Here is a 72089-nt window from a genome sequence, read left to right on the forward strand (position 1 = left end):
TGTGGCTTCCACCACCTCTTAGAGTGATACAAAAGAAGGTTTGCAGCTGGGCAGGCACGCGTGCTGTGTGTGTATGTGTGTGTACACAGTTTCTGTAACCATGTGACCTTGAGCACACCACTTAATTTCTCTAGGTCTGTTTCATTTTACAATGTGATTCCTGAGAATGCCCATGCAGAGAGTGGAGAATTCAGTGAGATCACATATATGAATCACATATGCCTGGGAACATAGTGAGGTGTCAATTCATGGTAACGCCCTTGGCCTTCTCTCTTCCCTGATTTCCCCCAAACTGTATTTGTGTTAAAAAGCAGCTACCGATAACAGCCCATTTGAAGATAGCATAATGCACACCCCTCCCCCACGCATCGTTTTCCTACACACGTCAGCTGGGAGTTGATTTACCAGTGGGGACCCTCTCTTTTGGGACACTCAGCAGAGCTCAGGGTGGGCAACCTATTGGAACAAGGCTTTCCTCCTCTTATCTGTTATATCCTCTATGGGGTCAACAGAAAAGTCTAACTTCCCTGCCCCCATGAGACTTCAGGAAAGATGAGATTTCTGGGAGACAAGGCCCAAGCCAAAGACACAAGCCAATGCTAACCCCACTCATTCTGGTCCCCATTGTCTCCTCAGGAGTTACAGAGTGTCACTCAGAGTAGGTATTTATGTGTAGGTATTTAAGATGCTCATAGCTGCTCAGCCAAAGTCTTAGCATTTGATGCCCAGGGGGGCCAGAAAGCTGACTCCTAAAAGCCTCAGTGGTGGAGTTCATCACCTTGATGAATTAAGTGTGGTCCAGTAACAGATCCATCCTCCATTTTCCAGGCTTAGGAATCCGAGACAAGCCAACATTAAAAAGGTTCAGAGTTTTGCAATCATATACTGGAGGTTCTGGCAAAAAAGCCAGAGAGAGGACAGAGAGAAAATAGTCATTGGTATCTAAGTAAATTATCCTACTGCAGTTCCATTGGCAAAATGCTCTCAGTGGCCCAGCAGGATTCTGCAATGCCTGATTTCTCATGTGCAGCCTTTGAAAGGCTGGCTAGAATGGTCCAGATCTTCTCCTTTGCCCACATGTGGTTCCAGTGCTACTTCCTAGTACTTGGTCAGCAATAGAAGTTTAATAGCAGTGGGGGGCAGGGGCCCTACTACTTGGAGATGTCATATCAAGACTGGAGGAGAGAGAGAGGACATGACACAAAAATTCTTAGGTCTGAGGAATATTTTACAAACATAACACTTCATTATATCTATACTGAACTATGAGACAGAAAGAAAGAGAAAGACCGACCAATTTTGCACTCATATACTAGAGGTTCTGGTAAATGATTCAGCAGCACCTTCTCAGCTACCCCAAGCCAAACCATTTGCCACATCCCATACAGACATGGTAAGAATGCACACAGCACTAGCCCCTGAGTGAGATGCGAGAAGAAAGAACATGTTCACTCCAGAAGCTTAAGGTGTGACCTTTAGGCCCTGTGGGAATGAATGCTTTGGGGAAAGGAAATGGCTTCAGTGGACAAAATTCCTGGGAAGGTAAAGACCCTGAGGTGGGGTTTTGGGGGAGAGGAGTCTTGAGTGTGATCCAAGGTCACATTAAAAGTGACATCACAACCCAGAACATCACTCCCTTCCAACCTGCTCCCACCCAGAAGTGCGGTCAACACCTGCCCCCAGTGGGGAGGAGGTGGGCACACTGTTCTCACCCAAGCCCACGTCTCCTCCCCCTTCCTCTATAGTCCTCTGTCTACTCATCACCCCAGACATTGACCCACACCAGAGCTTTACTGAATTATCCCCAACCCAACATCCACACGTTGCTCTTTGTTGGTGGCTGGGCAATGATTACAGTAGGCAACAAGGAGAAATTAAAGGGTGTTCTAGTGGTTACCAAAACTCCAGCAATCTCATAAATTTATATCTGTCTTATAGGTATTTTTCTCTCTCCAATCTTGCCCTCTCTCCCTTATCTTTACCACTGCAGAAGCAAAAGAGAAGTACAATCTTCCCCACTCCCACTCATAAGCTAGGTTCTTCTCCACTGACACGTCTTTCCCTGAAAACTGTTTTCGATGCCATGTAAACACCCCAGAAATTCTGACTATCATCCCAGCTTCCTAATAGGAATGTAGAGACAACTCCTACCTGAGGCAGGAACCTCTTCTCAACAGCATGGCTGAGTCTCATGGTGGAAAGAAATCAGCTAGGGCCCCTTACGCTTGTACGTTCTGATTTCACGCAGAACTTAAGAGAGTGATCAAACTCAGGGAAAGTGGTTTATAGCAGCAGACTCAAATTCCATGTATGAGTGCAGGAATGTCATGTCATTGTGCCATTGTCATTGCAACAAGGAATGGCCCTGCCCATGTCCAATAAGGACTAGATGTGATTTGGTAAGAGGCTAAGGTCCAAGGGGATTGCCCCTCATGGGCCAAGCATGACATTCTCCTACATGTCTGGGAAGAAAATCAGGAGAATGAAGAATAAAAGCAAAGGGAGTGTGTGACGTCAATGACCTTTTCCATCACAATTTGATGGAATTTCCATCACAGTATGGTAGACACTGAGGGACATTTCTTTTCTAAGAGAACTAGAGTCACATATTAAAGTTATAGACAGAAACATTTACTCCTCAGCACCTCCTTAAATTTCCCCCCGGATTCCTTGAACACTATATGATATGGTTAAGCTTGTATAGGTGTGGGCAAGATCCCAGACTTTGGAATCAGATCCCTGCATTCTCATCCCAAGTCCCCCTCCATTCTCATGAGCTGAGTCATGTGGAACAAGTCCCTTAGCTCCTCAGGGTCTTAGCTTCCTCATTTGTGAAATGGAAGAAACATCTGTAGGAACTCAGATGGTGGGGCGAGGATCAGTGGTTGGTGATCAATAAACATCAGCCGACATTATGACATTGGATATTATTGTCTCATTTGTTCAACAACCTGAAGAATCATATCTTCTTTTCTAGATATATTTTTATTATAAACTTTCACTTCAACACTGCTTCTTAAAATTACAAGTCAGATATGCTTTTCACCATCTTTTAGTTTGTCTTTATTTAGTCATATCTGAGAAGAAATTTAGTCTCTCCACTGAGGATTTTTCCAGGTAGGATTCTTTCTAGGAAGACACCTGTATTATACACTTTTTCACATGTCTGCCACCTCAGTAAGATCTCCACTTCCTTAACTTTGTGTTGCTACTTCTGGATTTGGGAGGATGTTCCTCCATGACCTTGGCCATTTGTCTAGCCGTTGAGCTTAAAAGAAAATTTTCCTTGACTTTCCCACTCCCTCCACTCTCAGCCTAGTCAGTCTATCCTGTCAAGGTGGCTTTGTTCAGGGTCCTAGCCTGACTCTTGAAGAACCAACCCAAACAGGGTGAGGGCAAGGAATGAGGATGATGGGAAAGGGCAGGGCCTGAGACTCAGGGGTTTCACATCCCCCTCTAAACACTCCTACTTGTGTGAGGAGCTCATGCTTTCCAAATATACTAAAGCAAGGGAGGGATTAGCAAAATTATGGGAGCTCTAGAAACTCTGAGGAGAGTCCTCTTGGGCTACAGTGGACATAAAGCCCTGACGTTTTCTAGCTTCAAGTCAGCAGAATGAGCAACAACCTCCAAGACACAGAGCAAATAAAGGTTCCATAGTGTTGTGCTCTGTGGACCTTGTCATGCCTTGTCTTATCAAGAGACTGACTTGTTACTTTAGACTTGAAACACCATCTAAAGCCATGAACTGTATTGTGAAATACTTCTCCGGTTCTTGTCTTGACAGAGGTGGAACCAGTCTTCTCAGACACAACTAGATAGAGATAAGGTAACAGAGACTCCAGTGACCACACAAACAAGGAATACAGTCCTTGCAAAAAAGTTTGGAAAAGTCACTAAGCAAATGGATGACTGTACCACTCTACAAGTAATATGACCAATCCCTGGGGCAGGGGGACAGCATTCTTTCCAGAGCGACCACATTACAATATGCAAAATTCCCAGTTTTCACTGCAAAATTGCAAATACAAAGAAACAAGAAAGTATGATCCATTCACAGGGGGATAAAAATAAACTGACAGAAAACATTTTGAGAAGACCAGACATTGTTTATATAAGACAAAAAGTAAATTGAATGTCATTAAAATATTCAAAGAACTAGAGGAAACTATGAAAGGAACTCAAGGAAATCAAGAACAATGTATGGAAATGTAGATAATATCCATAGATATATAGAAATTATAATTTTGAAGATAAAAGGTACAATAGCTGTAATGAAAATTCCACTAGAGAGATTCAACAATAGATTGACCAGGCAGAAGAAAGAATCAATGAACCTTCAGGGCAAAAGAAAGAATGCAGTCTGAGGAGCAGAGAAAAAAAAAGAATGAAGAAAATGAACAGAGCCTAAGGGACCCATGGGGAAACTATCAAGAATACTAGCAGATGCATTATGGGAGTCCCAGAAGGAGAAAAAGGAAAGGATCAGAAAAAATATTGGAAGAAATAATGGCCCAAAACTTCCTAAACCTGATGAAACATAGGAATATGCAAATCCAAAAAGTGGAACAAATTTCAAGGAGGATAACTCAGAGATCCACACTGAGATACACTATAATCAAACTGTCAAATGACAAAGACAAAGAGTAAATCCAGAAAGCAGCAAGAAGAAGTGACTTAACGTGGACAGATGATTCACAGTAAGATTAACAGCCCATTTCTCGTCAGAAATCATGGAGGCCAGGAGGCAGTGGGATGATATAGTTAAAGAGATAAAAGGAAAAAAAAACCTGGCAACCAAGAATTCTATTTCTGGTGAAATTGCCCTGACAAAAAATTGAGAAGTACAGATATCCCCAGATAAACAAAAGCTAAGGCAATTCAGCATTAGTAGACCTGCCCTACAAGAAATGCTAAAGGGAGTCCATCAGGCTGAAACAAGGGCATTAGATGGCAACTTGAGTCTAAATGCAGAAATAAAGATCTCTGGTAAAAAGAACTACAAAGAGAAATATAAAAGCTAGCATTAGTCTATTCTGGGTTTGTAGCTCTTCTGTTTGCTTCCTATATGTTTTAAAATACATAAATGCATAATAATAAATAATTATGAAATAATAAATGCATAAAGCAATAATTGTAAAACTTATGGGCACACATGTATAAAGATGTAATATGTGACATTAACAACATAAAAGGGAGTGGAACTGAATAGGAGTTAATAACTGAATTAAAAAATTTTCTGGGTAGAAGATCAGCTGTGTTTCTATATACCAGCAATGAACAAACCAAAAAGGAAATTAAGAAAACAATTCCATTTACAATAGCATCTAAAAGAAGAAAATACTTAGGAAAAAATTTAACCAAGGAGGTAAACAAATCATGCATTGAAAACTACAAAACATTGCTGAAAAAAATGGAAGAAACATTAACTAAATAGAAAGACATCCCATGTTCATGGATTGGAAGACATACAGTGTTAAGATGGCAATACTCCTCAAAGCCATCTACAGAGTCAATGCCATCTCTATCAAAATTCCAAAGGCCATTTTTACTGAAGTGGAAAAGCCAATTCTAAAATTCATATGGAATCGCAAGGGGCCCCAAATAGCCAGAACAACATTGACAAAGGAAAACAAAGTTGGGGGACTCATACTTCTTGGTTTTCAAACTTACTACAAAGCTGGAGCTGGCCAGGTGGCACAGTGGTTAAGTTTGCACATTCTGCTTCGGTGGCCTGGGGTTCACTTGTTCAGATCCCAGGTGTGGACTCACACATCCCTTGTGAAGCCATGATGTGGTAGGCATCCCACGTATAAAGTAGAGGAAGATGGGCATGGATGTTAGTTCATGGCCAGTCTTCCTCAGCAAAAAGGAGGAGGATCAGCGGTGGGCATTAACTCAGGGCCAATCTTTCTCAAATAAAAAAAAAGCTAACTACAAAGCTACAGCAATCAAAAACAGTGTGGTACTGCATAAGGATAGACATATAGACCAATGCAATGGAACTGAGAACCCAGAAATAAAGCTGAACATCTTTGGCCAATTGATTTTTGACAAGGGTGCCAAGACCTTCAGTGGGGAAAGAATAACATCTTCAATAAATGGCGCTGGTACAACCTGATAACTACATGAAAAGAATGTAGTTGGTTCCCTACCTAACTCCATAGACAATAATTAATTCAAAATGGATCAACAGCCAAAAGATAAGAGCTTAAACCATAAAACTCTTAGAAGATAACATAAAGTAAATCTTCATGACCTTTGATTTGGCACTGGATTCTTAGATTTGACACCAAAAGCACAAGCAACAAAAGGTAAAATAGATAAATTGGATTTCATAAAAATTAAAAAGTTTTATGTACTAAAGATAGTGTCAAGAAAATGAAGTGACAATCTACAGAATGGGAGAAAATGTTTACAAATCATGTATCTGATAAAGGTTGAGTATCCAGAATATATGAGGAACTCTTATAGCTCAACAACCAAAAGACAAACAATTAAGAAAGGGGCAAAGGTCATGAACCAACATTTTCCAAAGATATAGAAATGACCAGCAAACAGAGGAAAATATACAAACATCATTAATTATTAAGGAAATGTAAATCAAAACCACAGTGAGATATCACTTCATAACAACCTGAATGGCTATAATCAAAAAGAAAGAAAGAAAAATCACAAGTGTTGGTGAAGATGTGGACAAATGGGAACCCTTGTACATTGCTGGTGGGAATGTAAAATGGTGCAACCACTGAGGTAAAAATTTTTGTGGTTCCTCAAAAATGTAAACATAGGATTACCATATGACCTAGAAGTGCCACTACTAGGTGTGTATCCAAGAGAAATGAAAACATATGATCCACATGGAAATTTATACACAAACATTTATAGCAGCATTAGTCATAATACCAAAAGGTGGAAAAACCCAAATGTCTACCCACAGTTGAATGGATAACTTGTAGTATATATATACAAAGGAATATTATTTACCTTTAAAAAGAATGACTATTGATACACGCCACAGCTTGGGTGGACCTCAAAATCATTACACTAAAAGAAAGAACCCAGATACAACAGGTCAAATACCGTCTGATTCCTTTTATATGAAGTATCCAGAATATGTAAATCCACAGAGCAAGATAGATTATAGGCTGCCAGGGGGCGGGGCCGGGGGTGGGAGACAGAGGAGGGAAAGTGATTCGGTACTCACTGTGCTGTGGACCTACAGCTTACCTGTTATGGTTGGTCGTTCTCCTGGGTGATGAAAAATTTTCAAAACTAAGGAGAGGTGGTAGTTGCTCAATATTTTGAATGCACTAAACGCCACTGAGTTGTTCTTTAAAATAATTAATTGTACGTTGTGCGAATTCACCTCAATTTTTAATAAAGGCTCATAGATTTATGTTTAGCATAACTCCCTTTGAATTTTAAAATATGCAGATATACACGAGAGAAAAAAATGTTAGATCATACTTCAAGACATTAAAGATGATTATCAATGAGTGATGGGAAATCAGGTAATTTTAATTGTTTCCTCTTTGCTTAAATGATTTTTAAAATTTTCCAACAATGTTAGGAAATGGTTGCATGTTGAGTTCTTTAAAATCTGGGAAAGAAATACTATAGTGATATTGACTACCAGATTTTTAAGAGCATGAGGAAGATGCTTAAATTGTAGAGTTAAACGAGGACAAAAGAAAACTGTATTGTGTATATAATATGATCCCAAGTATTTAAAATGCACTGCTCATGGTAACAGGCTCTCTTTGGGAGAGAGCGAATTGAGTGGCATTGTTCCTTTCTACTTTCCATATTTTCCTAAGGAACATTTATCACCACTATAATCAGAAAAGTGATTTTATTTTTAAAATGTCTACTACTGGGTAAGCTAGGTGCAAAAAGGTAGAGGTTTGATAAATGTACTTGGTTTGATAAGGAGAATATTTGCACTGGAATCATGGATTTGGATACAGAATATTACTCATAGAAAAATTGTAAAGTAGAGGAAATGCACAGAGGGAAACAAATCACCAGGCCCTAAACACTCAGATATGTTTAGTTGCTCTCTGAACAGGATCAGGCTTGGGCTGTTTAGAAACAACAGTCCTTCATTTCCATGAGAGTGAGATCATCAGTGGAGTTTGTTGAACAAATGTGAGTCTATTATATGCCAGGCTGTATAAATCAGAAATGTAGTCATCTGAACTTCCTTTGGGGACTCAGCCCTTTCCCAGTCTTAGTCCATGTGGTTTGGGTGGGACTGACTCCAGCCTACCAAAAGGAAACTGACCTAGGCTTGAGTCAATTAGTGGGTTCAATTCCTAGGGTCATAACGATTTGTTAATTTAGGCCAATAAAGGTCAAGTGCAGGTCTTTTGTTAAAGGCATGGACAAGAGAGATGGACTCTATCTCTCTGAGCATTTGTAACTTAAAAAGAGATGTTAAAAATCCCCTAGGAAGGAAGCTGTGCTGATGAATGGGTTGCTACATGGATTTGGTAGATGGTGGCCATGCTTTCTGCTCATCTTGTGCATCCCTCTACTATGGCCCTTCCCATACTGTGCTCTGGTCACTGATGTTTCTGTCTCCTCCACTAGACAGACAGCTCTCTAAAAGAAGGAGACACATCTCCACTATGTTTGGTCATGGCACAGAGAAGGGCCCAAACACATATCTGCTAAACAAATCATCCTGATGGACTTAGCAACATGGAAATGAGGCATTGGTGCTTCCATCACTGGGGACTCAGGTTTCCGGGGCTCCAATACCTCTACTGGCCGATACCACAGCACACAGTCTCCACTTTGTACCCTTGGGTTCCTGCTCTAGGCTGCAACAAGTGGTCCACCCGTTATCCACTGTGGGTTCTGATGTGGTCAATGCATGATTCTCACACAACCACCCAGAGGATGTCATCAGGCAGAAACAGTGGGGGCGGGGAAGCTTTCATAGAAAGCCGTCCCTGATGAAGTACCACACAACCACAGGCAGCCTTGAGGTCACTGATCCCATCTGTACCTCCTTCCTCTCCTCGAGGATAAAAGAGAGCAAGGAAGAAGCACTAGCCTCTCTGACCTGGGCAAGCTTCCTGGAAAGATGCAGCTTCTCCTGCTCCTGCTGGCCTTTTTACTGTCCCCTGGGGCAGAGGCAGGTGAGTGACCACCCCCGCCCTCAGATGCCCAACCCCTCCCCCCAAACACAGTGGGCACGGATCTCCTGCCCCTTCTGCACATCCCTGATCCATCCATCCACCAGCAACATTCTGAATCCCAGCTCCCGTCCCACCTCAGAATCCCAAGTATGACGCTGGAAAAGCTACCAGCAGGAATGGCAGGGCAGAAGGCTGTTCTCAAGAAGAGCCAGTGGGTGCTATTCCCTCCCTAGGCCCTACGTTTGCCATCTGGAAAGTGGAACTTAACTGGAAGTGCATGGCAGAGGGAGGGAAAGTGGAAAAGAGAAAATAATGAATTCCCCTGCAGACTGCAGAGTCGACCTGGCTTCCAGGTCAGGGATGAACAGATGTTCCCCTCAGTGTCTGCTTAGGAGAGAAGTCTGAGCTCTGCAGACCCCGGAGTTGGTGGGACCACTGTCCCCAGAGGACTACTGGTGCCTTGTTCCGTCCCAAGGCCCCTCGGTCCCTTCTCCAGCTCTGCTTTTCTTCCCAGGCCTTTAGCAGCTCCCTTCTTTCCAGGATGCAGCCACTGTTTGGGGACCTGAACTTCTCTGCTTTCCAGAATCCCACAAGCACTGGCCCTACAAACTCTCCTTCAGGCCCATTGGGAGCCATTCCTTCATGCAGCCAACAAACAGCTTTTGGGCACCCACTATGCGTCAGGCCATGGGAAACAGGCTATGACAACATCTAGATCCCTAAACCTAAGTCCTGGCCACTGTAAAGCAGCACTATCCCAGACATCACAGGACAACAGGACCTTAGAAAGGCTCCTGAAACAAAGCAAAGTCAGGAGAGGAATTTTCAGGCGCCTCTAGGACTTTGCTGTCCCTAGGATGCATAATTGGACGCTCACCTCCAATTATCTGTGGAGGACACATTCACAGGCCAGCCTGCTCCTCTTCCCTTTTCTAGAGGGAAAGCCCCCCACAGCCCCTCTCAACTCCAGGCCATCTCGGGCTCCCAGATGCCCAGCAGTCCTGCCGTCAAGGTGACACATGCCTGGTGGACTCGCTGGGAGCGCACAAGTAGATAAGACTTTTCCTTCAGGGGAGATCATCGGGGGACATGAGGCCAGGCCCCACTCTCGCCCCTACATGGCATTTGTTCAAATTCTGATTGAACAAAAATGGAAGAGCTGCGGTGGTGTCCTCGTGTGACAGGATGTTGTTCTGACGGCTGCTCACTGCTGGGGAAGGTGAGGGGACAAAGACAGCTCACACCTCCTGAGACCCCAACAGGGACCCCTGTCCTCTGCCGAGGGCCTGCAGCCCGAGGTAGCACCCCTGGCTCCTGGGAACTCAAGGCCATGAGTGGTCATCAGAGGAGCCATCTGAGGGCATGCCTGGGTGATGGAAAGTGAGAATAGGACAGGTCAGCTTTGGGGTCAAAGGGTCAGAGGTGAGAGCTAGTGGCCCAGTTGAGAAGAGAGACCACACTGGTCAAATGAAGCAGCTGTGGAGGATGGAACCATGCACTAGGGTTAAAAGGCAAACTCAGCGTCCTTTCACAATATTGCCTGAGGGCTGAGAAAGCTCCCAGAATCCCCCCTCAGAGTCACCCACTGCCCAATACTCCTGTTGTTTTAATTTCTCCTACCTGCAGCCCTGCCCTGCCCTAGGTGTCCCCTCCACTTCACGGCTCCTGGGCTGGATCTCCTTTGACTCCACACCCCTCACATCCCCACCCTACTTTCTGTGTAGCTCAATCAAGGTGGCCCTGGGGGCCCACAACATTAAGAAGCAGGAGAGGACCCAGCAGGTCATCTCTGTGAAGGAAGCCATCCCCCACCCACACTATAATTCTAAGAAGATCGCCAACGACATCATGATACTAAAGGTAAGGGAACCGCCCTGCTGCTCTTGCTGTCCTGGGTCCAGATGGCTTCCACTCCCACTGGGACCTCTCCTTTCCCTCCTTCCCATCCTGGCCACCTGACTAGTCCCAGTGGCTCACGGGAGAGGGAAGTCAGTGCAGACCCATCGCGGTGTACAGGCCCAGGAGGCCAGTGGCTGAGCTGGACTTTCTTGCCTCTGTCATCAGCTGGAGAGAAAGGCCGAGCTGACTGCAGCTGTGCAGCCCATCAGCCTGCCCTGGGGAACAGCCCAGCTGAGGCCTGGAGAGGTGTGCAGTGTGGCAGGCTGGGGGAGAGTCACCCCAAATGGCAGAGGGTCAGACACACTGCAGGAGGTGGAGCTGACCGTGCAGCAGGATCAGGTGTGCGAATCCTATTTTGGCAATTACAACCGTACCACTCAGCTGTGTGTGGGGGACCCGAAGGAAAAGAAGTCTTCCTATAAGGTGAGACTGGGCACCTACCTAGCTTGGCTCTGGGGAGAGAGGTCTTTTGGGACATTCAAAGCCAAGCAGTGGGAACTCATTCACCCCTTAGACTCTGATCTTTCTCCTGAGAAGAGAAGGGGGGAGAAGCCAGAGTGGGGAGTCACAGGGCTTCTGGTAGCTTACCGGGGCCTGAGAGGTAGCCAAAGATGATGCTCCATTCGAAAGATGAATTTGCAACACTCTGCCCAATGCCGAGCACAGGTGTTAGAAAACTGCTCCCTGGGTGTGCAGCAGTCAAACCAGGTGGCTCCTCAGAGCTGGCTCCCATCTTGGTTAAATGGCTCACCCTACATGCTGAGTGTCAGCCTCACCTGCGTGCTTCCATGTTCTTAAATGGTAGACCAAATAACAGTCCCACAGCACCCTCATGGGAGAGGATCTGGGACCTGGGGGAGGAGAGGGAGCCACCCCCTGAGTAAAATGAAGCTGTGACAATGTCCAGGATCAGGACTGGGCAGCTGAGGGGCCCACAGGGACCTGCCCTGCTCTCTGATTTGCCACATGGAGGCCACACCAGGCAGCCTTCACTGAGAGGGCGCTTGGGATGCAGGTGGGCCGAAACGGGGAGCACGGACTCAAACCTCCCCACTCTCTGTCCACAGGGGGACTCCGGGGGCCCTCTCGTGTGTAAGAACGTGATTCAGGGCATTGTCTCCTATGGACGATCAGGCGGGCTTCCTCCACGGGCCTTCACCAAAGTCTCTAGTTTCCTGCCCTGGATAAAGAAAACCATGAAGGGGTGGGCCCCATGGCCGAGGGGTTAAGTTCTTGCGTTCCACTGCGGCAGCCCAGGGTTTTGCCCGTTCACATCCTGGGCGCAGACATGGCACTGCTCAACAGGCCAAGCTGAGGTAGCATCCCACATGCCACAACTAGAAGGATCCACAACTAAGAATATACAACTATGTACCGGGATGCTTTGGAGAGGAAAAAAAAGGAAAAAACTAAAATCTTTCAAAGAAAAAAAAAAGAAAACCATGAAAAGCCTCTAACTGTAAGAACCAACCTACCTTCTCTGGAGCTGATCCATAATGACACCAGCAACTAAATAAATGTCTCTGAGCTGAGCGGGAAGGGCTGGTTTCTTGTTTATTCATTGATCCTCATTCACAGGCACTAACTGCTTAGAAGGCCAATGGCACAAATCTGCTGTTTCCTGCTTCTTCCTCTTCCCCCTTCCACCGCCACCTCCCCCAAACCTCAAGCAAAGCTGTTCCCAAGCTCTTTCTGACCCTCATCTTTCTCTGGGCCTGCCCTTCTGCCAGGGCTGCAGCTGAACATCATCAGGAGAAAACATGAACCTCTCTGCCCCTGGGGCTCAGGTTAAACTTCTTACCTCCTTCCCTGTGTTAGATGGCAGAGAGGAAGGGGGATGACACAATGGGTACCGCACACCAAGCAGGCAAGTCTGGGGCTGCAGCTCAATGGCATAGCCCCCACAACGGGGAGGAGAGTGGCTGCCTGGCCAGGACAGTTCTCTCCCATAGCCAGGGAGCTGGCGCGGAGTCAGGGAAGGTCTCTGGAGAAGCTGCAGGATCTCACCCAGCCTGAGTTTCCTCCCTGCCTTCCTGTGACCTTGGGGCCCAGCTTGCCCTCAGGTCTCCCGGCTGCCCCTTCTTCTCCATCCCTGCTTTCCACTGAGAGTTCTCAGAGTCCACCAGCTCCTGTACCCTCCACACAAGCCTGATCTGAACTGGCCCCTTCCTTCTAGCCCTCCTGCCTAGGACACACAGAGCTCCGTGAGATTCCAGCAGGGCCTCTCCCCTGAGATGCCAGGCCAGCTCATTCCATGGCAGAGAGTGCCACAAGGAACCAGCCTTGTGCTGGCAACAGGTGGGACCCATGGAGGACACAGCAGGCAGGCTGTCTCTCCAGAACCCCAGCCCCATCTCTCACCTGATAAGGCCAACTCAATCCCTTACATTCAGCCCAGTGACTCCCCAAGTGCTCAGGACGCATTGGCCACTTGGTCATTCAGTGGCCTGAATACATTTCAGCCTGTTCCTCTTAGTCACTGCTGGCCTCTAGGCTGAGACCCCTCACTGGCCACGTAGGGCTGTCTCAGCCTTTTGAGTTAGCCCTACCCTCTCTGCAGTAGGGCTGGAAAGCACCATTTTTCCATGAATAAACAAACACACACTGATTGAGCTCCTAAGTGCCCAGCACTGGAGATCCACACTGGACCTAATACACTCTGTGATTTGAACCCGAGGGACACTGACAGTGTGAGTTTCACCCAAATCATGTAACTCTCTCTCCCTGTCACATGAGTGCACATGGCCTAGATCTCATGGGAAATCCACAGGAATAAAGTACTTGTGTTCTGTTTCTATTGCTGGTCACCATCCGTGTGAACGTGAGTACGTGTGACTCTAGAACAGCAGGGCGAGGGACTTGGAAAAGATATTAGTCATTAGTTTCTAGGGGTGAAGTCACCACACTCTGTCCACTGGAGCATCGTCTTCACCTAGAGGAGAGGGCATCCCATAGGGAGGGAGAACGGCGACGAGGGCAGCCTTACCTTCGTTTGCCTCAAAAGTGGGAAGTAGGAATGTCATTGCACAGGTTCAGAGGGTAGGAAAAACTGTATTATGTATTTGCTTGAAGGCAAATAGACTCAGACTCTAAAGACCCATCCAACTGGACTGGTCGGAAAGCTGATCCCTGTGGTTACTGTACTTCCTGCCTGCACAGAATCAAACCAGAATCTGGGAGGTTCACCTTGTCTGGAAACATGGAGAAAGGCCTCTCCTCTTTAGGCCAGCATAGTCACTGCTGCATCCATAGGTTCCAGACCACCCAGGTTTTTTGACTTCAGTAGGTTTTTGGCTGGAGTCCGCACATAGAGTACGGGATCATTTGCTGAATGAGGATCTCCCTGTCTTGGGCTCAGCTCAGGAAACACTCCCAGCAGCCATCTCTCCAAGGGCTTGCTGCTCATATGGAGCATGACCTGGGAGCTGAGCATACGTTCCAGCTCTGAGCTCCTACTCCAAACTCACACAGCACTACCCTCTCACCACAAGGGATACGAACTCTGGGATCATGTGACCATCACAGGCAGGGCCTTTCCCACCTTATTGTGCACAAAGCAGGCAGCAACACAATCTCTTCATGACTGCGGGAACTTTCACAAGCGCAGAGCAGTGAGGACACACAGCTTCTGATCTGGAGCCGAAAAAATATCTCTGTATCTAAGACATACTAAGAACCTGGATCCTTGATGGGAAAAGACAAAAAGGAAAATGCCAAAAGCAAAACAAAAATAATATTTAAAAAAGTAGCCCAGCCACATGCATATTGAGTTTAGATATCACATTTACTTGAGGAAATGGTTCTGTGGTTTTCAGACAAGTTTGAGGACCCTGCTGCAGGTCTTCCTCCTGTGAGAGATGAGGGAGGGACACAGTCCCAGGAGGGGGCAGTGGCCGACTGAAGGGACCACAGAGTTACAACAGAGCCTGGACTGAGCCCAGGCACCCTGACAGCCATGCCAGCAAGAGCCCTGACATGTTGTCTAACCCCCGCCCCGTGATGACTTCCTGGCATCCCTGAACAAGAGCTGAGCTTCTGCTCAGACTCCTCCCTGGAGAGAAAACCTCTGAGCTGCTGTGCAGTCATTCTGTGACAAGGATTCCAGCACCTCGCTTGGTGAGCTGAGGTCTGCTCAGGGGCACATTTGGATGGGGGTGGGTCATCACCCTAATAATGCTGATTCCTTCAAACCTCCTTTGTCTGTGGAAGTGTCCCCTGCCCCACCCCTGCCTTTGAGGAAACGATCCTTCTGGTCTCAACATCTCTGTAACAAATATTTAAGAATAAAAAAATAAACAAAATGTCTGTAATGACCTCAAGGAGACGCTTCTACTCACCAAAAGTCACTGCCATCTCCCCTTCTTCCATCCAGATCCACAAGAAGACCTGGGTCCCAGGATGTCAGCGAGAGGACCACCAAGCCAGCTCCTGGGGGAGAGAGGCCCAAAGGAATGTGAGATCTTGCTAATTTGTTTGGGAACATGTCTTGGGATGGCTCTGCCTTCCTGCCCACCACCGTACTTCTGCTGGTTCCCCCTTTGGGGACTTACAGAACTCACAGGCTTGATTTCCTGTCTTGCTATCCCACACAACACTGCTTTTGTCCAACAAACACATTTCACCATAAAATAAGTGCAGCCCCTGGTTCCTTTTCGTCATAGGCCTATTGCTAGACGACATTCCTCATCCACAGATTCAGGAAGCTCAGTGAACCTCGGGGAGGGCAAAGGAATCCACATGTAAGCATATAATAGTCAAACTGGTAGAAACCAAAGATAGGGGCCCGCCCAGCAGTGCAGTGGTTCAGTTTGGGTACTCCGCTTCGGTGGCCCTGAGTTTGCTGGTTTGGATCCCAGGTGTGGACGTACACACCGCTCATGAATCCGTGCTGTGCCAGGCATCCCACAAACAAAAAAAATGGAAGAGGATGGACACAGATGTCAAGTCAGGCCCAATCTTCTTCAGAACAAAAAGAAAACAAAGTTGAAAACAAAAGGCTGAAAGTAGACAGAGAGGAAAGCAATGTGCTTTACTTTATAGAAACAATAATAAGAGTAATAATAAGCTCTCATCAGAAACGATGGAAGTGAGAAGACTGTGAGATGGCATTTCTAAATGTGTGGAAAGAAAAAAGAAATAGGCAACCTCTTTCTGGAACTCTATGTTCAGTGAACATATTGTTGAAAAATTAAGGCAAAGTAAAGAGATTTTCAGAAAAACAAGGATATGAGAATTTCTTGCCATTGGACCTGCATTGCAAGAAAGACTAAAAGTTTCTCAGGCTGAAGAGAAAAATCCCCATCATAGGAAGGAAGGTAAAAGAATAAAAAAAATGAAAATGAAACCAAATATAAAAGACTTTATATAAATTTCTTTCAAAGGTTAATGACCATTTAAGGTAAAAATGCTTTAGGATTTATGCAATATAGTAGCCAAATGTATGATGAAAATAACTCAAAGGGTGGGAGGAAGGATAAATGGAAATATTTTATTGCAATTATCTTATATGAAGTGGTATAACATTAATTCAAAGCAGACTGTGATATGTGAAGGAAACATATTGCAATTCTACAGTACCCACTAAAATGCTATGTAGAGATGTAACCAAAAGCCGATAAAGAGGGCAAAATCAGATACAACAAAAGAAAGCAGAAAAAGGACAAAAGACCAAAAGATTAATCACACAAATAGAAATCAAATAGAAATATGATATTCTTCAACCTAACCCTATCAGTAGTTGCATTAAATGTAAGCAGATTAAACACTCCAACTGACGAGCAGAGATTGTCATTCTGATAAAAAATGCAAGACCAATTTTGTGCTGTGTACAGGAGACACTCAAATATAAAGACATGGATAGGATGACAGTAAAATGATGGAAGGAAAAATAAAGACATATCCTGCAACACCAATCCAAAGAAAACAGCCTGGCCCATGGAGTGTGCTCTTTAATTTTAGAATTTTGGGTACCTACGAGATAAAATAGAGTGTCTTGGTAGAATTATTATTTCCATTTTTTCCATATTTTATTTCCATTTCTCTTAACATGAGTGAGCCAAGACTTCATTATGTTTTAATTATATTTTACTGTGAACTGTCTTATCTTTTGCCCATTCTTCTATCATGTCTTGGTCTTTTTCTTCTGAGTTTTCAGAGTTCCTTCTATATTAGATAGATTAGCTCTTTAATTGTGACATGTGTTGCAACAGTTTTCTATTCCAACTTTGCTGTCTGTATTTTGAATTTTCTTACAGTGCTTTTTCACATGCAAATTTAAAAAGTTTTTTATTTATCTATCAAAGTTTATCAATCATTTCTTTTAATGTTTCTGGATTTAGAGTCATTTCTAGAAAGGCCTTCCCTTTTCTAAGTTATAAAGGAATTTACCCATGTTTATTTCTAGTGCATGTATGGTATTATTTTGTATATTTGAATATCTCATCTATTTGGATTTTATTCTGGTGGTTTACGTGAAATGTGACTCAAACTTAACCTCTTAACAAATCACTGTCTAGTTGTTCCAGTGTCATTTATTTAAAAGATCATCATTTCCCCAATGATCTGAAATCCTACCTTACGAAAAACTACATTTCCATATGTACTGGGGAATGTTTCTGGATTTCCTATTCTGTCTGATTGGTCTCTCTGTCTGTTCATGAGTCAGTGCCACACTGTTTTCAGGAAAGAAGTTTTCTAAGATGTTTTTAATATATGACAGGGTTAATCTTCTCCCTTACTAGTCTTTTTTTTTTTTTTGTCACAATTTTCCTTGCTAATCTTGCTTGCTTATTTTCCAGGTAAATTTAGAAATTGTCTAGAACTTGTGCAACATTAGGAAAAAAATTGATATTTTTATAGGAATCACATTCAATGTATATATTACTTTGGGGAGAAATTATACTTTTTTGGTGTGGATCCATCCTATCTGAGAAATAAGACCATATTTGTATTTCTCAAGTCTATTTTTGTGTTTTTAGCACTATTTAAAAGTTTTCCTCAAATAGATTTTCCACAATTCTGGTTAAGCTTTTCCTAGCATCTTGGGTTTTTATTGCTACTGTCACAGATTTTCTTATAGTTAGATCTTAAAACTGATGGTTGTTTGTATATGTGAAAGCTATGGGTTTCCTCCTAATTTTAAACCAATCTCAAGCTTACAGAGAAGTTGCAAGTATAATACAAAGAACTTTTATTTTCTTGAGCCATTTGAGAGTGAAGTTACTGACATGGTGCTCTGTCACTTCCGAAATACTTTGGTGTGTAATTCCTACAAACAAGGATGCTCTTACATAACCACATTCCAGTCATCAAACCCAGGAAATTAATATTCATATCATCAATACCAACTAATCTTTAGACATATAATCATTAGCTTTCTAAGTTTACTTATTATATTAGTCCCCACAGAGATTTATATAACAAATCTCCCACAACCCCATCCTCCTCTAAATGGGTCTCCTCCCCGCTCCATGTAGTCTCTGGCCTTCCACATCAGTGGCCCCTTTGTGCCAAAACCCAACTCACTGTAATCAGCTGGTTCTGACAAATTGCACCAGCCTGCCCCCCTGTAAAGGGCGTTGTCTCCCGACTTGAGAGCCAATACCAGCTACTAGGTCAGCCCCTTGTGTGAACACCCTGCTCACCCAACTTGGGCATCCACTCCCTTCTCCTGGCTTCCATCCTCACCTCACATGTGTTCTGACACCCCACGCCATGCAGCCTAGTGCAGGGTGTCCAGGCTAATGTGTGGTGAGTAAGGTGTCAACATAGGAGGGAGGCCTGTCATGAGCACCTTCCCCACCCCACACAGGCACGGCTTGAACACCTCACTCTGGTTCACTGTGGCTCCCATTCCAGAGTGACCACTGACATTGTGCTTTGTTTTTTTTAACTAAAGGTCTTTTGCTTTTTAAGAGAATTGGGATCAATACGTTTAGAACCAACAGTATTTTCAATTCCATGACTCTCTCTTCTTTTTCCATTATAGGGAGATAATCAAGAGAACTCGTTTAGAGAATGGTACCAGGATATCAGAAATGTCATTCTCTGGGCAGTGGTGTGAGAATAATGCTTTGGCTCCCTGGCATCCGTTCCGATTTCACGTGGTATCAGTAATTCACTGAGGGGAATAACTTAGGGGAGAACCAACCACCTTCCATTCTCAGGACACAGGATTTGGACAGAGTGGACTCTAGCCGATCAAAGGCTGTGACCTAAGCTGAGACAGATCAGAGCCTCTGACCAACTCTACAGGCAGCTAGAGCAGTGTGACAGATTCTGCTTTGCTGGGACGGCCTCTGTATATCTCCCATCCCACAGGCTCTTCTTACAGGACTGCAACACTCCTCCCACTCACAGGCTGGGTTTTTGACCATTTTTCTTAATTGGGGCTGAGGAGGAGCTTTTGATGGCACCAAGCAGTGAAATAAGGTAGAAGTGATGCAGTAAGACTTCAAAGTCTGGGTAATAAAAAGAACACAGCTTCTGTCTAGCTCGCTTTTTGGGAGATGCTCACTTTGGGGAAAGCAACCATCAGGTTGTGAAGAAGACCCGATATTCCCATGACAGAGGCTACTTGAGAGGCCCTCACGGAGAGGAAGGGATGTGCCTAGCGGACAGCCAGCATCAACCACTGGGCACATGTGAGCGAGCCTTCAGGTGATTCTGGCCTCCAGGCATCAAGCCTCCGCTGACACCAAGGGGAGCAGAGGGGAGCTATCCACACTAAACCCAGAGCAAAACGCAGATTCGTGGGCAAAATCACTGTGGTTCTTGTTGTTTTAAATCACTCAGTTCTTTAGGAATGGAACAAGCCCTCTTCAGCCATGGCCACCCCTTCTGTCCATCCATCTAAGCATCATCCTCACCACCCTTGTCTGATCACTGACGGTTTTGCCTCCTCCACTAGAAGCAAGGAATCTCATCTCAATACCCCCAAGTCTCAAATAGAACGGGGCCTCCATAAATGATCATCCTCAATAATGAGGTTCAAAGAGAGCCAAGGAAATGAAGACAGTGTTGGATCTATCATCACAAGACTCAGGTTGCTGAGGCTCAGGGACCGGCTACTGGCTGATCAACATCTCCAACCAGCCCACGTGTAGCCGGCAGTTCCTGCTTTCTGTGAGTATGGTCAGCACTGAGACAAGAGCTACAAGTGCTGGTGTGGTGACTGATAAGCTCTTGTTCCACTCAGGCCCGAGGACTTGATCAGACGGCAGTGTGAGGCATTCAGAGGGAAACTTATGTGATAACGGCCACAAAACTGAGGAGACCCTTGGAGTTAGACAAGAAGTAAGCATCAGCCACTGTGACCTGGGCTGCCTTCCTAGGGACAGGGGCCACTGCCACTCCTGGTGGCATTTCTTCTGTCCTACAGGGGAGAGTCAGGTGAGTGACTGTCCCCACCAACAGAGGCCCAGCATCATCCCACACAGGCTCAGTCCTGCTCAGATGCTGCACTCAGACACATCCTGGTGCTGGTCCGTCCAAGGAACTTTCTGAACTCCAGGTCCAACCTCCCTCAAACACCAGCAAATCTGATGCATAATGAAAACTCAGCAGGGCGGAACACTGTTCCCCACAAGGGCCAGTGGGTGTTGTTTTTCCCCAGGTCGCACTCTTGTCATCTGGAATGTGGGTTCTTTTACAAAGTCCTCTGGAAGGAGATTGGAAGCTGGGAATGAGAATTAATTAATTCCCGAAGAAAGGGCAGCTTGGAGAAAGGGGCTGGCTTCTGAAATCAAAGTAGGGCCCACTAGCTTTCCAACTCAATGTCCTAAAACATATCGTCCAATTCCATTCCCTTCTCAAAGCTTTGTCACTCCCATGCTGCCCACTAAAGAAGTGAAGTATCCAGTTGATCCCAGAGCTGGCAGCATCCCAATTCCCTGAACACTGATGTTCGGCTGGTTCACTCTCAAGTTCTCTCTGGTAATTTTTCAGTCAATGGGCACAGCAGCTTTGGCAGCTCTGTCTTGCCTGCTGCTCAGAACCCTACCAGGACTATCCCAACCTACCCCCCTCAGAGGCTAACTGGGAGCCATTCCTTTGGGCAGACAAGACATTTAGTGGGCACCTACGACCTATCAGGCTCAAGCAGATACAGAGCAAACACAGCCCAGCATCTTGAGCTCATGTTCTGAACATTACAGACCAGCAGACCAGTGAGGTCTGGAAAAGAAGAGAGGGGAGAGGACTCAGAGAACGTCCGGGAAAGGATTTTCCAGGATCCACCAGACCTTCAACGCTTGTTCCAAACACCATTCCTGTCTGCCACACCTGTGTCTGCAGCAGGAATTAAGGAATGAGGACTGCTCTTCTCTTTGTCAGAGAGAGAATCTGAGTATGGAGGGTCTTAGGCAACGAGGATTGCCACTCCAGGAACGCATAGGACACCGTACTTGGTTGGTGCTGGATACTGCAGACCCCACTATCTGCCACCCCAACTCCTTCCGCCCTGCTCTCCTTTGTCCTCAGTTCCCTGCTCCACCCTGTGACTCCATGAGCTCAGCAAGCACGGTAGAATTTTCTTCCAGGGAAAACGATCAGGGGCCATGAGGACAATCCTTATTCTTGTCCCTATCTGGCATTTCTTCTGATCCAGACTCCAGAGAAAAGAAAAAGCTATGAGGGGTTTCCTTGTGTGTGAGGACTTTGTGCTGACAGCAGCCACTTGCTGCTGAGGAAGGTGAGGAGCAGCTGTGGCCCCACCCTTCTGCCCACACTTCACAGAGAACTGCCTTCTCAGGGGCTACAGAGCTGGGCCACCTAGTAACACAGAAGAGCCCTTCAGAGGACAGGGAAGCTTTGGGGGGAGAGGAACAGGTCAGTTGAAGGGGCCTGTGGAAGAGACAGGCTGGTCAAAGTTGCCATCGGGAGGAGGCTGAGGTCGTGCTCCATGCCTAGAGTACACAGGGGAGAAATTCACGGTTTTGCTTAGACACAGGCAAGCTCTGCATCTGACTGAACACCCGGAATCTGCTCCAGGAACTGCCACCCAGCATGGGACGCCAAGAAGCAGAGGACACGGGGATGCTCAGCCCCAGGGCCCCACCCCTGTAATTCCTCCTCACTCCAGTCCTGCCGTGTCCCAAGTCGTCCTGCCTCCTTCATGGCTCCTGGGGTGCATCTCCTGTGACTGCATGTCCCACTCTGCTCTGTCCAGCTTAATGCACTTCTCCCTGAGCCTCCACAACATCCAGGAGCAGGAAAGAACCCAGCAGGTCATCCCTGTGAGAGGAGCCATCCCCCGCCCAGACTACAAGCCTAGGAATTTCTCCAAGGACATTGTGTCACTAAGGGTAGGGCACGTTGCTCCACTGGTTCTTGCACACTTTAATCCTGAGGTTTTGCATCCCCCACGACCTCATTCCTGTCCCTCCTTCCCAGCATGACCCTTTCACTTGTCTCAGGGCTGTGGAGAAGTCAACCCCATGACGGTCCCTGGAGTTTTTGTGAATTCCTTTCTTCTGCCCTGAGCTTGAAGAGGAAGGCCAACCTCACTGCCTCTGTGAGCCCACTCAGGCTGCACAGGAGGAGAGAGCTGGCAAAGCCAGAGATATTGTGCAGTGTGGCTGACTGGGAGCACCTTGGTGGGAACACTCCCTCAGCCATAAAACTGCGGGAAGTAGAGCTTGATATCCAAAGAGATGAGCAACACATCTCTCACTACAAAGACCATTACAACACCGTCAGCCAGATATGTGTGGGGGACCCAACAAGAGGAAGACTCTTTTTAAGGTGAGATCCCCAGCACTGTCCACGCTCAGCGTGGGGTACAGCCAAGCTTGAGGAGATCTTGGGCAGAGGGAGCTAGCTATATCCTTATGTACTCAGCCTTGTCACCAACTCAGTCTGTGGTCCTGTTACCCTGCAGGCATAGGAGGCTCTACCACAGCCACTTACAGGTAAAGTCTTCCTGGGTAGGAGAAGAAGGGAATAGTCAGGGCCAGGCTGGGGCTCCAGAACTGAGGAAGGTCACAAAGGCTGTCCTGACCCACATCTCACTCACAGCCCCCAAACAGGGACCACTTAACAGCAGGGCATAAGGGAGAGGAGAAGCGGGAGAAGGCCCAGCTCAGTCCCTCCTCCCCAGTCCACAGGAGGAGCCCAGTGGCTCCCTTGTATGGAACAAGGTGGCCCAGGACATTGTCTCCTTTGGAAAAAAGAATGGGAAACATTCACCTGTCTACACCAGGACCTTGAGCTTTCTACCCCGAGGAAAAACTGCCTCCAGGATTGATCCATCTATCTTCTCTGGGGCAGAAGCCAGCAATGCACTGGGTAGAGGAGGATGGAGGGGAGGCTGCCAGGGACTTAATGAATTTCCATCTTTAAAGTGGAAATCATTAATTCTTTCTGTATTCACCAACATGTCCTAGAGCCTATAGCATATTGAGAAAATTTTTCAACAATCTCTGAATCTTGTATATAAGAATGGATTAAGAAAATTAAACTCAATTTTAAAATATCCATCTTAGAGAAGGCTAGACTAGAAAGAAATGGTATGCTAAATGCTTGCAATTGATGAGTGTGCTTCAACTACAGGAAAATGTTTTCTGGGTAGAAAAGTAATACATGTTCATCATAGAAAGAAAGTTAAAGGAAGAATAGACAAACAAGAATATTAAAATTCCCAAGAATTTCACCTCCCCCAGATCATCATCATTAGTGCTTAAGCACGTTGCCTTCCCCTCTTTTTCTGTGTCTTCATAATGTTCCATTGCTTTAACAGAATTGGGATTGGGCTGTTTAGAGTTCATAATGTCTTCTTTTACACTACTCTCTCATCTGTCATCATTCTGGAGAGGATGTTGGGATAATCTCTTGGCAAATACTTATGTTAGGCCCAGGCACATCAAAGCCATGATTCACTGGACCCGGGACAGAGAGTACTTAGTGGATAGTGATTATTAGGATGATCGGCATTCATTTCCCCATCAGCTGTCACCAGTAACCAGCATTTCTCAAGGGGAACTCCCTCCTCAGAAAACAGACACTCTGACTGAGGTGGAACAATCCCCCCTTCAGGTCCAGGGGTGCTCAATGACTCAAGAATAAACCACTTAGGCATTGAATTCTGATGGACTCAATGATGGTTTGTTTTGGTCCCATGAATATCAAGTCCAGGATTTTACTCAAAACTGTGGGATAAAGAAAGCTCTCTTTGTCACAGAATATTTGCATTTAAAGAGGGGATTCTAAATATTCCAAAACATGAGGCTGGACTTGTGGTCAGAGAGGCAGTGAGGTTACCACCAGGGATCTCTGTGTGTGTCCAGCTCTACATGCTCCTAGGGCAGGTCCAGGCTCCATCTCCCACCACCAAGCAGACCCCCACCACAGCCCTTACTGGCCTACACTCTAACCACAGATTCTCAGTCTACTCAAGGCGACCGCCATCTTCTCAAGGGCAGGAGCCATCTCACTCATCTCCTTGGACCTAGATTCCTAAATAGTTATTCATGACTTCATCAGGATGGAAAAAGAGCCAAGAGCTGAGAAATGGAGACATTCTAGATTCAGTCACTGAGGGGCTTCTGGGATCCAGCTCCTCTGCTGGCTGCAGCACAGGCTTCACTTTCTTGTTCTTTCTTCTTGATTTCACCTTGTGACTCAGCACTGGGAGTGCAAGTGTGGTTGTTGACAGTGCTACTGTCACCTAAGCCAATCCAGAGAACTTTGACAAACTGCCTCGCAGATGACACAAGAAAACGAGAAGAGCACAGGTCTAGGAGGTCTGTGAAGTCTTGAGACACCACTCCTGCCTTCACCGTGGCGACCTTGTGTCTGGAAAGAAGTAATACCAGCAGCTGTGACCTTGGCAGACCTTCAGGAAAGATGCAGCCACTCCTGCTATTGTTAGCATTTCTGCTGCCTCCTAAGACTGGGACAGGAGTGTGACCATCCCCATTCCAGAAACCCCAGCCCCCCTAACAAAACCCTCTGGACTCCTCACCCTTCTGCCCAGCACAGTCAGGGATTTTCCTCAGTTTGAGCCCAAGAACTTTCTAGATGCCAACCTCTATCCCAAACCTACACTAACAAGTCCAATGCTGCATAGACACTCAAAAAGGATGGCAGGAAAGAAGGTCGTTCACTAGAAGGTTTAGTGTATAAGCTTCTCTCTTATCACCTGGGAAGTGGGTTGTTCATAGAAAGGCATTTGGCAGACGACATGAAGCTACAAATGACAAGTAGTTAAAATCCTTCACTCCAACCCAAGAAAGGGCTGCTCAGAAAAATCGGGTGTGGTAATGAGAGTTGTCCTGGACCCAACTTAAGATTCAGTTTCATTTCCTGGTAACTTCACCCCTTCACCCCCGCTGAGGAGAGAAGCCCAGGGAGCAGCTGATCTCTGAAGGGGCTGGATCACTAGATGCAGGGTGCCCTGTTGCCATGGCTCTGCCATGGTCCTGGGCAGCACAATTTCAGCCCCACCTCCACCTGCCATCTCAGGCCTTCAGCTGCTCCACACAGTGTCCCCTCTGCAGGCCAATGGCCTTCAATTCCACCAGCAGGATCCCCACCAAACCTCAGCAGAAAGCTAAGTGAAGGACATTCATTCACGCAGCCACACAATGTTTACTGAGATGCTAGGGCGTGTTAGATACTCGGGCATGAGGATTGTAGAAAACCCAGCACCATAAGCTCACAGATAGATTATTAGATACGGGCACCAGTTGAGAGATTAGTAGAGGCTCAGAGGGGTTGGGAGATGCACTGAGACAGAAGGCATAGCAGAGCCCCATTCACGATCCCCTGGGCTCCACCATCGTGAAGACAGCTCTGATCTCCTACATGCATGGTCTGAAGTAGGACAGGGACAACAAGCACTGTCCTCCCTTTTCTCACAGGAGATTCTGAGGCTTGACATTCAGAAAATGTTCTTCTCTTGCTAGGAGAACCTGGGAGGACACTCCCCGGTGGCAGCAGGGCACTATAGACCCCACCCTCAATCACCACCTTCGAGAGCCTTCCCTCCTGACCCCAGCTGCTCCCAGAAAGCCCATCTTCCAGTCTTTTCTTTCAGAGAACATCATCGGAGGACATGAGGCCAAGCCCCACTCCTGCCCCTACACGGTGTTTGTTCAGTTTCTGCTTGTGAACAAAAAGAAGAGGTGTGGCGGTGTCCTCGTGCTAGAGGACTTTGTTCTGATGGCTGCTCACTGCCGGGGAAGGTGAGGGGCCGCAGACAACTGACACCTCCTGAGACCCCTACAGGGACCCCTGTCCTCTGCCCAAGGGCTGCAGCCCAGGGAAGCTCCCCCGGCTCCTGGTAACTCAAGGCCCTGAGAGATCATGAGAGGAGCCATCTGAGAGCATGACTGGGTGATGTAAAGTGAGAAATAGTACACCTAAGCTTTGCTGTCGGAGGGTCTGAAGTGAAAGCAAGTGACTCAGTTGAGAAGACAGACCACACTGGCCAACTAAAGCAGCTGGGAAAGCTGAAAGCAATCATTAGGGTGAAAAGGGAAACTCAGAGTATTTTCACAATATGACATGAGGGCTAGAGAAAGCATCCAGGTGACCTACCCTCAATGTCATTGATAAGCACAGGGGACACAGTCACTCAGTGCCCAGTCCTCCTCTTGTTTTGATTTCCACTAACTGCAGCCCTGCCCTGCCCCATGTCATCCGCCCTTTTATGATTCCTGGGCTGGATCTCTTTTGATTCCATGCACCCCATCACCTCACTCTAGTTTCTATGCAGAGTAATCAGTGTCACCCTTGGGGCCCACAACATCCAGAAGCAGGGGAAGACCCAGCAGGTCATGACTGTGAGACAAGCCATCCGCCACCCAGACTATAATCCTAAGAACCTCTCTTACGACATCATGTTACTAAAGGCAAGGGAACCTCCCTACTGCTCTTGCTGTCTTGGGTCCAGATGCTTCCCCTTCCAGTGGGACCTGTCCCTCCCCTCCTTCCCCTTCTGGCCACCTGACTAGTCTCAATGGCTCAGGGGAGAGGGAAGTCAGTGCAGCCTCAATGCGGTGTCCAGGCCCAGGAGGCCAGTGGCTGAGCTGGACTTTCTTGTGTCTTCCCATAAGCTGGAGAGAAAGGCCCAGCAGACTGCAGCTGTGAGGCCCCTCAGCCTGTCCAGGGGCAAGACCCAGGTGAAGCCTAGACAGATGTGCAGTGTGGCCAGCTGGGGGAAGTCTCCTCAGTAGACAGAGTGTCCGACACACTGCAGGAGATGGAGCTGACTGTGCAGAAGGATGATGATTGTTACTCCCACTTCCCCCACCACTGCAACCAGGCCACCCAGATTTGTGTAGGGGACCCAAAGAAGATGAACAACAACTCTAAGTTAGGGTTTCCAGCATCCACTGAGACAGACCAGGGAGAGAAGAAATGGGGAGTTCTGGGGGATGGGAGTGGCCATATCTTCAAGCCTCAGCCTGAGAGCTTGGGCAGCCTGGGTCCACGAATGCAGTCTTTACTTTTTTCCCCAGAGCAGATCAGGGCTGCAGGGCGAGGAAATATCAGTCATCCCACAGCACAGTTCTCACCAAAATTTCCCTGAGGATTAGAGAGAAAGCCTTGGCTGGGTGGAACTGCAAGAAACAACCAGAGACAGGCTGGAGGCCTGGGATGAGGGAGGTGGCAAGGCCCGCCCAGGCCCTGCTCTCCCACACAGCCCATAATGGAGGCCACTGACCCCTGGGATGGAGGGAAGGGCAGGACCACGGGAGGCCAACTCAGTCCTTCCTCTCTCTGCCACCAGGGGGACTCCGGAGGCCCCCTCATCTGCAACAAGCTGATCCAGGGTATTTTCTCCTATGGAGAAAACAACGGGAACCCTCCAGGAGTCTTCATGAAGGTCTCACAATTTCTGCCCTGGATAAAGTCAACAATGAAGCTCTTCCAACAGCAGGCAGGACGCTGACCTTCCTCTGTGCCTGACCACCTTTTCTGGGGCAGAGGCAGGACTCCCATGGGGCGGGCAGTGGGACTGAGGGGCCATAATAAATGGATCTCTAGCGAGTGTGACTGAAGTCTCACTGACTCACTGAACCACTTTCAACACGCAGCAGCATGCTCCAGGCAGCCCTCTGCTGTCAGTTGTGGGCTGTCCTTCCTCCTTCCTCCTCCAGCTCTCCTTCCCCCTAAACCCCATGCTGTATCCTTTCTCAGTCACAGCTCCGTGGTGCTGAGCCCTGTGCAAGGGCTGAGCCTGAAGGCTGCCCATTATAGTAGGACAACCTTCTTCCCCAAAATATGTTCCTCCCTGGGCCTTACAAAGTTCTTACTTTCTCTAACACAACCACCATCACCAACACCCTGACAATTTGGCAGAGAGAGGAGCAGGGCAGTGGAAGGGGAATAACTCCAGGGAGACAGGAGGCCAGGGGGCCAGGCCGTGGGCACTGAGTTTCCTGTTTCCAGGGCTTCTGTCTCCAGTGGGGCAGCTTCTTCCACAGCCAGGACCATCTGCAGCTTCTGACACTCAGCTGCTCCCATGATGGCCTCCAGCCTCACTCTGGTCCCATTTCCTCCCCTAACCTGGGACCAGAACTGAGCTCACTCAACCTTCCTCCCTGGCTGACTGTCCCACACCAGCCTCTATTTTCCTTCTGACTGCCCTGTCTACCAGCTCCTTTCCCTTCCAGCCCACCCTGATTTGAGCCAGCTTCTCTCTCATCTCCCTAACTGAGTTCCCAAAGTCCCATGTGAATTCCCCTCTATGGCTTGTCCCTGTCATGCCTGAGCTGCCTGCCCACCTGATGCCTATCAGAGGACCCAGTACCCACTTCCCCACCTGAACAGAAACAGTTCAGGTCTTCCATCCAGCCTAGCATTCCCAGGGCCATATCCACAATGTCCTGTGGAGTCACTCAGCAGCCTCAGCCCCTTTCAGCCTGGCCTGTCTCCCCCTGCTGGCAACCTGGGTTATGGCAGCTCAGTGAGCCTGAGGGCTCCAGGGCTGTTGGGCCAGAAAGTACCACTTGGCTGTCCATCAATAAGTCAACTGTTGATGTCTCTCTTTGTGCCAGACACATAAGAGGCTGTGTCCCTGATACTCGGAAACTTACATGGAGGGCAATTTCCTCTACATTCTCCTGGTTCCTCCCCTTCCCCCAGGCAGGTCAGTTTGGCAAATGGATTGGTATTTGGAATCCATAAGGCATCTTGCCTGGAAAATAATTAAAATCTCTGTGTTTTATCTGTATTGTACATTAGAGTTTCACATGAGTAATCTTGCTGGATTCGAGAAGGGCAGTGCAAAATTGGAAGAGACTTCAAGACCCACAGGTCCTGAGATTCCCAATCTGTGCTCAGGAGATCCCATGACCAGACAGGACGGAGGGACAGAGGAAAGAGGCACCTGGGCAAACTTATCTTTATTTATTGACATGTAGAAGGCATAACTCCCAGTCCACAAATGCAGAAAATGCCACATTTCAAGTCAAGACCATTCACTGTGATGAAAATAGTAAGAATAACAAGAAGCTTTCACATCTTCAGATAAGTGGACAAACTGTTCAGGTTTAACCATGATTCAACCTAAAACTTGCTTTCCCCAAAACAGCCTGACTTCTGACCCACCAAACATTGTACATCTGCTTCAAACATTTTCCCAAAGCAAAGAATGCATTTTTCATTTTATTTATTTATTTATTTATTTATTTATTTATTTATTTATTGAGGAAGATTATCCCTGAGCAACCGTCTGCTGCCAATCCTGCTCTTTTTGCTGAGGAACATTGGCCTTGACCTAACACCCGTACCCATCTTCCTCTATTTTATATGCGGTTCGCCTGCCACAGCATGGCTTGATAAGTGGTGCGTAGGTCCACACCTGGGATCCAAACTGGGCTCCTGAAGCAGAACGTGCGAACTTAACCACCGCACCATCAGGCTTGCCCAAGAATGCATTCTTTAAAGATAAGAATGAATGTCTCTCTTTCTCTGACTCCAATACCATCACTTCTTTGAAGATAAGCTCTTCTTCTCAGAGGACCAAGGTCAAGTTGCCCTGTTATGTATGTGCTAAACTACAGAAAAACATATCCTTGTGACTTGGAAAAAGATTGCATTCCTATCCTATTTCATGTATGTCTTGTTTGTGAAATGGTCTATAGCCATGCTGTGACCACACTTCTCAGGAGAGCTTTCTTTCCTGATGGAGACAGTACTTCCGGGCTACTCTTCAGCAATAGCTCAATAAACATCGCTCTATCTTTCTTATCTAAAGATTGATCATTGATTATTTTTGTCACCAATTATGACCCAGATGATCTTATTTTAGTATCCTGCAAACAGCACCACCGATAAATTGCATGTGACAGAATGCAACAAATTTGTGATAGCTGGACAAACACTGAATCAGTTGGGACCAACATCAAAAAGAGAAGAACCATCATGGAGAAGAATAACAAACAAATCACACAGATATGAAAAGCAAAATCCAGCACATTGAAAACTAAGTTGAAAAGCAAAAGAAAGCTTCTTTTTCCTTCAAGACAGTCCCCATGTCCATCCACCAAGCATTCTGTGGGACCCACAGCACCAGCAGAAGCACCAGCAGAGGCATGAAGGAAGAGCTGAATGCACGTGCGGAGATTAGCACGTGAATAGTAGAAGGGGCAGGAGCCAGGGGACAACTTCGGCTCACAGAAAAAAAAAGAACACTCTTGGGAGAAGCCATCACAATAAAGAAATAGAGACCCCAGAAAGTCAGCCATGAGGAGCTCCATGGAGCCCCAGGGTGTTAGCCAGAGCCAGCGAGAGAGTAGACAGGGATATTCCCCACCAAGGTCTTGGGTGTGTGGCCTTGAAAGACAACACCTGGTGGGTTAATTCCCCCTCTCACCTGATAGAGCACTTAACATAGTATGACACACCTTAGGAAGGAAAATGATGACCTTCTGATACCTGTAGCATCAGGAAGACTGGGATGTTCTTGATTACACCTGTTTCCTTAAAATGGATTCTAAGTCAGTTTATATCTATTTCTCTCTTTTGATCTAGTCATTTTTCTTCTAGGACTTATTCTTACACAAGGTCTAAAGTATAGGAGGATGCGCGTGTGTTATTAATAAAAATGTTCATCACACCATTATGTAATAATAAACCCCAAGTTGGAATCAGTATTAATCTCCAAAATAGGAAACTGGTACAATATGGCACCTGCTCATTATGGATTCCTCAGCCCTTAACATCGACATATCCACTGCTGGAGAAAACAAGGCTAAGAACATTAACAGGTAAGTTATAAAAGAACTAATCAACATTTGGAAAAAAGGAGAAGCTCACTTATTAATCAATGCTAATTAAAATGTTAATAAGTTTTTGTTTAGCTAATCAGGAGGGATTTACAAAAGTAATGATGCTTACATTCAGTATGGACATTGAGAAAATGGCATTTTCACACCTTGTGCACAAAAGTTAATAAGAATAAAAGGAACAAAGGAGTCTTTCACCTAGCCTTCAAGCACAATGAGAGAAGCAGACAAGGTTATTCCTTACATATTTGTTAGAAAAGTCAAGTCTTCGAAACAACACCAATGTTCAGTACCAATTTGGGGATGAGCTTTTGACAAGTTTCATACCAGTGAACACTATGGAAACTTGAAAGTTTTGAGACTGAATTACGTTTTTGTGCGGAGAAGAATGTTCACCAGGTATGTTTAAGCCTAATTAGTTAGAGATCCGTATATACTACAATTGTATCTTTGTTTATACTTATATTTTCCTTGTAGGTTTTTTAGTCCAACATATTCATTCTCATAATTTTTCTGTATGATTTAGATAACTTAAAATCATATCAATTAAATATGAATGAGATCAGTAAACGATTTTCAGCAATAGGTTTTTAATAAAATGAGGGAAATGTTTATGTTGAATAATTTAAAGGATAGGATGAAAAACTAAATATACTGTGATCACACCTAAGTGAAAATACACAGAGAAAAAATCTACGTGGAAAGACTTCCGTTGACAGTGGTCAGTTGGGTGGTGAGATCAAGGATGACGTTTTCCTTCTTTCTATTTTTTAATTTATTCTATATTTTAAACTGCATACTGATTAAAATAATTTTATTTGTATCAATATTACAATTCAGAAAAAGTTACCCTTCAGTAAGATGGTCTGTGTGTTAGTTAAGATAACTTTAATTATTCTAACTGATAAACTCTAGCATTTCAGTGACTAACACAACAGAAGTCTATTTCTTGCTCACACACAGTCCAAAATGAGTTTCCTGGTGCGTGCTGCCCCTCTTACTCTCAAGTGTCCCATTTTGGACAATCATTACATGGTCAACCCATGATAAAGGGACTAGACTCACTTCCCTGAAGGTGGCATCCGTGTTCCCCATGTTCACCTGCGTCAAACCCTGGAAGGGGAGGAGTCTACACGGTCAGCACAGGACTGTGTTAGGGGCCTGGTCTGGAAGGTGCCCACAGCACTTCCACTCACATCCCATTTGTGGCAACAGTCACAGAGCCACACCCGACCTCAAGTGAGGCTGCACAATGGGGTTCACGTGTGTCCCCTGGAGGACAAGGAAATTGCTTCGATACACTGCTAGCTCATCTCAACCACAATGCTTAATAGCGTTTGCTGTTTATAGCGATCATGAGCCCTAAATTTTTTCTGCCTATAATACAAATACATTTCAATTATAGAAAAAAACTAGATAACATAAAGGTGAAAATGAGTCACAGAAAATGGTTGTTCTAGTTCTTGTCTTTTTCTTTAACAAAATTACTATCAAATTCTATACACTATTCTATAGTCTACTTTTTCCACCTGATATCAGATGATACAAACCGCTCCATGCCACTAAGCAGTCTCTAAAACATGGTGCTTTTGAGCAGCTGGACAGCATTCCACCCATGAATGCATCACAGTGTGTGTCACCACTCTCCTATCTTGAATATTTGGATTGTCTGAGCGTTTGTGGAAGAGGGTTTCAGGGACCATGTCCACCTCCACCTCTTCCTATATTTACTCAGGGCCCTAGGATCAGCTGCTCAGTCTCAGAAGTGAGCTTTTCTGCCAGGAAACACTGAGGGTCGGTACCTTTTTCAAATCTCTGCCACATCCGGAGTCTAGTTCGCTCTTTCCCACTAACTTCTCTGAGGGGAAGACTGTATGCTGATGTCACTGAATATCCTGTGTCCCCTGCTCTTTCTACAAGGGCAACAGCACAGGTCACTTCTTGGAAAGAGAGTTTCTTGCTCCAGCAGACACGTGTGGTGGGAAGACAATGGCGCGGGCACAGACTTCTCCTAGCACTGACGCTCCAGAAAACATCACAGGCTCATCAGTAGAAACTTCTCCAAGAGCTTCCAAAACGTCCTTCTGAGAGTGACAGTAAGGCAGCCCTGAGGACCTCTAGAATGGCTCAGTAGTACACTGCTCTCCTACAGAGCGAAGAGTCACGAGATTGGTTTCTGACTACAGCAGCATCAGAATGAAGGAAGGAGAAGTGACCTAGCATCAGCCTGCCCTGAAGATTTGCATTGTTGGCAGCCTAGGGGCCCAGGGAGGAGGTGGGATGCACAAGACTTTAATGTCCCAACATCCCAGAGAAGAAAAATGAACTGGCAGAAATGTAATAAAACAGTAAAGGACATATAAGTAACTGTGGATGTTTTGAAACATTTCACACTCATATTTGATCTAATATTACAATGTTTTACTAAAATAGAAAATAAAAACATTTAAAAAACATAGGTATCCCTATCTACTCTCATACATTCCACTCTCCATGGACAACTCCTGGAAAGAAATGGGAGGACAGCTAATTTTTTACAAAGGAGCCAAGAACATACAAGAGAGAAATGGAAGTCTCTTCACTAAATACTGTTGGGAAAACGGGACAGCCACAGGAGAAAGAAGGAAAGTAGATGATTATCTTCACCACACACACAAATTAGCTCAAAATAGATTAGAGACTGGAATGTGAGACCTGAAACCATAAACCCCCTAGAAGAAAACATAGGCAGTATGCTCTTTGATACGTGTCTTAGCAGTATCTTTTTGAATAGCATGTCTCCTCAGGCAAGGGCAACAAAAGAAAAAATGAACAAAGGAGACTACACCAACCTAAAAAGCTTCTGTACAGCAAAGGAAGCCATTAACTAAACAAAATGATAACCTAGAAACCGTGAGAGGATATTTGCAAATCATATATGCCATGGGGGTTAATTTCCAAAATACATAAAGAACTCATGCAACTCAACAACAAAACAATGAACAACTCAATCAAAAAATGTGCAGAGGATATGAGCAGACAGTTTTCCAAAGAAGATACACACATGGCCATCAGTCCATGACAAAGTCTTTAACATCACTGATAATTAGGGAAATGCAAATCAAAGGTACAATTAGAATCACCTCACACACTTAGGAGTGGGTATTATTAAAATGACAGAAAATAACAAGTGTTGCAGAGGATATGGATCAAAGGAAACCTGCATACACTGCTGGTGGGAATGCAAACTGGTGCAGCCACTATGGAAAACGGTATGGAGATTCCTCAATAAACTAAAATTAGAAATATCATATGATCCAGCTATTCCACTTCTGGGTATTATTCCAAAGTGCATAAAAACATTAATTCAAAAAGATATGGACCCCTATGTTCATTGCAGCATTATTCACAATAACCAAGACCTGGAAGCAACCTGCGTGCCCATCATGGAGGAATGGATAAAGAAGACATGGTGTATATATACTATGGGATACTGCTCAGCCTACAAAACAATGCCATCTTGCCATTTGCAGTAACGTGGGTGGACCTTGAGGGTATTTTACAAAGTGAAATAAGTCAGACAGAGAAAATCAAAAAAACATATGATTTCACTCATATGTGGAAGATAAACAAACGAACACACAGATACCAAGAACAGACTGGTGGTCACCAGAGGGAAAGCAGATGGGCTGAGGAAAAAAGGGTAAAGGGGCACATATGTATGGTGACAGATGGAAACTAAACTTTTAGTGCTGAATACAATGCAGTCTATCCAGAAGCTGAAATATAATGATGTGCACCTGAGATGTATATAATCTTATAAACAAATGTGACCTGAATAAAATAAAAATAAATAAATGTGAAGTGGGAGCACCCCGGGTCTCAGCAGGGTGGCCAGGGTTCAGAGGGAAGGCGGGCAGGCTTCCCTGTTGCTCCTTCATCTCCTTCAGCTTATTCCTGGTGTCCTCACCACATCCCACCAACACCACGACTGTGTTTCTTTCAGCTTTCTCCATGCATTACTAAGTATAAATGAACAAGGAATCCAGGAAACTTATATTATTCAGAGAAAGTAAAATTCCAAATGACTGAGCTCTAATCCCAGAGAAACAGGAAACAAAGGAAATGGGCAGCCACCAGCTTTCACGTGTTGTTGGGAAATTATTGAATTTTGTGGGTTTAGCATTCTGAGACACAAGCTCCAAGCACCCCTCTGTAACCCTCTGTTCCCCTTTGAGCTCAGTGCTGACTCAGAGGTAGGAGGGGGGATGGCGGTGTTGTCTGGGATGACTCTCTCGCCCCCAGATCACTGGCAGTTAGGGGGCGAGCCTCCTGGGCAGCTGCGAGATGAAACCTATCACACCAGCAGCAGAATGAGACTGTGAATTCTGACCCCCTGCCCCAGGCTTCCTTCCTGTCTTGGAGGATGAAAGACTGGCAGGAGGAATCATCAGCAGCAACTCACTGGGCAGCCTTCCTAGGAAGATGCACTCCCTCCTGCTCCTCATGGCCTTTCTGAAGCCCCCAGGTCTGGGGCAGGTGAGTGACCACCCCTAACCTCAGAGATCTTATCCCTCTCATAGACCCTGGAGCCAGCCTGCCTAGCCACTGCCTACCTCTGCATCGTGGGGTAAGTTATTTGAATTCACAGTTCCTCGGGATCCTCACCATAAAATAGGAATCATTTCATGCCTACCTCATAGAGTTCTTATAAGAGTTAAATTAGTTGATGTGTATAAAACTCTTGGAATTGCCCCTGGCACCTAGAATGTACTATATAAATGTGCTCTCTAAATTCACTTTGGCATCCATGTGTCAGAGCCTGGGAGACAAGGAGACAGCAATAACAGTCCCATCAGCTCACATCTAGAATCTTAAAGTCAGTTGCATGCTGGTCATGAGCTGACAATGAGCTGGACTCACTGGGATCCCTGAAGCTCCCTGAGGAAGAAAGTACCAGGGACTTCATGAAGAGACCACTCCAGTGGGCTCCCATCAACAGCAGAGCATCTCTCCTCAACAGGGGAGGCTGAAACTAGCCAGGCCTGGACCAAGGGTTCTTTTCTTCCTTTGGGGGAAGTGGGAGGGAGCTGAGATCTGGGATGGGGAGTCAGCAGTGTTTCCTGAAGAACCCAGGAGTGCCCTCCCAATATGTGGAGCAGACCCTTGCAGGCCCAAGCTCTGCTGTCCTCTGAATCATGTCTCCTGCCTCCCATCTTCTAGTCTTTCTGGAGCACCAAGCTCTTCCCCACATGTAGGGTTCTGAGAAAACAGAGATAAGTACTGAATGCTTCCTTTCAGGGGAGATTATCTGAGGCCAAGAGGCCAGGCCCCATTCCCATCCCTGCATGGCATATCTTCTGACCCAGACTCCAGTGGGTCTGGGCACTTGCTGGGGATTCCTGGTGCGAGAAGACTTTGTGCTCTCCTGTACACTGGCGGCTCTCTGCTCAGGAGCGTCAGGCACTAAGGAGCTTCCTAGGTGACCAATCACACAGGTCAAGAAGAGTTCAAGAGAGAGGCCATCTGAAAGCAGGATCTTAGGAATGAAGGGGTGACAAGGACACCAGGTAGGTCTATGGGTAGCGAATGGGCCAATGTAAATGAGGGAAAAAGAAGGACATGATCAAAAAGAGCAACAGGTGAAATGGAAGGCACACATTGGGGCTGAAAATATGAATTCAAGCTACTTATCAATTTATTCTACAGGAAGTAAAACTCAACATCCCACTGTTCCCATGATCCCCAGCTCAGGGTTTTAGAGAATCAGAGGGCACAAACAGCTCAGCCCAGAGCCCTCCTGCCCTCTCAATTCCCTCAGCTACAATCACATCACCCTGGGCTGTCCTCCTGCCCTGCAGAGCTGGAGGATCCAGCCCCTATGGCTCACATGTACCTCTAGACCTCCTTTCTTTTGCAGCCATAGAAATGTCATCCTGGAGGCGCACAACATCGGGAGGCTGGAAAGCACCCAGCACTCATATCTGTGCTCAGAGCATCCGCCACCCTGAATATGATCAGCAGAACAACCTGACTGACCTCATGTTACTGCAGGTAACACCTACCCGACCCTCTGGCTCCCCAACCCAGCTGGCTTTCTCCCATCATGGGGACTCCACCCTGTCTTGGGACCATGGAGGAGGAAGCAGCCACGGTGTCCTGGTAGTGGTGGAGGCAAGGGTTGAGCTCCACCCAGGAGTCCCTGAGGGCCTGCACTCTTCCTGCCAGCTGGAGAATAGAGCCAGACTGAACGGGGTCTTGAGTGCTCCGCCTTGGACCCAGGCCAGGCCTAGTCCTGGGGCCAAATGCATTGTGGTGTGATGGGGCCTGGTTGGCATGTGTGCTAGAGCAGACATAGTCGAGGATGTGAGGCTGAGAGTGCAGAGGGATCAGGAGTGCAGTGATCGCTCCAATTTCTACACCAGCCCAAGGTAGATTTGTGTGGGGAACCCGAGGAAGAGAGAGTCCATCTTCCTGGTAAGGCCCAGGGCATCTGCCAACATTGCCCAAAGCAGACGGGCCTGAGTGGTACTGACCAGTCAGAACTGACTACATCCCCACAGGCTCAGTTTGGGGCCAAGACCTGAGTGACATGGAGGTTTTCCCTATCAGTCTGGTCTCTGGGGGATTAGAGGAGCACCAGGCAAACAACCTATACATGTTTAGCATTGTCTTCTAAAAGGAGAAGTTACCTAACTTGGGGTGAGCTACAGACAGTAACCACAGTCAGGACTAAGGCCCATCAATGGAAAGTTCCAGAAGCTTGTCTTCTCCATCTCAACAACCTCCCATCTCAAACACACCTTGCATTGAAGGAGCTCATCAGTCCCTATCTTCTCTGAGGCCTGTGCCTTAGGATAGCAGAAGTTGGTAGGCCTGTTTTCATGTCACTTGCTCTCATCACCCACAGGGGGATACCGCAGGCCCCCTGGTGTCACCATGAGGCCCAGGGCCTCATCTCCTATGGAAATAAGATGCGGACTCCTCCAGCAGTCTTCACCAGTGTTTCCAGCTTCCTGCCCTGGATAAGGAGAACAATGAGATACTTCAAACAGTGGGGTCAGACTGAGGTGCCCCCATGACCCACTCTTCTTTGTGGCAGAGGACAGCTCCAGAGGGGTTGCCAGAGCCTTAATAAATGACCATGTCTAGAGCAGAAATATCTGATTTCTAATTTGCTCATTGAGCATCATTCGGTACACAACAAATGTACGCCAGGTCTGAGTCTGAGCAAATCCAGGAAAATGGGGTCTCTTCCTCAGGACAAATGAATACCCCTCAATGTCTTGGAGATCAGGATGAACTTCTTCCTTCCTCCAAACTATGCGTTCCCTCTGTCCTTGGAGAGGAATGGAAGGACATCTCTCTCCCAGGGCAAGGCTCTCTCCTCCTCGCCCTACCAGAGACCCTCTAGTAGATATTAAAGAACAATGCACCTTCCACATCCTTCGAGGATTCAACCAACGGGGATCGACCAGCCAACGATGGTTGCATCCTACTGAACATGCACAGACTCTTTCTTGTCATTTTCCCTAAACAACAACTACAGTATTAACAGCCATAGCATTTGCATTGTATGAAGTATTACATGTAATAGAGATAATTTAAAATGTACAGTAGGAAGGATGTGCATAGGTTATATGCAAATATTGTCATTTTATACAAAGAATTGAACAGCTGGAGATTTTCTTACCAACAGGGGTGCTTGAAGCCATCCCCCTCGGATACTGAGGGATGACTGTAAACTCTAAAACCGTGTGCCACGGTGTGTGTAGAACAGGCAGGACAAAGAGCAGAACTGAAATTGCACAGAAAGCCCAATTCAACACAGAGTAAAGGTGGCATCTCACATCACTGGGAAACACGAAACTTTTAACAGACGGTGACAGAACAACCAGGTAGTGATTTGGGGAAAAAGAGAAAATTGGATCCACGCCTCATACTATAATGTAAAATAACCCTCAAATGGATTAGACGTCTAAAGGCAAAAAATTAAACCATACAATGAATAGAAGAAAAAAAAAATTTGCTTGCTGAAAAAAGCTGAAAAATACCCCTGTTCACAGCAGCACTATTCACAATGGCCAAGAGATGGAAGCAACCCATGGGTCCATCACAGCCAGAGTCCTTCCCCTAAACACTTCACCACACCAACCCCACTGTACTATGGACCAATGTTCTCATTTTCAATGTGAGCAGGGTCCACTTGTTCTTTTGATACTCTGAAGATATTCAAAACTCCCCACAAAATGTTGGCTTAAATAATATGACTTTTTTATTTTTCTTTTGAGGAAGATAGGCCTGAGCTAACATCTGCCACCAATCCTCTTCTTTTTCGCTGAGGAAGACTGGCCCTGAGCTAACATCCATGCCACAACTTCCACTAGTTTATATGTTGGATGCCTGCTACAGTGTGGCTTGACTAGCGGTGCTTAGGTCCACACCTGCATCTGAATTGGCTAACAACGGGCTGCCGAAGTGCAACATGTGAACTTAGCAGCTATACCACCAGGCTGGCTCCTAAAATAACATGACTTTTACCCAAAAGATTGGCCCATTTTCAAAGAAAAGATGACTGAAATCACTTCATTTAAAATCATGCTTTAAATACTTTCTGAAGGTAACTATACAGAATGAGCTGGCAGATTTTCCTACCTCCAGCAAAATGTAAATTACTCTTGCAGTGTATACAGAAACAGATAAATAATAATGTACACCTGAAATTACGCAATGTTATAAACCATTATGTCCTCAATAAAATAATTGAAAACAATGAAGCTTTTACTCATTGCAGGGTGACATGTACCATCTGAACTTTTGCAATTTCCATGACCTTAAATGCAATAATCACAGAGGACATATTTTGTTAAATCCAAGTGAGTATACCCAGAAATGCTATGGTAAATGTGACCATTACTACATGGGTCTTGCTTATCAGAAAGTCATTATATTCGGTGTAAGCCATTTATCAACAAAATTTTAATCAAGAATACCTTTTTGACAATACCCAGGCACTCTCCATATTTGCTACCATCTGCCCATAAGAACTGCCCTTTACTAGTGTGCCTGGGAGGATAACAGTCTGATTACTAACTGTTTGCATTGGCAAATTGAAAGAACACTTGATGGTGGAGAGGGAGGAGAGGGCAGTCACAGAGCCCCCCACTGAGCCCTTCCTCTCTGTGACATCTACTTAGAGCCCAGATCACTTCCCAGTCTCAGGACTCAGTCCCCAGGAAACACCCAGGGCGGACATGTCCCACTCCCATGTCTTTCTCTGCCTGTCACCATTTCCCTGGCAGCTCTCTGCCTCCAGTTGCCCTGCTGAAAAGATTTCCACACCTCACGGCGCTCACCTCCAGGAGACAATTCCTTTCCGACCATCCTGGCAGCCAGGCCCACCACTTGCCACACCTCTGTACTCTTCTCTATTAGGTAAACCTTGGCAGCAGAACTGTGGCAAGAAAGTGTTTTGCACACTGAACTCTAGTGAAAAAGGACAAAATTTCTCCCACTTTCTCTCTCCAGGTGAAGACTCTGTGCATTAAAGGCCCTACTGAGTGACTGAGAACTGGTAAAACCATGACAAGCTTGTGCCTAGTAACCTCACCCAGAACTAAAGTGGTCTGCAGGGAGCTCACACTGAACTCGACTGCATTCAGCCTCAACCCTCCTCTAAGGCTCCCCTTCTGGCCTCTCCTTACCTTCCTCCTATTCTCCTTAACATCCCATCTTGACTTCCTCCCCAATCTCCATGCTGCACTCCCACACCCAGGATTCTGCCTTTGTCTGAAACTACCAAGAAGTTGATGGATGACTGGGATCTTGGCTAGTGTCTTTCAGGTGAAACCAGAGGTAGGCACATTTTTTTTTTTTTAAAGTAAGCTTTTTGATGAGGAACATGGGCCCTGAGCTGACATCTGTGGCCAATCTTCCTCTTTTTTTTTTTCCTCCCATGAGTCCCAGTACATAGTTGTTTATCCCAGTTGGAGGTCCTTCTAGACATTCTATGTGGGATGCTGCCACAGTGAGGCTTGATGAGCAGTGTGTAGGTCTGCGCCCAAGATCCGAACTGGTGAACCTGGGGTGGCCAAACAAGAGCCCATGAACTTAACCACTAGACCATGGGGCAGGTGCTTTTGCACTTTTGCAGGAACACAGAAAAAGAGTTCAGGCTTCAAACAGCAAAAGACTAAGAGGGAAAGGATTTGGTCAAGTGATGATATTTTAGGAAGTAGGCTGATGCTAATCACACATGCAAGGCATTGTGGGGTGATATTCAGGCTCTTTGAACACCCAGAATTCAACCAACGCAGGGAACATCACTTCTGACTCAGGCCAGAGTCCCCATAGCCCTATTCATTCCTTCTGAGAGCCCAGTATTTCCTCCTAGTGAATGTGGTCAGGCTGACTCAGCAACTGCCTAAGAATGGGGTTCTCACAACACCGTCAACACTTGCAGAGAGCCCCAGCCAGGTTATGTCTGTGACCCAACCTTGTCTCATTCCTACCCAGGAATTTGCTGAGCCCCTCCACTATTGTCCAAAACAATTCCCTGAAAGGATAGAAATGAAAACTTTCACAAAGGGCAATGGTGGACCATTTCATGATCCACTCACTTGTAACCAAGACTCTGATCAAGTATTAGGATGGCGCAGGATTCTGGTGGAGGGAAAGCTGAAAATGGGGGATATAACATTCCATTCCCCGAAGCTAAGAGTGGTCCTCTAGCTCAAGAGCTGTTGTCTGGATCAAAAGCAGAAGAGCTTACTAATTAGTTTCCTAGGTGTCACCTTCACCTTGTCCGACTACTGCTGAGCCACTCAATTCTACCACGGCAAATACCCAGAACCCTACTATTCCATAGACTGTTGCCTCACCATTGCGCCCAAGGCTCTAGTGGAGACTGGCTCCCACCCAGGCCTTTCTTCCCCATTTCTCCATCTCAATCTGAGGTCCCAAATTTGTATCTGCCCTCATTATTCTGAGAGTTCAATGCCTTAAGAAGATAAAGACTAGCAGGTCTTCAGATGTGGACATCTCCCACACACAGACAAGCCAAAGTGAATTTGTGTATTATTCACTCCTGCATCAAACAAACTTTTATGCGTATTTTGTATGTGTCTGACTCAAGACAGAAGAGAAAGATACTAGAGTATTCTGCCTGATTAGCTCAAAATATTCAGGTCTTATGGACCAGGCTCATCCTGGAAGGGAGCAGGAAACAAGTGTCTGAGATGCTCAGGGACAGAGAAGTAACCAGCATAGGCAATAGAAAGTGTTTTCCAGGTCTTCTGGACAGTCTACCCCAAGGACAAAAACTTTCCAGGTAAGATATATCTGAAGCATGCTTCATACAGACCAGAGCTGAGCAACTCATCACAATAGAAAGAACCTGAGAATTAAGGAAGCAGCCGGGCCATGCTATGATGACACTATGCTGCCCACAGAAGCCAGGAGCCCCAACTCAGTGTGAAGCGGTCCTGACAATGAGCTCCCTTCCCCACCATGTCCACTTCCACAAACTGTCCAGGTCTGGTAACCAGATCTGTTCTCTGGTGTCTAGAATTCTCTTCAGATCCCAAGACCAAGACCTCCTAGACTCAGCCTCAAGTTGAGCTTTCTCATGCCTCATACCAAGCTAACCTGTCAGTCATGAAGGAGATCACGCTTGTGGAGGAAGATCCCATCCTCCGCCCTAGTGAGAAGCTCCACTGAGGATCAGGACTAGGGATGTGGTTTCTGGAGGCAATGCCACTTATATTCCTACTTCTCAGGACAGTGAGTTTTGCAGAAAGGGCAGCGGAGCAGAGCCCAGGTGGAGATAGTCACTCTTCATTGGGGCTGTTCTTTCCTTGGAAATGAGAACAGAAGCCCTTTTGAGGCATCAAGCACCCTCAGTTGTCCCTGACAACATCAATACCCCATTCAGATAAAGAATTGTCCTTCTCCTCTCTCTCTTTCTCTTCCAAAATATCCCAAAATGTGGAGATCCAGGACTCTCTGTCCAACCTGAACACATTCCCGAGAAGTTAGGAGGACCCTCCACTTCCTCGTGGTGGTCGGGAGCAGATGGATGAGTTCATGCAAACTTTGTGCCGTGCCTTGCTCCCTGCCCAGCTCTTCTTCTGTACTGTCTACTTTCCTTCAAATCTCTGCTGGCTTAGAGTTGGCCTACTGCCTAAAAAGGTCTAATTGATAATAAGGAGTAAGGCATAAGAAGAGAACAGGCTCAAAGCTCTTGTATTTACATAAGAATCTCTTGCAAATTTATGAAGACAAGAAGTAGAATGGTGATTTCCAGAGACTAAGGGGACAGGGCAAAGAGAATTTACTGTTCAATGGGTTCAGAGTTTCCATCTTGGAAGGAAAAAGGTACTGGAGATGGATAGCCATGATGGTTGCACACATTGTGAATATACTTAATGCCACTGAACTGTACAGGTAAAAATGGTTAATAGCTACATTTTATGTTATGTATATTTTACCACAATTTAAAAAGTAATAGTGAAAAAGAATCTCCTGTAAGACAAAAGGAGCAAAGCTCTGATTGTAGAAGAAGCTATTTGGAGAAAGTGGGCAGAGACGTCCTCTGCACATTCATGCCATTGTTAGAACTACATTTTGCTCTGAGGTCTCTGGTTTCTAGTTCAAGCAGAAGAGGCATCATGTCAGGTTGATGTCACAGACTCAGAAACATCTCCATCCCAACACTTCTCCCCTCTAACATGACTTAGAAGCAGCAGCTGTGGGGAGAATGAGCCAGAGGTGTGGTCTGAAGAGAGGGCTGGGCTGGAAATGAGACCAAGAGACCTACGATAGAAGGGAAGGAGGAATGAGGAAATCTTGCCCATTCTTCTATGGTCCTTTATCCTCCTTGGACTACACTGAGTTTCTTGGGTGTGTACATTAATAGTTTTGGTTTGTTTGGAGTTTTTTTCACCAAAATTGAGAAAGTTTCAGCCATTATTTCTTCCAATATCTCTTTTTTCTCCTTTCTCTCTCTCTCCTCTCCTTCTGGGACTCCCATGACACGTATATTGAATGCAGTGTCCCAAACATCTCTGACACTCTGTTCATTTCCCTTCTTCATTTTCTCTTTCTGTTCACTGAAAACTTCTAAAGCAGTTACAAATTTAGTAATTAAAAGCTCAGGAGAGCAGCTAAGCTTCTCTCCAGACACGATGGCTAAGCAGAGGCACAGGTGCCTTTTGCCCTTGGTCAGAGCAGCAGAGTCATGATCAGCTAGGTGTGGGTCAGATGAGACAGGGGGCAAAGAGGGGCAGAAGGAGAGCAGAAAGGAGCAAATGCCTGCTGATATGATCTGGATGCACAGGTCAGGCTGAGAGAACGGGGCTCTCAGCCATTTGTAGGGTGGATGTGTAGCCTTACATGGTATGCCAATAGCTCAGAGGAAAGTTATGTATAAGAAAATTGTGCTGGTGCAGCTAAATGTATAAGAAACTGTCACCCCCTAGTTACCAGGAGGAGCTGAGGGATGGGTCTGGATATTTTAACTGTCCTCCAAATTGTTCTTTTTCCTTTTCTTATGTTAATGAGATGCTATCACCAACCACCCTGAACCAGACCAAACCTCACCAGAGAGCTATACCTATGACCTTTGCCTTATCTTTAATGCTAAGAGCTCTCCAGGAGAGGCTTAGGCTTTTTTACCAAAACCTACAGTGTGTGTGGAAGCATGTCTTCCCTGTGAGCCAGCACAAGAGAATACCCACCTCTCCCTTTCGAATATTCATTCCCCGGCTGACATGGATGTCCCTGCTTCCCTGTTTTCGGGGACCCCGGACTTGGGAAATGATTCCCCATGGTCTCTTACTTAATATACTTTGTGACACAACTACTTCTGGTGAAGAGTCTAATTTAACTTGCCAGGATGGAACATTCTTCAGTTTTGGTAATGAAATCAGCTACGGAAATTGTGAAAACACTTATGGTTTTAAGTGATGAAATGCACTCAAATGATAAAAACCTCCTTTGGGCAAAAATTACATTCTATCATCTTTGATTTTCTATACTTCCAAGACTTCATAGACATTATTTAATAGGTACTTCACAACCCAATGGGTTAAGACACATTTGATTAATAAATCACTACAACGTTGTTGAACATACTTTTGGATTCCAAATCAGGGGTAGGGGGTAGGCATCAGTCATCAGAGGCAGGAGAACAGTGATGTCCCCTGTAAACAACAGCCATGTCTGGGACAGAGAATGAAAGTGAGAAGACACGTGACATGTTCCACCTTCTGGGCAATGACTGATCCAGCAGATGCAAAAGCAGCAAAACATTATAACCACTTTGAGGTAAGACTTCAGAAGTCTTCTGATATCTATATTAAATTATACAAGAACAAAGAAGAATAATTTAAACTGTCAAGCTGATTGCTTGTATTGGTAGTACTATGATGCCTTGAGACTTCTCCCATCCAAAAGTTGACAGCCCTCCAGCTCCTGTGCACAGAGAACTCTGAGAGCAACCATACCAGGTTCCTGACCAGGGACAGGGAGCCTTGGGGGCAGAATCTTTGCCTCCATCATGTTCTTCACAGTCACACAACGTTACCTGTGTCAGGTGGGACAAGAGTGACCGCAGAAACTCAGAATGAGAGGCAAAGCTTTGTTTCTCCCCTTTCAGTCTCTATCTGCATGTCTGAAACTACTTTAACACTGGAGTCTTTTAAAACTTTGAAATATCAAGAAGTTGAGAACAACATTAGCTATCAGGGCAACCTGGGACCACAGAGTGATCTCACGTGCATTTGTCTGTGAAACCCTCCTCTCAAACTCTCCTACTCTGTCATTGCCTTCTCTTCCTAGCGCTCTCATCAGCCTTCCATCAGCATGTCATCCCCAATCCCTGCTCTCACCCCCACCTCAATAGTTTGCCGTTGCCTAAAACTACCAAGAAGTTGATGGAAGACTTGGCTCTTGGCTCGTGTGTTTTAGGAGAGACCAGTGCTTGGTATTTTGGCATTTATACCAAAAAGAAAAAGAAAAACTCTTGAGCCATCAAAAAAATGCAGCTCTACAAAGAGTAGGATTGCATAGATGCATGCTACTTTAGGAAGTAGACAGTTGCCTAATCTCAAATTCAAGACATAGTGGGGTCATATTCATGTTCTTGGGGGATCTTACTTGGGGAAAGGGAACACCATGTCTGGCTAATACCAAATCCCCCCATAGCTCCTTCTCCATTCCAAGTGTCCAGTACTTTCTAGGTGAACGTGGTCATGTGATCAAGGGCCTAAGAATGTGGTTACTGCAAAACCGTCACCACATAAACCCCTCTCTCTATAGGGAAGAGTGATCTGATGAAAGCTCTAATCTTGGGAATCTATAGAACTGGGAGGAAATTGGTGGTCACTGAGCCGGCTCCTTCTTGCTTCACCTCTACGATTGAAAAGCCTGGAAGAAAAAAGCACGTACAACTTCAGACCTGATCAGCCTGTCAAAGAAGTTGCTGCTTCTGCTGTTCCTATTGGCCAATCTCCTACCCTCCAGGGTTGAAGGAGCTAAGTGCCCCTGTAGATCCTCAGAGGCCTTCCTTATCCCATCAGACACTTCCACAGTGTCCCTGTGAGGTTGTCCTTATGATCTTTCCTTCCCTCGGTCCATTCCCAGAAATTTGCTGATGCCCAGATCTGTCGCTAGATCTGCAGGGTAGAGAACTGCAGAAAAGAAATCCACTGCCAAAGAGACCTGGTGGGTCTTCTAACTTCCTAGGGTCAAATTCTTGTCAGCTTGAAAATGACTTAGTATTAGGATAGCACATGATTCTGGTGGAAGGGAAAGCTGAAATAAGCACGATAATTCCCATTCTCTAAAGCTACGCGTGATTATCTATCCCAGGAGCTGTTATCTGAATCAAGAATAGAAGAGCCAGCTACTACTCAGTTTGCTAAGTGTGACTCTCACCGTGTCCCCATTCTACATAGCCACTCAGCTCTACCAGAGCAGATATCTAGAACATAATTGAGCCATCCGAGTGTTGCCTTACCAGTGCTCCCACGACCCTAGTGGAGTCTGGCTCCCAACCAGCCACTCCAGCCCATTTCCCCAACTCACTCTGATTTCCTATCCTTTCTGTTCTGCCCACTGTGTCCCTGAGAAAGATCAACTGTGCTGGACTTCAGATTTCATTAAAATCACTCCTCTTTAGTTGCTGACCCAGGCAGATTTGAGGAGTGGCCATTCATGTACCTGACAAGCATTTCTGGGGTATGTACTATGTTCCTGACCCAGGATGGGGGAGAAAGAAGCAAGAGAATTCAGCTCCATGAGCACGAAATGTTCAGGTCAGACTAGACCCATCCAGGAAGCAAGCAGGACACAGAAGTCTGAGAAGCTCAGGGAAAAAGAAGAAACCAGGGTCAGAGGGAGAGAGTAATTTCCAGGTCTTCTAGGAAAGTCTCCTTAACAAGTTTATGAAGTGTGTTTGCTCCAGAACAAGAGCTGAGCTCCTCATCTCTCTGGGAGGAAACTGAGAACTAAGCCAGGAAACAAGTCATGCTGCAAGCCTGCCAGCTGCCCGCTGAAGCCTGCAGCCCCCTCTCATTGTGTTGGGTCCCTGAGGACACTACAACCACCCCAGCCTTGGATCATCCCATGGGTTTAGGCCACCAGCAAGTGACCATTTCCTTTTTTCCATGAACAAAGAGATTCAGGGCAAATTTCTCTTTCAGGGAAGATCAGATGGGGAGGGGCCAGAAAGCATTGCCAGCCCCACATGGCATCTGTCCTTTCCTACAATGACAAAGAAAGCTGGAGCAGATGAAGGAGGGGTCCTGGTATGAGACATGTTCGTACCGAGAACAGCTAACTGTAATGGAAGATGAGGATTACAAATGGATCCTTGTCTTCCTGGGAACCCTGGTACCTTCCCATGACCCATAACTCAGGAAGGTCACTGAGCACACAGAGCCAATGACTAATCAGAGGAGCAATCTGGTCTGCTCAGACCAGGACACAGTGACCATGGGTTACACGGGTGGAGCATGTGGACCGAGACCTGGGTGACAGACAGGCTGCTGAAGAACCAGGCTGGGTCACTGCCACAGAGCACAGACAGGTGACACTGTCCACTTTTCCCTTCCTCCCTATCTGACTCAGCTGCCTTTCAGAGACTGAGTTCTAGCTCCTGTGGCTGACCCAATCCACCTTTTCTTTAGAGAAAAACAAGTGTCATCCTGGGGGCTCACAATATCAGAAAAGTGAAAAACAGCCAGCAGGCCATTCCTGTGCTCAAACGTTCCCTCACAAGGATTATAACAATAATTCAAAGACCAACGATATCTTGCTACTGAAGGTACCATCTTGCTGACTTTCAGGTGAAACTGCACAGGTCACAAAGGAGCAGGCAGCTCACTCAGGGTCTCAGTCCCCTCCTCTCTTCCAACCTGTCTGTTTTATTAGGTCAATGTAATAGAAGGAGGCTTGGGAGACTCCAGGCAGGGGGTAGAGACAACCTCACCCCTGGATCTGAGACCAGCAGGGGCCGGGACCTGAACTGCCGTCCCTCACCTTTCTGACCAGCTGCAAAACAAGGCTCAACTCAGCCCAGCTGTGAAGACCATCGCCCTGCCACAGAGCCAGGACTTGCTGAGGCCGGGGCAGATGTTCAGTGTGGCAGGCTGGGGACAACTGGCAAGTGGCAAAAAGGCAAACACAGTCCAGAGGGTGGATCTAGAAGCACAGAATGAGCAGAAGCACAAGGACCTCTTCAAAAACTATAACTAGTCCATCCAGCTGTGCGTGCTTAACTCTGAGGACAAGAAGGCCGGGGCAAGTGTAAGGAGACAGGGATCTTCTCACCCTTGCCCCAGGGACACAGTGACGCTGGGGTGACGTGGCCAAGCCTTCTGCCACCTAACAAGCAATGGTTGACCTCAGTGCAGTCATGGGTGGAGGCTTGCTGTTCCCAGTATGTGGAGCCCAGGCATCTCCCTGCAGCCAATCTCTTCACTTTTGTCCATGGCACAAGAGCAGGGCCTGAGACTAGGTTGAGCATGAGAGAGGACACAGCCAGGACACAGGCTCATGGGGTGAGTAAATCACAGAAGATCCACCTACACCCCTGACACTCAGAGCTGAGATGAATGGTAATCAATCAGCTAGTACACATCTGAACAGCAGGGCCCTAGAGAGGGGCAGGAGAGCAACAGGGAGAAAAGGATGTTGACAAGGAGGAGCCAGAGAGCTGCAACTGAGACTTCTCCCTTCTCTGTGCACAAGGGGACACCAGGGGCCACTCATATGTAACAACATGGCCCAGGGTGTAATCTCCTTTGGAAAGAACAATGGGAAATCTCCATTTGTCTTCATCACCATCTCAAGGTATCTGTCCTCCATAAAAAGAACAATACTTCAGGTTGCAGGGCCCAGACTCAGGTGCCCCCAGGATTGATCTAGATGGGATTGGACGGGACAGGATTGATCTTCTCTGGGATCAAAGCCAGAACTGCCCTGGGCAGTGCGGGTTGGAGGGGAGGCTGCCAGGGACTTCATAAACTTCCATGTCTAGGACGGAAATCGTTGATCCCTCCTTTATTCACCAAAATAGCCTATAGCTTATAGCCTACTGGGTAAACTTTTCTTATATTTTTCAGCAATGTCTAAATCTTCTACATAAGAGTGGATTCAAAAAAGTAAACTCATTTTTAAAATATCCAGCTTAAAGAAGGCTAGACTGGAAAGAATTGGTCTGCTGAATGGTTGCCAATGATGCGTGTGCTTTGACTACAGGAAAATGTTTACTGCGTAGAAAAGCAATACATGTTCATCATAGAAAGACAGGTAAAGGCAGACATAGCAATAAGCACATTAAAATTCCAAGAATGCCACCACCCAGATGTCATCATCATTAATGCTTAAGCAGGTTGCCTTCCCCTCCTTTTCATTATCTTCATAAGTTGCTGTTGCTTTAACAGAACTGGGATGGGGCTGTTTAGAACTCCTAACGCCTTCCTTTCCACTGCTCTGTCATCTGTCATCACACAGGTGAGAGTGTTGGGATAACTGGTTTGCAGAGGTTTATGACTGTTGGGCCCATGGACATGATAGCCATGTTTCACTGGACCCTGGGCAGAGAACACTTAGTGGATAGTAATTATTAGGATGATCAGCATCCAATTCCCCATCACCTGGCAACAGTAACCTGCCTTCCTTTAGGAGAACACTCTCCCCAAAAATCAGACACTAGAATTTGGGTGGAGCAGTCCCCACCTCAGGCCCAGGGGTGCTAAACGGTCCGAGAATGAACCAATCAGGCCACTCAACACCGATGGACCTGCTGATGGTTTGCTCTGGTCCAGTGAATATCAATTCCAGGACTTTTGTTCAGGATTGTGAGATAAGAGAAGCTCTCTTGATCACAGAATGTTTAGATTTAAAGAGTGAATTCTGAATATTCCAAAAATACGAGGCTGGATTTGTGGTCAGAGAAGAAGTGGGGTTACCATTTGGGGTGTTTGGGTGTGTCCAGCTCTACATGCCCCTAAGGCAGGTCCAGTCTCTATCTCCCACCACCAAGTGAAGCCCCACCACAGACCTTACCAGCCTGAACACTAACCGTTGATTCTAACTCTACTCCAGCCGACCATTGTCTTCTCAAGGGCAGGAGCCCTCTTGCCAATCTACCTGGACCTAGCTTGCTAAATAATTATTCATGACTTCATCAGGATGGAAAAAGAGCCAATGGCTGGAAAATGGAGACATTCTAGATTCAGTCACTGAGGGGCTTCTGGGGTCCAGCTCTCTGCTGGCTGTAGCACAGGCTTTGCTTTCTTGTTCTTTCTTCTTGCTTTCACCTTGTGACTCAATACTTGGAGTGCAAGTGTGGTGACAGTGTTACTGTCACCTAACCCAAGCCTAAGAACTTTGACGAAGCACTTTCCCCAATAACACAGAAAAACCAGGGGCACAGCCCTAGGAGTTCTGTGAGGCCCTGAGCCACACCCCTGCCTTCCCCTCGGGGACTGTGTGTCTGGAAGGAAGAAACACCAGCAGCTCTGACCTGAGCAGAACTTCAGGGAAGATGCAGCAACTCCTGCTCGGCTTGGCCTTTCTTCTGCCCTCAAGGCTGGGACAGATGAGTGAGCATCCACATTCCAGAGGCTCCTGCTCATCTCACAAGACCCTTTGTACACCTGACCCTTCTGCCCAGCACATTCAGAGATTTTCCTCAATTTCAGCCCGAGAACTTTCTAGACCCCAGCTCCCATCCCAGACCAAGACTAACAAGCCCAATCCTACATAGACACTTAACAAGGATGGTCAGAAGGAAGGGTCTTCACTGAAATATTTAGTGTGTCTGCCTCTCTTATCACCTGGAGAGTGGGTTCTTCATAGCAAGGCATTCAGCAGAGAATGCGATGCTACAAAAGACAAGTAATTAAAATCCCTCCCTTCAACTCAGGAAAGGGCAGCTCAGACAAACTGACTGCAGTGCTGGGACCTGTCCCTGGACCCAGCTGAAGAACCAGTTTCATTTCTCTGAGCTCTCACCTCCTCATCCCTGTCCAGGAGGGGAGTCCACGGTGCAGTAGATCTCACAAAGGGGTGGAAGACTGCACGCATGGCTCCGCTGGGGCTTTACATCTGTCGCAGCCCTGGGCAGCCATTTACAGCCACACTGCCCCCTTGCCTTCCTAAGCCATCGGCTGTTCCACAAAGTTCCTCCCCCCATGCCATTGGCCTTCAATACTACCAGCACAAATCCCACCAAACCTCAGTTTAAAGCTAAGAGAAGGCCATTCATTCACGCAGGCAAAAAATGTTCACTGAGATCCTAGGATGGGTTACGCCGTAAGACATGAGGATTTTATAAAATCAAACTCCATAAGCTCACAGACAGATTATGAGATACGAGCACCAGGTGGGACATTAGCAGAGGCTCAGAGGGGTCGGGAGACTCACTGAGACAGAAGGCATCAGTGGAGCCCTGTCCACGATCCCCTGGGCTCCACCATCGTGAAGACAGCTCTTATCTCCTCCATGCAAGGTCAGAAGTAGGACGGGAACAACAAGCACTGTCCTCCCTTTTCTCACAGGGGCTTCTGAGGCTTGGCATTCAGAAAAGGTTATTCTCCTACTAGGAGAACCTGGGAGGACTCTGCCCCCGTGTCTGCAGGGCACTGTAGACCCCACCCTCAATCACCACCTTCTGAAGCCTTCCCTCCTGAACACAGCCACTCCCAGAAAGCACATAGTCCAGTCTTTTCTTTCAGAGGACATCATTGGAGGCCATGAAGCCAGTCCCCATTCCTGCCCCTATATGGCTTTGGCTCACTTTGTGGAGCAGGAGAATGAAGGCAGGTATGGTGGTGTCCTCATGAGAAAGGACTTTGTTTTGAGGGCTGCTCACTCCCAGGGAAGGTGAGGGGCCATAGACAATTGACACTCCTGAGACCCCCTACAGGGACTGTTGTCCTCTGCCCAGGGGCTGAAACCCAGGGGAGCTCCCCTGGCTTATGGTAACTCAAGGCCATAAGAACTCATGAGAGGAGCCATCTGAGAGCATGACTGGTCCATGGAAAGTGAGAAACAGGGCAGGTAAGCTTTGGAATCAGAGGGTCAGAGGTGAAAGCAAGTGGGCCAGTTGAGAACAGAGACCACACTGGTCAAATAAAGCAGGTGTGGAAGATGAAACCATGCACTAGGGTGAAAGGCAAACTCAGAGTATTTTCACAATATTGCCAGAGGGCAAGACAAGCTTCCAAGTGTCCTTCCCTCAGTGGTTTTGAGAAGCACAGGCGACAGTACTCAGCACCCAGAGCTCATGTTGTCTTGATTTCCCCTTGCTGCAGTCCTGCCCTGCCCTGGCTGTCACCCGCCCTTCATGGCTCTGGGCCTGGACCTTCTGTGACTCTAAGCCCCTCACATCCCCACTCTACTTCCTGTGCAGCTCAGTCAACGTGACCCTGGGGTTCCACGGCATTCAAGAGCGGGAGAGGACCCAGTAGGTCATCCCTGTGAAAGAAGCCGTCCGCCACCCACGCTATAATCCTAACAACCTATTCAATGACATCATGTTACTAAAGGTAAGGGAATCTCCCTACTGCTCTTCCTGTCCTGGGTCCAGAGTTATTTCCCTCCCACTGGGACCTGTCACTTCCTTCCCTCTCATCCTGGCCACCTGACTAGTCCCAGTGGCTCAGGGGAGAGGGAGGTCAGTGCAACCCCAATGCAGTGTCCAGGCCCAGGAGGCCAGTGGCTGAGCTGGACTTTCTTGCCTCTTCCCATCAGCTGGAGAGACAGGCCAAGCTGACTGCAGCTGTGGGGCCCTTCAGCTTGCCCAGGGGCAAGACCCTGGTGAAGCCCAGACATGTGTGCAGTGTGGTCAGCTTGGGGAAAGTCTCAATGGGCATTTTAGCAATCACTCTGCAGGCAGTGAAGCTGACCATGCAGAAGGATGAGGTGTGTGATTCCTGCTTCCTTGGCTATTACAGCGGGGCCACTAAGATTTGTGTAGGGGACGCAAAGAAGATGAAGACCAGCTCTGAGGAAATGTTTCCAGCGTCTGCCTAGGCATACCCGGGGAAAGAATAAATGGGGAGCTCTGGGACATGGGAGTGGCCATATCTTCATGCCGGACAGGTGGGCTGCCTGGGTCCATGAATCCAGTATTTAGTTTTTTCCATGGAGTAGATCAGGAGTGCAAGCTGACGAAGGATCATTCATCCCACAGCAGAGTTTTCACCAAAATTGCCCTGAGGATTAGAGAGAAAGCCTTGGCTGGGTGGAGCTGCATGTAACAGTCAGAGCCAGGCTGGAGCCCTGGGATGAGGGAGGTGACAAGGCCTGCCCTGGTTCTGATTTCACATGTGGCCCCCTGAGACATCACTGACCCTAGGGATGGTGAGAAGGGCAGGACCCCGAGGATGCAAGCTCAGCCTTTCCTCTCTCTGCTTCCAGGGGGGCTCTGGGGGACTCTTCTTGTCTGTGAAAATGTGGTCCAGGGCATTTCCTCCTATGGACAAGAGAGTGAGACCCCTCAGGCGTCTTCATGAAGGTGTCACCCTACCTGCCCTGGATAAAGAGAATAATGAAGTGCTGCTTATAGCAGCCATGATGCTGACCTTCCTCTGTGTCTGACCCTCTTTCCTGGGGCAGAGACAGGACTCCCCAGGGGAGGGCAGTGGGATTGCAGGGCCATAATAAATGGATCTCTAGTGCCAGTGTGACTGAGGTCTCACTGACGCACTGAACCGCTTTCAACCTACAGCAACATGCTCCTGGCAGCCCTCTGCTGTCAGTTGTGGGCTGTCCTTCCTCCTTTCTCTTCCAGTCCTACTTCCCCGTAGACCCCATGCTGAATAGTTTTTCAATCACAACTCTGTGGTGCTGAGCCCTGTGCAAGGGCTGAGTCTGAGGGCCGCCCATTATAAAAGGACAAACTTCTTCCCCAAAATATGGTCCTCTTTGGGACATAGAAAATTCTTACCTTCTCTAAGCCAACCACCATCAACAACACCCCAACAAGTCAGCAGAAAGAGGAGCAGGGCAGTGGAAGGGGAGTAACTCCAAGGACCCGGGAGGCCAGCGGCCGGGCCCTGGACACTGAGCTTCCTATTTCCAGGGCCTCTCTCTGCTGTCGGGGCAGCTTCTCCTACAGCCAGGACCACCTGCATCTTTCGATGCTCAGATTCTTCCTAGATGGCCTCTAGCCTCACTCTCATCCCATTTCCTGCCCTACAATGTGCCCAGCACTGAGCTCAGTCAACCTTCCTCCTGGCTGACTGTCCCACATCAGCCCCTGTTTTCCATCTGACTGCCACGCCCACCAGCTCCTTTCCCTCCAGCCCATCCTGTTTTGTGCCAGTCTCTCTCTCATCTCCCTTACAGAGTTCCCAAAGCCCCATGTGAATTCTCCTCTATAGCTTGTCCTTGTCATCCCACAACCACCAGCCGTCCTGATGCCTATCAGAGGACCCAGGACCCACTTCCCATCTGAGCAGAGACAGTTAGGTCCTCCATGCAGCCCAGCATCCCTGGGCCTTCTGCCATCATGGCCTATGGAGTCACTCCAGAGCCTCAGGCCCTGGCAGACTGTCCTGACCACCCCTGCTGGCAGCCTGAGTCTTTGTGCCAGGCCCATAACAGGTTCTGTCCCTGATACTGAGAATCTTACAGTGAGGGGAAATTTCCTCTAAACTCCCCTGGTGCCTCCCCTTTCCCCAGGTCAGCCAGTTTGGCCAATGGATCAGTTTTTGGAATCCTCAAGACAGCTTGCCTGGAAAATATTTAAATTCTCTGTATTCCATCTCGATTGCACATTAGAGTTTCCCATGGGTGATCTTGTTTGATTCCAGAAGGGCAGTGTGAAAATGAAGAGACTTCGAGACCCTCAGGTCCTGAAGTTCCCCGTCTGAGCTCAGTGGAGTCCATGTCTTGAAGGGAGGGAGGGAGGAGGCAACTGGGGCAGCCATATTTTTGCTTATTTACATGTGGAAGGCATGAGCCTCAGTCCACAACCCCACAAAATGCCACACTTCAAGTGCAAGCCCTTTCATTGTGATGAAAACAATAAGAATAACAAGAAGCTTTCACATCTTGAGGTGTATGGGGAAGCCATTCTGGTTTAACCGAGATTCCACCTAATACCTGTTTCTCCCAGCGTAGCCTGACTTATGATCTACAAAACATGCATTGTACATCTGCTCAAACTTTTTCGCAAAGCAAAGAATGCACTCTTTAAAGACAGGGATGAATGTCTCCCTTTCTCTGACGCCATTACCAGCACTTCTTTCAAGGTAAGATCTTCTTCCCAAAGGACCAACTTCAAGCTGAGCTGCCACGTACGTGCTAAACTGCAGCAAAACAGATCCTTGTGACTTGGAAAAAAATTATATTCCTGTCATGCTTCCTGTATGTTCTTTGTTGTGAAATAATCTATAGCCATGAGGTGACCATGCTTCTCAGGAGAGCTTTCTTCCTTGGGGGAGACAGCACTTCCAGGCTAGTCTGCAGCAAATTGGCTCAATAAATATCACTTCATCTTTCTTATCTACTGATTGGTCATTGATTATTTTTGTCACCAGACACCTTATTTTAGGATCCTGTATCCTTCAAACAGCACCACCAGTGAACTGGATGTGACAGAACACAGCAAATTCATGACAACTGGACAAACACCGAATCAACTGGGACCAACATCGAAAAGAGAAGCACCATCATTAAAAAGAATAACAAATAAATCACACAGATGTGAAAAGCAAAGTCCAGCAAAGTGTAGCACATTGGAAACTAAGACGAAAAGTAAAAGAAAGCTTACTTTTCATTCATGACTGTCCCCACGTCCATCTGCCAAGCCTCCCCTGGGGCTCACAGCACCGGCAGAAGCACAGGGGAGGGAAGAGCTCAATGCACATGTGGAATTGAGCACGTGAATAGCAGAAGGTGCACGAGCCAGGGGACAACTTTGGGTCCCAGCAGTAGAAATGGACACTCTTAGGAGATGCCATCACACTACAGAATTAGAGACCACAGAAAGTCGGCCATGAGGAGCTCCATGGAGTCCCAGAGTGTAAGCCAGAGCCAGCGAGAGAGTAGCCAGGGAAATAGGCCACCAGGGACAAGCATGTGTGTCCTCAAAGGACAGTGCCTGGTGGGTCAGTTTCCCCTCACACCTGACAGGAACACTTCATATTGAATGACACACATGATGAAGGAAAACCATGACCTTCTAATGCCCGTAGCATCAGGAAGCCTGGGCTGCTCCCGATGGCACCTGTTTCCTTAAAACGGCTTCCACATTATTTCACATCTATTTCTCTCTCTTGATCCAGCGATTTGTCTTCTAGGACTTAATCCTGCTAGAGCTCTGAAAGCGTGTGTGTGTGTGCACGTGTCTGTCTGTGTGTTATTCAGAAAGCAGACCATCACACCATAATTTAATAATAGACCCCAACTGGAATCGGAATTAATTTCCAAAATAAGACAATGGTAAAATCTGCTATGTGCTGCTTATAAATTCTGCAGCTCTTAAATTTCTACATTATCCGTGGCTCTAGGAAACTTGCCTAAGAACATTAATAGGCCAGTCATAAAAAAAAAAAAAAAACTAATAGACATTTGGAAAAAAGTAAAAGCTCACTAAAAAATCATGCAAATCAAAATAATAATTTTTGCTTATCTAATTGGGAAGGATTTACAAAACCAACGATGCTTACCTTCAGTATGGACATTGAGAAAATGGCATTTTCATACCATGTGCACAAAGGTCCTTAAAAAAAAGGACAAAAGGCGTCTTTCACCTAGCCATCAACTACACTGAGAAAAATGGACACCGTTATTCCTTATAGATTTGTTACAAAAGTCAAATCTTCGAAATAGTGCCAATGTTCAGCACCAATCTGCTGATTCGATTTGAAAAGTTTCATACCATTGAACACTGTAGAAACTTCAATGTTTTGAGATAGAATTACATTTTGTCACACGGAAGAATGTTCACACCGTCTGTTTAAGTCAAAAGTAGTTAAAGATCAGTACAGACTACAATCATATGTTTGCTTACAATTATATTTTCCTTTTGGCTTTTATTACTCATACATATTCATTTTCATAATTTTTCCGTGTTATTTAGATAACTTTAAAGTGTATTTATTAAATAAGAATGAGATCATAAAGTGATATTCAATAATAGATTTTTAATAAAATGAGGTAAAATTTATGTTGAATAATTTAAATTATAGGATGAAAAACTAAATATATTGTGATCACACCTATATAAAAATACACATAGAAAAACACCTACATGGAAAAACATCTCTTAACAGTGGTCAGTTGGGCGGTGAGATTAGGGCTGCCATTTTTCTTCTTTCTATGTTTTAATTTATTCACAATTTTGAAAAGTGCAGCAATGAAAATATTTTTATTTTTATAAATATTACAATTCAGAAAAATGTAGGCTTCAGTAAGATGGTCCATGTGTTAGTTAACTTAACTTTAATTATTCTAACTGATAACCTCTAGCATTTTAGGGACTAAAACAAGAGAAGTCTAATTCTTGCTCACACAGTCCAAAAGGAGTTTCGAGGTGAGTGGTGCCCCTCTTACTCTCAAGTGTCCTTGTTTGGGCAGCAATTATGTGGTCACTCCATGATCCAAGACCAGGATCAGTTCCTTAAAGACGGCATCTGTGTTCCCCATGTTCACTTGTGTCAAACCCTGGAAGGGGAGGAGTCTACATAGTCAGGGCAGGACTGCATTTCTGTCCAGGTCGGGAAGGTGCCTACATCGTTTCCACTCACATCCCATTTGTGGCAACAGTCACACAGTCACACGCAAGTTCAAGTGAGGCTGCACAATGTGGTTCACCTGTGTCCCCTGGAAGAAAAGGAAATTATTTAACTAAACTGCTAGCTCATCTCAACCATGATACATAATAGTCTTTGCTGTTTATAGGGATCATGAGCCCTACATTTTTTTCTGCCTGTAAAACTAATATATTCCTATTCTAGAAAAGAATTGGATAATATAAAGGTGAAAATTAGAGTTGCATAAAATGGCTGTTCTGGTTCTTGTCTTTCACATTAAAAAAATTAGTTCAAATTGTATACAGCGTTTGACAATCTAATTTTCAACTTAAAACTGGATGACACAAACTGCCCCATGCCCCAAGCATGATGCTTTTTAACATGATGCTTTTTAACAGCTGGACAGCATTCCATCCCATGAATATATCACAACTCTATTACCACTCTCCTCTCTTGGATCATCGGACTTTCTGAGCATTTGTGAAAGAGGGTCTTAGGGAACATGTCCGCCTCCACATCTTTCTACGTTTACCAAGGGCCCCAGGGCCAGACGCTCAGTCTCAGAAGTAAGCTTTTCTGCCAAGAAACACTGAGGGTCTTGCAGTTCATTTAAACTGTTCCCTGCCACATCCAGGGTCTGGGTCCCTCTTTCTCACTGACTACTCTGAGGGGGAGACTGTATGCAGATGTCACCGGTTTTATGCTCCTTCCTACAAGGACAACATCACTGGCCACTTCTTGGAAAGAGAGTTTCTCGCTCCAGCAGACACGTGTGGTGGGAAGACAATGGCACAGGCACAGCCTTCTCCCAGCACTGACACTCCATAAAACATCACAGGCTCATCTGTAGAAACTTCCCAAGGAGCTTCCAAAACGTCCTTCTGAGAGTGACATTAAGGCCGTCCTGAGGACGTCTGGAATGGCTCAGTAGTACACTGCTCTCCTACAAAGCCAAGAACACTGAGATTGGTTTCTGACCACAGCAGCGTCAGAGGGATGAAGGGGAAGCGACCTAGGATCAGCCTGCCCAGAAGATTTGCGTGGTTGGCAGCCTAGGGGGCCCAGGGAGGGAGTGGAAACACACGACTTTAATGTCCCAACATCAGAGAAGAGAAAAAGATGTAACTGACAGAAATGTAATAAAACAGTCCAAAGTACACTTAGCCAGCTTTGGATGTGGTGAAAGTTTTCACATTCATGTTTGATCTAATATTACAATTTTTACTAAAATGGAAAACAAAAGCATCTAAAAACATTCATATCCCTATCTACTCACGTAAATTCCATTCTCCATGGACAAATTCAAGAAAGAAATGAGAGAATAGCTAATTTTTTAACTAAATGAGCCAAGAACATACTTTGGAGAAAATGCGGACACCTGCAGGGTGTTCCCGGTGTGAGAAGACTGTGCTGACCGCAGCTCTCTGCTGGGGAACAGGAGGAACCAAGGAGACTTCCGGGTGACCAGTCACACAGGCCATGAAGAGTTCATAAGGGGACCATGAAAACCAGGGTGGTAGCAACGAAAGGGTGACAAAGAGACCAAGTAGGTCTGGGGGCAGAAACAGGCCAGTCTAAGTGAGGAGAAAAGAAGGACGTGATCAAGAAGAACGATGGGGGAAAACGAAGGCTCCATTGGGGCCCAAAATATGAATTCAAGTTCTCTCTCAATGTATCCTGGGGAAGTAAAACTCAAGGACCCTGTGTCCCCCACCAGCCCCAGCTCAGGGCTTTGAGGAGCTGAAGGCACAGACAGCTCAGCCCCAGAGCCCTCCCATCCCCTAAATTCCCTCAGCTACTGTCTCACCATCCTCCTGCCCTACAGTGCTGGTGGATCGAGCTGCTGCGGCTCACACCTACCTCCAGGCCACCTTTCCTTTGTAGCTCTATAAATGTCATCCTGGGTCCCAGAACCTCAGGAGGCTGAAAAGCACCCAACAGCGCATATCTGTGCTCAGAGCATCCGCCACCCTGAATATGAATAGCAGAACAACCTGAATGACATCGTGTTACTGCAGGCACCATCTACCTGATGCTCTGGTTCCCCAGCCCAGCTGGCTTTCTCCCAGCATGGAGGCTCCATCCTGTCTTGGGGCCAAGGAAGATGAAGCAGGCACAGAGTTACAGATAATGGTGGGGCAAGAGGTGAGCTCTCCCTGGGAGTCCCTGAGGGCCTGCACTCTTCCTGCCAGCTGGAGAATAGAGCCAGGCTGAACCGAGTCTGAGGCCAGTGCTCTGCCTCTGATGCAGGACAGGCCGAGTCCTGGGGCCAGGTGCACCGTGGTGGGCTGGGGTCTGGTTGGCCAGTATTGTAGAACAGACATGCTCTAGGATGAATGGCTGAGAGGGCAGAGGGATCAGGAGTGCAGCATTCACTTCAATTTCTATACCTGACAAATGCATATTTGTATGGGGAACCCGAGGAAGAGGAAGTCCACCTTCCTGGTAAGGCCCTGGGCATCTGCCAACATGGCCCAAAGAAGACGGGACTGGGTGGTAGTGACCAGTCTGAAGAGACTACAACCTACAGCTTCAGTCAGGGTCCCTGACCTGAGTGACATGGGGACCTTTTCTGAGGAGTCTGATCTCTGGAGGAGCACTGGATACAGAGGTGCACGTGTGCAGCCTTGTCTTGGGGAAGGGAAATGTACAGTGACTTGAGTTGAGCTACAGATTGTAACCACAGTCAGAACCAAAGTCCAGCAATGGAAAGATCTGGAAGCTTGACTTCTGCACCTCGCCACCCTCTCATCTCACACATCCTACATTGAAGGAGCCCAGCTGTCCATATCTTCTCTGAGGGCTATGATTTAGGGCAGCAGGAGTGGGGAGGCCTGACTTCATGTCCCTTCCTCTCGTCATCCATAGGGGGACACCGAAGGCCCCTTGGTGCGTCAGCATGAGGCTCAGGCCATCGTCTCCTATGGAAATTGGATGGGGACTCCTCCAGCAGTCTTCACCGGGGTTTCAGGCTTCCTGCCCTGAATAAGGACAACAATGAGACGGTTCATACGGAGGGTTGTGACTGAGATCCCCCCTGGTGACTCACTCTTCTATGGGGCAGAGGCCAGCTCTAGGGGGTTTCCTAGAGCCTAAATAAATGACCACGTCTAAATAGGAAATATCCAATATCTCATTTGCTCAGTCAACAGGATTCAGTACACAGCAAATATATGCCAGTCTGAACAAATCCAGGATTATGGAGTCTCTTCCTCAGGACAAATCAATCCCACTCAATTTCTTGGAGATCAGTATGGGCTTCTCCCCTCCTCAAAACCATCCATTCCCTCATCTCCCCTGCCTCCATGGTCTTGGGAAGGGATAGAAGGACATCTCTCTCCACAGCACAAGGCTTCCCACTCCACGTCTTAACAGAGACCCACCTAATAGATATTAAAGTACCATCCAAATTCAATATTGCTCATGGATTCAACCAACGGGGATCAAAAAGCCTATGATGGTAGCGTCCTATTGAACATGGATAGATTTTTTTTGTCATTATTCCCTAAACAATAACTACAGCATTAACACTATAGCATTTGCATTGTATTAGGTATTGTAAATAATCTAGAGATAACTTGAAATATACGGAAGGGAGAATGCACACAGTTTATGTTCAAATACTTTGTCATTTTGTACAAGGAATTGAACAGCTGCAGATTTTGCTATCCACAGGCATCCTGGATCGCATCCCCCTTGGATACTGAGGGATGACTGTTTGCTCTAAAACTGTGTGCCATGGTGTGTGTGGGACAGACAGAACAAAGGACAGAATAGAAATGCCATACAAGGCTTAATGCAATACATGGAACAGGAGGCATCCCTAATCACTGGGAAACAATAAACGTCTGGTAGATGGTGATAGTACAACTACGTAGTTATTTGGGGAAAAAGAGAAAATGAGATCTACGCTTCACACCATAATCTAAAATAACTCTCAAATGTATTGGAGATCTAAATGTAGAGAAAAACATACAATACTAGAAAGAAAAAGAAAAAAAGATTCGCTTGCTTAAAAACAGTTAACAAGCTACCATGTTCACAGCAGCACTATTCTCAATGGCCAAGAGATGGAAGCAACCCACGTGTCCATCACACCCAGAGTCCTTCTCCTAAATCCTTCACCACACCATCCCCACTTTACTGTGGACCAAAGCTCTCATTGACAATGTGAGGAGGGTCTGCTTCTTGTTGGGATACTCTGAAGATACACAAAACTACACACAAAATGTTGACCAAAATAAAATGACTTTTAGCCTAAAGATTAACACATATTCAAAGAAAAGATTACTGGAGTCACTTAATTTAAAATCATGCTTTAAAAACTTTCCTAAGGTAACTATATAGAAGGACCTGACAGATTTTTCTACCTCCATCAAAATGTGAATTACTCTTATAGTTTATATAGAAACTGATAAATAATAATGTACATCTGAAATTACACAAATTATAAGCCATTATGACTTCAGAAGTAATTATTTCAATTATTCATAAAATAATTGAAAAAAAGAAAAAACTATAAATCACTCTTTGCAGTGTGACATTTACCATCTGCACTTTTGCAGTGTCCGTGATCTTACGTGGAATAATCACTGAGGACATATTTTGTCAAATCCGAGTGACTGTACACAGAAATTCTCCTGTAAATGTGAACATTATTTTACGGGTTTTGCTTATGAGAAAGTCATTAGCCTAATATTCAATGCAAGCCATTTATCAACAAAATTTTAATCAACAATACCTTTTTGACAATACCCAGGCACTCTCTGTATTTGCTATCATCTACCCAGAGGAATTCTCCTTTACTAACGTGCTCGGGAAGAGAAAAGTCTCTTTACTAAATGTTTGCACTGGCAAAATGGAAAGAATACTTGATGGGGGGGGGTGAGAGAAGTCACAGAGTCCCCCATTCAGCCCTTCCTCTCTGCGACAATTACTTAGAGCCTCAGAATACCTCCCAGTCTCAGGACTCAGTCCCCAAGAAACACCCAGGGCAGACATGTCCCACTCCCATGTCTTTCTCTGCCTGTCAGCACTTCCCAGGCAGTTCTCTGCCTCCAGCTGCTCTACTGGAAAGGTTTCCGGACACCATGGTGCTCACCTCCAGGAGACAATTCCTTCCTGACCATCCCAGAGGCCAGCCCCACCACCTTGAATTGCTCTGCACTCTTCTCTTTTAAGGAAACCTCTGCAGCAGAGCTCTGCCATTAGTGTTTTGCACATTCACCTCTAGTGGAAAAGAACGCAATTCCTCCCACTCTTTCTCCAGGAGCAGACTGTGCATTAAAGTCACTACGGACTTGACTGGGAAACTGTAAAACTGTGACAAGCTCATGCTTAGCAATCTCACCTGGAACTGAAGTAGATTTCTGGTCTGCAGGGAGCACACACTGAACTCAAGCACATTGTCATCAACTCTCCTCTAAGGCTCCCCTTCTGGCCTCTCCTTCCCATTCAACTACTCTCCTTAACACCCTGTCTCCACCCCTCCCCCATCTCCATGTGATTAGCACACCCAGGATTCTGCCATGGTCTGAAACTACCCAGAAGTTGACAGATGACTAGGCTCTTGGCTAACATTTTTCAGGTGAGACCAGAGCCGGGCACTGTTTGTTTTTGAAACTATGCTCTTTGGAGAGGAAGTTGGGCCCTGAGTTAACATCTGTTGACAATTTTCTTCTTTTTCCTTTTCTCCCCTAAGTCCCAGTACATAGTCATATGTCCTAGATGTAGGTCCTTCTAGTCCTTATATGTGGGATGTTGCCATAGTGTGGCTTGATGAGCAGTGTGTAGGTCCACGCCCAAGAGCCACACAGGTGAGCCCTGAGATGCCAAAGTGGAGCCCATGAACTTAACCACTTCACCAAGGGACAGGCCCCAAGGGCACTCTTGCATGAATACAGAAAAAGGGTTCAGACTTCAAATAGTGAAAGACTAAAATGGAAAGGATTGGATTGAGTGATGATATTTTAGGAAGTAGCTTGATGCTAATCACACCCAAGGCGATGTGTGGTGATAGTCAGGCTCTTTGAACACCCAGAACTCAACCAAGGTGGGGAGCATCACTTCTGACTCAGGCCAGAGTCCCCCAAAGCACTACTCCTTCCTTCAGAGTTGCCAGTATTTCCTCCTGGTGAGTGTGGTCACGCTGACTCAGCAACACCTAAGAATGGGGTTCTTACAACACCTTCAGGACTTGGAAGCGAGGCCCAACCAGGCTATCTCTGTGACCCATCCTTGTCTCAGTCCTACCACGGAATTTGCCCACCCCAGCGCTATTGTTGACAACAATTCACTGAAAGGATAGAAACTTCTTCAAAGGGCAAGTGTGGGCCTCTCCGTTTCATGGCCTGCTCACTGGTAATCAGGACTTGGATAAAGTATTAGGATGGCACATGATTCTAGTGGAAGGAAAGCTGAAAGGGAGCGATATAACTTTCCATCCTCCCATGCTAAGAATGATTTTCCATCCCAAGAGCTATTGTCTACATCAAAAATAGGAGAACTTGTGAAGAGTTTCCTAGGTGTCCACTTCATCTTGTCCCTCTACTGCTGCGCCATTCAGCTGTCGATGAAAATAATCCATAACCAATCTGTAATTGAAAATTTGGGAGAGTTTATTCTGAGCTGAAATCTGAGGACCATGGCCCGGGGCCTTTCTTCCCAAAGGAAGAAAGGGCACCCGAGAAGTGGGGTGCACAGAGTGGTTATATACCCACAAACAGGATGTTTCACATATGATTGAAATGTCCCTTTTACAATAGTCTCAAGACTGCTCTGTAGGCACAGCGATTGATGGAAACGGCAGGTAGGTCTGCTGTCTCGGTGAACACAGCAGGGTGGCAGTCTGTTGTCTTGAGCTGGGTGGTCACAGGTGACCTGGGTGGTCAAAGGCGAGTGCAGCAATCAGTTCCTTGCCTAAGGAAAGATGCTTAATGCTTAAGGAAATGCGAATGTTGGGAGGGGGAGGCAAGTTGCACCTTTATCTCAAGGGTCTTTGTTCTTGCCATAGGGAATGTCTAAAGCAGATATGCAATGCATGCTCAATGGCCACAGTCAGGCCCTTTTGGAAAAACAAGGTCAGGCCGAATTAGGTTTACACCAAATGGCTTCCTCATATGCTCCAATATATCCTATTGCTTGCCATTTCTATTTGTCATTTTCCCCTTTTGATCTAAAACCTTTTGATAGAAAGCCTTGATGATCAAAATATTGTCCCTCGGTGCCATGGTGGTTGCTGCCTGCCCTGGGTCCATCATGTCCCTCGGGCTAGGCTTTTATCTCATTTATTTGCCCAGTCATACATGTTGGGGGGATATAGTGGACAAGCATAGAGGTATGTATATTAACAGAGGAAGTATTTCATAGGTTATGTGATTTTCAATTAATTTTAGATTGTTGCACAAACATTGTATATGTGCTTTTCTATGACACTTTACATTCACATTGTATATTATTATAGAACAAGTACAGTCACAGTAATACTTCAACATATTTGAAAACATTAGTTTAAAATGAGTTCTTAGGCATAGTTTTTATCAGAAAAGGAAAATTGTCCAGGGTTGTAAGACAGATCAACCATCTGGAGTCAGCAAGAAATAATTATTCTAGTTTGTATGGTATTTTTACAGCACTGATTAAAGAAAATAACAATTAGTTTGAACATTATGACTAGTACAAGAATTCCAATAAGTAATAGAAATAGGAATTGCAGTCCAGATCGAAAAAGGGAACTGATACTGAAAGGGAGCCAACCAAACAAATCAAACTGGGTGTAGGATCACTCAAGGCATCCACCTGCTTCTTCATGTGTTTTAGCAGAGATGACACATTGGAATACTCATCACGTACAAAAGCACGGCATCCAGTCTGAATGATTGTTTATGTACCACCTTGGGATGCAGTAAGAATATCTAAAGCCATTCTGTTTTGAAGGACAGCCCTTCTCATTAAAGACATTTCACTATTTAAATAAGGTTATTCCTGCTTGACTATCATTAAGGGCTTCTTGAGTAAATTTAGTCAGAGCTTTCATACGTGATAATGCCATCTTTTAGGCCAAAAGAAGAAGCAAATGTAGCTGAAAATATAGCCATACCAGTGGAACACTGAACAAGCCCATCTGGCCTTAAAGAGAGGGAGATTGGCAACAGGTTTTAACTCAGCCTGACTCCTTCCCTGCTTTAAAGGAAACTCAGGGTGCAATGTTTTAGCCATCCAGGCAGTAGCCAAAGCCAAAGATTTATTCCACATAACCATTGAGTTCCATTAGGAGTCACTCGATAAGTGCCTGGCCTTCAAGACCAGTCTCTTCCAAATTAATCACTTTAAGTATGATAGCATTCCAAACAAATTATAAAATAGGTATACAGTTTAAGCATAAGAAAGGTATAAATGAGGAGATAGAAGGTTGGGAATACAGGCCTGGTCCAGAGTCTTGGGACAGCTATCTACAACAAACGCCGTCTTCTTCGCCTCCTCCTATGGTCCTTTTCAACAGAGCTACAAAGAGTCTTTTATTTGATGTCTCTTTTGATAAGTAAGTTCTCCAGGTTATAGTCCATGATCCTTAAGTTCTGGGAATTCTCTGTGAAAGAATCAGCTACAAATCTTTCATTTCTTTTAAGCACCACAATAAGACCATGAAAACAATGTAATGCATCCCTTAAACAAAGTTGGTTCATATATTTCTTCATTTAATTGCATAGTCTGTTTTATTATTATTTTAAAAGGAGACAACTGATGTTTACCAAAAGTATAGATCTAAGATTCAGGAGCACTAGCACAAGAGCTTTTGGCAGTGAGAGAGTAAATGCTTCTGAAAGCTTGCCAATTAAGTTTTGGTTGTGCCATTACTTCTTTTTACCAATCCTGAGGATTGAGGATGGTAAGCACAGTGGAAGTGCTGCAGTATTGGCCAAACATTACAAATAGATTTAATTATTTACCTGGTGAAATGAGTTCCTCAGTCACTATGTAACTCAGGAGGAATTCCTTAAACAGGAATTATCTTTTTCAAATAATAATTTACCTAAAGCCATCATTCTTCTTCAAGGAAAAGCCTCGAAAAAATGTGAGAACATACAGATCATTACAAGATATATTTATCCTTGAGATGGTGGCATTTGGACAAAGTCCAATTGTCGTACCTCAAAGGGTCCCTTAAGAAGGGAAAGTGGCCTTGTGACTCATGAAGTGGCTTCTCTGGATTACACTTTGGGCATATAGCACAAGTAGAGGCCATATGAGCCACTGGGAGAAAGTTTCCAAAAGTATTGTTTTTCCCTTTTGTTGCAACCTTTATATATATATATTTTTTCTTCTGTGGCAATTTCTTAAGCCTGTAGAAGGAAATCTTTTTACTGGATTAGCAGAGTTAACAGAAAGTAGCAGGCATTCTTGTGTCTGGACAGCATATCCCGCTTGATAACATCCTTGTTAAATGTGTTTAAGTAAGACTATTTGTAAACCAAATTAAACAAGAGAATGCAGTCGTGATCTTCTCCCCTTGTGATGTTGGAAGCAAGGTAGCAGGGTTAAAATAGTGAATAATATTTACCTACACAATATAATCCAAGGTTTATCATCATTTACTTGACAATGCTTCTCATGCAATTTAGCATACCAAACAAGCCTAATTAGTACCCCTACTTTATATGAATAAAGAACAAATTTCTTTGAGAAGTCCCAGGGGCCCTGTGAAAATCCTCAGAGAAATTTTCCTCATTCATCCAGGTCAAATGAAACCCTTTATTCAGGATTAGAATATATCTATACATACATATAACTTTTTTTTGAGAGAAGCTTGTCAAAAATATAAAAAAGTTTTTAAAACTCTTACTTAAACAAGATCAAGAGGTTGCTAATCTTGTCATTGTAAAACAAGGGTCAATGTAACAATGCTTCAAAGTGACAACAGCACAAAAACCTTAATAGAGAGACCTCTGTCTTTTTGCACTTCGGAAATTATCTTAACAAATCATAGATCTTCCGTAAACTTACTCAGAAGGAAAAATCTTTTATAACCTCTTTATCAAGAGCAGATTAAGAGGTTAAGAAAATTATCCTTTTTAGAGAGAAAGCCAAATTTTAATTTTTGTATCAGCTTACTTTTTCATATTAAAACCCATTTACTTAATTAGATTCATTTCAATCTTAACAAACTTGACCAGGCATAAAACTCTTTTCTGAATTTCTCTTGCACAAACCTTCTATAACTTTCTTTTGCATTCAGAATTTGTCTCATGTCCATTTTTTTCCTCCTAGTACTTTAGGACAAATTTATCTTTCTTAACCAATCAAACAAAATTATTCCATTCTTTTTATACCTTCTGTACTGAGAACTTACACCTTACTTTCCTTGAATATAAATACATTTTCCTTACTAACTTCTAGTAGCTTTAGTCACTTATATTAGAACTCTTTAACCTTTAACACACCCTAGTAAACACTACAAAGGTAAGCAATTATGAATTGTCTTTTATATCATCATTCTAAACACTTTTCATAATTTGTAGAAACACATCACTTTACAATAAAACACAAGGCATGCTTTTAAGTAGACCCAAATGCTTTTAGCCTCTTTACAATAAGAAGCCAAAAGTAAATAACTTAGATACGTTTAGCAATGTTTCAGTGTTCTATCCAATCCGAAAATGACCCAGATCCTCAGATTTTTATCATTTAACTTAACTTAGCAAAACTCAAGATTGTTACCAAAAAGAATTTGGAAGCTGTTTTTTCCCAAGTATACAGACCATAAAAATTATTTCACCCACTTTTATCTATTTAAATCATTTGTTCCCAACAATTATGTTCAGATTACCTACGAAAACCTCATGAGACATTAGACAAAACTGGTCATCATTTAAAGCTGCTATTTTGCTGATGAATTTCTAACAGACAACATGAACTTATTTGACTAGTAAACCCAGGCTGCATGCCTGCATCATATTCAAATACCAACAATTCTTGAGGACATGCCTTTTCAATCAAACCAACAAAATTAAACTTTTATTAACCAAAGATTAATCTCTATCATGTTCAGTTGAACGATATTTGGGTTTGTTCTATTTAGAAAAACTTTTTGTAAGTGCTTACTTTGAGTCAATAGAATAGAGCTCTTTAGAAATTGTACCATCCAGAGGTAAAATATCACACATTTGTAACATACATAGACACACGCATACAACAGACAGAACAAAGATTTTCCTTAGATTTCTGAGTTAGGTGTTCTCATAGCAGACAGCGGTGGCAAAACTTGTATTCCCAGTTTTTTTCCTCTTTCTGTCTTTTAGCCTTAGCAATCTGGCTTGGGATCCCCCTTTGTTAAGCAATTGCAGTCACAGCATGAAGCCAGCCAGAGACCAAAGGAGAGGCAGCCCATTTGGGAACTGATAGGAATGTTTTAGAAGCTTGATTTCCAGCTTCTCTTTTAATTTTGTTTTGTCATAAAGTCTGAACAACTTCTAAGGACAGTGTAATGGGTCAGAAAGTGTGCTGCTTGTGAGTGTTACTCCCTATAGAAAGGTCGTAAACACTCTCTTACGTGCCTCGGTTTCTCCCTCCGGCCGTCTAAAACCACCTGGAGGCTCTGAGAGTCTGGTGACCAGTCCTTATGTGCTTGTCCCCGGACGAGCCATTATTATTTACCGTGCATGAAACTGGAGTTCCCTATGGGACCGCTGCACCTCACAAGGATTGATCCTCTGACACTCCCACTGAGGTCCTTAGTCACCTAAGGAGGCCTTTTGGTAAAGGCCAGGAGGAGCTACTGTCCCTTTTCTTCGGAGCTGAACACGTTCACTCTCTCATTTCTCTATCAAGCAGTTTGTTCAGACTTTATAAACACAATTCTTTCCAATTTTAAGCCAAATTAAAAGGTCAGCCATCCCCCTTCACTCCCAAGTTCCCCTAGGCTCCTCTGTTCTAGGAACTTCCCTCTAGGCTCCTCTGGCCTAGCAAATTCCTCCTAGGTTCCCCTTACCTAGGGTATGTACCAGTACCCCTTAAGATACCTAGTCTTAAGACCTTACCCAGCTCATATAAACTCTTCAACTGTCAACCTAAAATAAGGAGGTCCGGGTTTCAGGAGAACTCAGCAGGGTCACCTGAAGACTGCAGTGATCCAGGGGACCTCAATGGACCCTTATTGGTACCAAATGCCGGTTCAGTGTAGATTTCAGGTGGTCTCTGGTGGGTTTCTCTGAAATTCTGCCCTGACTATGCCAAGAATGTCGATGAATATAATCCATAACCAATCTATAAATGAAAATCTGGGAGAGTTTATTCTGAGCTAAAATCTGAGGACCATGGCCCGGGGCCTTTCTTCCCGAAGGAAGAAAGGGCACCAAAGAAGTGGGGTGCACAGAGTGGTTATATACCCCCAAACAGGGTGTTTCATATATGATTGAAATGTCCCTTTTACAATAGTTGCGAGACAGCTCTGTCAGCACAGCGATTGATGGAAACAGCAGGTAGGTCTGCTGTCTCGGTGAAAACAGCAGGGTGGCAGTCCTGTTGTCTCGAGCTGGGTGGTCATAGGTGAGCTGGGTGGTCAAAGGCGAGAGCAGAGATCAGTGCCGGACCTAAGGAAAGATGCTTAATGCTTAAGGAAATGCGAATGTTGGGAGGGGGAGGCAAGTTGCACCTTAATCTCAAGGGCCTTTGTTCTTGCCATAGGGAATGTCAAAAGCAGACATACAATGCATGCTCAATGGCCACAGTCAGGCCCTTTTGGAAAGACAAGGTCAGGCCGAACTAGGTTTACACCAAATGGCTTCCTCATATGCTCCAATATATCCTATTGCTTGCCATTTCTATTTGTCACAGTCCTACCAGGTCAGATAAACAGAACCTAACTGAGCCATCAGAGTATTCCATCACCACTACTCCAATGGTCCAGGTGGTGAATGGCTCGCATCCAGACCCTTACTGCCAATTTCCCCATCTCACTCTGATTACCCTTCCTTTCTCTCTGCCCTGATATTTCTGAGAGCTCAATGCGTTAGGAATTTAAATCCTTGCAGGAGTTCAGAAACCCATGTGGACATCTCCAACACACATGCAAGCCAAAGCAAATTTATGTATTATTCACTCATGCATCAAACACACCTTTATGGGTATTTCGTATGTGTCCAACTCAGGATAGAAGAGAAAGCTACTAGAGTATTCTGCTTGATCAGGTCCAAATATTCAGGTTTTAGAGACCAGCCTCATCCCGGAAGACAACAGGACACAGGGGTCTGAGATAGTCAAGGACAAAGAAACAACCAGCATAGGCAAGAGAAAATGTTTTCCATTTCTTCTGGACAGTCTACCCTAAAGACAGAACATTTCCCTGTGAGATGCATCTGAAGTATGCTTGATACAGACCAGAGGTGAGTTCCTCATCACAACAGGGAGAAACTGAGAACTAAGGAAGGAAACAGGCCGTGCCACAAGGCCACCATGCTGTCCATTGAAGTCAGGAGCCCCATCTCAGTGTTTAGTGGGCCTGATAAAGAGCTCCCTTACCCACCATGTCCACCTCCACAGACTATCCCAGGCCCTAA

At 45.7% G+C, this 72089-nt stretch overlaps 1 pseudogene; it reads left to right on the plus strand.

Annotated features, from left to right (window-relative positions):
- Nucleotides 1–8981: 8981 nt before the first annotated feature.
- On the plus strand, nucleotides 8982–12587 carry LOC123275657 (granzyme B-like; annotated as a pseudogene).
- The last annotated feature ends 59502 nt before the right edge of the window (nucleotides 12588–72089 follow it).

Source organism: Equus asinus, chromosome 2 (genome assembly GCF_041296235.1).
Source record: "Equus asinus isolate D_3611 breed Donkey chromosome 2, EquAss-T2T_v2, whole genome shotgun sequence".
NCBI lineage: Eukaryota > Metazoa > Chordata > Mammalia > Perissodactyla > Equidae > Equus > Equus asinus.